Source organism: Pongo abelii, chromosome 19, assembly GCF_028885655.2.
Source record: "Pongo abelii isolate AG06213 chromosome 19, NHGRI_mPonAbe1-v2.0_pri, whole genome shotgun sequence".
NCBI classification, from domain to species: Eukaryota; Metazoa; Chordata; class Mammalia; order Primates; family Hominidae; genus Pongo; species Pongo abelii.
In genome coordinates, this window is record NC_072004.2 from 41,730,306 (window position 1) to 41,800,845 (window position 70,540).

General features: G+C 50.9%; 2 protein-coding genes across 2 annotated transcripts; one reads left to right on the forward strand and one right to left on the reverse strand.

The window, feature by feature from the left end:
* Nucleotides 1-4,517: 4,517 nt before the first annotated feature.
* On the forward strand, nt 4,518-16,747 carry LOC100441384 (galectin-9B). Its single transcript, XM_063719054.1, is given in 12 exon segments — nt 4,518-4,577; nt 6,642-6,733; nt 8,641-8,781; nt 8,783-8,840; nt 10,297-10,407; nt 11,596-11,691; nt 13,358-13,393; nt 13,910-13,960; nt 14,592-14,636; nt 15,101-15,189; nt 15,341-15,475; nt 16,477-16,747. Coding segments are annotated over 12 exon segments (1,185 nt in total).
* A 536-nt stretch (nt 16,748-17,283) lies between these two features.
* NOS2 (nitric oxide synthase 2) lies at nt 17,284-59,867 on the reverse strand. Its single transcript, XM_054535604.2, has 26 exons — nt 59,693-59,867; nt 50,601-50,685; nt 49,797-49,919; nt 48,660-48,808; nt 43,908-44,070; nt 42,413-42,504; nt 41,433-41,574; nt 41,164-41,303; nt 39,298-39,472; nt 39,106-39,207; nt 34,685-34,879; nt 33,576-33,658; nt 32,723-32,867; nt 31,327-31,431; nt 29,954-30,003; nt 29,403-29,577; nt 28,132-28,264; nt 26,964-27,042; nt 26,016-26,197; nt 24,469-24,632; nt 23,285-23,492; nt 21,637-21,724; nt 21,116-21,237; nt 20,523-20,671; nt 19,375-19,569; nt 17,284-17,849 (listed from the first exon to the last, which is right to left on the reverse strand). Exons 1-26 carry the CDS (start codon nt 59,800-59,802, stop codon nt 17,742-17,744), a joined length of 3,462 nt encoding a protein of 1,153 aa, XP_054391579.2. The 5' UTR covers nt 59,803-59,867; the 3' UTR covers nt 17,284-17,741.
* Between the last annotated feature and the right edge of the window lie 10,673 nt (nt 59,868-70,540).

Below are 70,540 nucleotides of genomic sequence, written 5' to 3' on the forward strand. Positions count from 1 at the left end.
ATATACATTAACATAAAATTTATCTTTATAACCATTTTGAAGTGTACAATTCAGTGGCACCAAGTATATTGACAATGTTGTGTACTCACCACCACTATTTATTTGAAAATCTTTTCTTTGCGCCACAAAAAACAAACTATAGCCACTAAACAATAACTCTTCATTTCCCCTCTCCCTAGCTGCTACTGACCTCTATTTTACTTTGTCCCTAAGAATTTGCCCATTCTAGATACCTCATGTAAGTGGGATCATACAACATTTGTCCTTTTGTGGCTGTCTTTATTTCACTTAGCATAATGTTTTCAAGGTTTCATCCATGTTAAAGCATGGATCAGAGCTTGAGACAGAGTCTCGCTCCATCACCCAGGCTGGAGTGCAGTGGTGCAATCTCGGCTCACTGCAACCTCCACCTCCCGGGTTCAAGTGATTCTCCTGCCTCAGCCTCCCGAGTAGCTGGAATTACAGGCGTGTGCCACTGTGCCTAGCTAATTTTTGTATTTTTAGTAGAGATGGGCCAGGCTGGTCTTGAACTCCTGACCTCAGCTGATCCACATGCCTCGGTCTCCCAAAGTGCTGGGATTACAGGTGTGAGCCACTGTACCCAGCCTATTTTATGTGTTTTGTACATATTGTTTAGCCATTGAACTTTTGATGGCCAGTGAGTATGACTGGGGCACATCCAGGCAGAGTGTGGAGCAGAGGACCCTCCTTTATGGGCTGGACTCACTAGTGGGCTGCTTACCTGTGACTCACCTCCAAGGCTCAAGTTGATGCTAACGTGTTGATTTGCTAGAACTCTGAGCTGTACCTGTGTCTCCCTGGGCTCTGGGAGATGTTTTTCTTATAGCAGTATTTTATGGAGATATTGTCTAGGTAGAGTAAAATGTACAGATCCTGGTTTTCTGTTGAGTTTTGTTTTGTTTTGAGGCAGGGTCTTGCTCTGTCACCCAACCTGGAGTGCAGTGGTGTGATCATAGCTCACTATGGCCTCCACCTCCCAGGCTGAAGCAATCCTCCTGCCTCAGTCTCCCTGTAGCTGGGACTACAGGCATGCACCACCATGCCCCACTAATTTTTTTGATTTTTAGTAGAAATGGTGTCTCACTATGCTGCCCAGGCTGGTCTCGAACTCCTGGGCTCAAGCAATCCTCCTGCCTCAGTCTCCCAAAGTGCTGAATTACAGGTGTCAGCCACTGCACCCAGCCTCAGCCTGTTGTTAATGGATATAAACAGCTGTGCAACCACCACCCAGAACCAGATCCAGAACATTTCCAGGCTCTCGAAGTCTCCTTCGTGCCCGTCCCAGTCAGAGACCCCCAAGGGTAATGCCATTCTGGCCTGTTGTTCAACTTGACTTGAATGGAATTTTCACAGCATATGTCTGTTTGGATCTGGCTTCTTCTGCTCAGTTGCGAGGCCCATTGATGTTTCCTGAGGCCTAGCTCCTTTTTATTGCTGAGGGCCACTCTGTTGTATGAAAACCACAATTCATTCTCCCTTCTCTTTTGGTGAACATTTGCACTGTTTCCAGCCTGGGACAATGATGAGTAAAGCTGTTAAAAACAGGCACATATGTTTTCCTTTCTCTTGGGTAATTTTTTAGAAGTAGAAAAGCCAGACAATAGAAGTAGATATTTGACTGTATTACAACTCACCAAGCAGTTTTTCTTATTTTTTTATTTTTATTTTTTTTAGCCAGAGTCTTGCTCTATTGCCCAGGCTGGAGTGCAGTGTCATGCACTCTCATGGACACACATGGATCCAGATGCCACAGCAGCCTTAGCTGGCCAACCTTAAAACAACACATTTGTTCTTATAGTGTTGGAGGTCAGAAGGCTAAAATCAAAGTGTCATGGAAGGTGGCCAGCAGGACCGTGGAGCCTCTGAGGCAGTGGGGCACTTTGGCTAAGAGCCACGTACTGGCTCTGGCTGGCAGGCAGTCTTGGCCAGCCAGGCTGAACTCCCCACTGTCGGGGCCAAGCCTGGGTGTCCTCTGGTGATGCTGAGTCCAGAACGAGGCTGCCCACATTCTGGTCTGCTGGGCTCAGCTCTGCTTCCTAGACTTCCAAATAGGAAGAAGAGGGAAAGTTCCCAGTCTCTGGGCACAACCAAGAACAGAGAGCAAGTTCTGACTCAGCAGAGGGATTGATTCATTCCATGCAAAGAGGTGCACTGCCAAGGCCGACACGAGCCAGGGACTCAGCACACGGCATCCCACCCAGTCCTCTCCAGAACTCTGCCGCATAGTGTTACTTCCCTGCCATTCAGAGGAGGGAAGTGGGGCACAGGCACGTCAAGCAACTTGGCCAATGTCTGAATTGCTAGTGTATGGAGCTGGGAGGGGAGCCCGTGGGGCCACAAATCCAGTGCAAAAATCCATCCTCCTGCACCCTACGAAGCAAAAGTGAGTCCAGTTGTTTTCCTGGGTTTCCTGGACACACAGATCTGAATTTCACAGCAGCCTTGGCTGGCCAATCTTAAAACAACAAATTTATACTCTTAATGACTCTAGAGGTCAGATGTTAAAAAGTCAATGTGTCAGCAAGGTTGTTTCCTTCTGGAGGCTCCAGGGGAGAATCTGTTTCCTTTCCTTTTGCAGCTTCTAGAAGCTACATGCATGCCTTGCCTTATGGGCCCTCCTGCCATCTTTACAACTGTCAGCTTTGTCCAGGCACATTGGCTCATGCCTGTAATCCAAGCACTTTGGGAAGCCAAGACAGGAGGATCTCTTTAGTCCAGGAGTTGGAGACCAGTTGGGCAACAAAGTGAGACTGTGTCTCTTCAAAAAAATAGAAAAAAATTAGACAAGCATAGTGGTGCATGCCTGTGGTCCCAGCTACTTGGGAGGCTGAGGTGGGGGGAATCGTGTGAGCCTGGAGAAGTGGAGGCTGCAGAGAGCTGAGATCACACCACTGCACTCCAGCTTGGGTGACAGAGTGAGATACTGTCTCAAACAAAACAAAACAAAACAAAACAAACAAACAAAAAACCAAAACCACCTTCTTCTTGCTTCTGTTGTCACATCTGCAGGACTCATTCTCCTGCCTCCTTTTTATAAGATCCTTGTGATCACATTGGGACCACCTGTATAATCCAGGACAATCTCCCCATGCCAAAATTATTAATTTAATCACATCTGCAAAGTCCCTTCTACAACATATTCACAGTTTCCGGGGATTTGAATGTGGATGTTTCTGGGGGGTTGCCCACTGATAACCGGTGTTATAAGTTTCTTGAAAATCCTTCCAGAGATATTTTATCTATAAATAAATAAATGCAAGTCCATAGCCTCCCCCCACCCACTTTTTATACAAATGGCATCATTCCATATCAGTGCTCAGAGTTCCGTCTTCCTCTTTTTCTTTTCTTTTTAAGGCTACACAGAACTTATTATATGGAAATACCCTAATTTATTTCACTTTTTCCTGTTGGAAGACTTTTAAGCTCTTTCCAATGCTTTGCTTTACAATCTTTTGTATTATAATGCTGCAATGAATAACCTTGTTTGTAGGATAACTTTCTATTTAAAATCTCATTTTTCAGGCCAGGCATGGTGGTTCATACCTGAAATCCTAGCCTTTTGGGAGGCCGAGACAGAAGGATCACTTCAGTCCAGGTGTTCAAGACCAGCCCTGGCAACATATCAAGAACCCGTCTTTTCAAAAAAACTTAAAAATTAATGGGGCATGGTGGCATGTACCTATTTGGTCCCAGCTATTCGGGAGGCTGACGTGGGAGGATCACTTGAGCCCAGGAAGTGGTGGCTGCAATGAACCATGATCACACCCCTCAATGCACTGCAGCCTGAGCAACAGAGTGAGAATCAATCTCAAACTAAAATAAAATAAAATAATCTTGTTTATCAGAATTTGAGGGCACCATTTAAGACATTTTGAAACTTCACAGAACTTTTTTGGAGAACTCGTTGCCTTGGAGATTAGCCTGTCCTGTCGCGCCCCCATGATCTGTACTTGCTCTTTCACCCTCCTGGCTTCCTTAATTAAGCCTTGTGTGTACTTGCCAGCCCATGTCCATCAAGCTCTGCCTTCAATTCTAGATGCTGTGCTGTGAATATGCTTAAGTGGAGGCCACATGCTTCCCAGGAGGGTGTGTATTTTCAGCGTTGTCTCTCATGATAGTATGAAAGGCTCTGGAGGGAATCACAGGCCTCCAAAAACAGGCAAGGGGAAAAATATTCCACAGACATGTTTCAGGGAAAACAGGTTTCCCAATCCTAGGCTGTGCTGGTCCGTAATTGGATCAGGCTGACTCTCCCTCCCCCACACCACTGGTGTAGACAGGGACAAGAAAGAGAAGTTAGAGACAAAGAGAAGTCGGAAACACAGAGAAGCTGTGATTTGCTTGAGGTCACTAAAGTACTTAATGGCAGAGTTCAGACCTGACCTGAGGGGCAACAAAAGACACCCACCTCAAATCCATGGGGAGCAGAGTCTATCTGAATCAGATCCCAGATTTCCTGGGACTTTCACGGTGCCAGGTGTGTACACTGAGCTAGGATGGGTTTCCCAGGGTTCTTTGTGGTCACACAACTCAACAATAAAGACCACAAAGCAGTGGTGAGTAGGCTGAATTTGGCTGGTGGGTGTTTTCTGTTTGGCCTGCACAGTGTTTAACTTGTTATTATAGGAAATTCAAACATGCAGAGAGAATTGTACCATCAACAACACACACCCACCACTCTGCTCCAACAATGATCAACTCTTGCCTATCTTGCTTCATCCTATATCCTCCCTCACTTGCTTCCCTTCCCACCCTCAGATATGTGGAAGCAAATACAAAGATACCATTCCATTGCAAATATTTCATTGTGTATCTCTATAATATGGGAATTTGGGGAATTTCATTTGAGACAGGATCTTGCTTTGTTGCCCAGGCTGGAGTGCAGTGACGTGATTGTTGCCTCAACCTCCCAGTCTCAAGCAATCCTCCCACCTCAGCCTCCCAAATAGCTGGGATTAAAGGTGTGTGCCACATCTGGCTAATATTTTTATTTTTTGTAGAGATGGGGGTCCCACTATGTTGCCCAGGCTGGCCTCAAACTCCTGGGCTCAAGTGATTGTTTTGCCTCAGCCTCCCAATGTCCTCCAGTTATAGATGTGAGCCACTGTGCCCAGCCAGGAACTTTAACATAATCCTTTTTGACAAAAATTTTCCTCCAAGAAATTAGAAAATTTTATAGAAAAATAAAAATCCAGATTTCTGTCTTCTCTTAAAAATTTGGAAGCTCTGCCAATACTGGGCCCAGAGGGTAATCATTGGTTAGCACTGAATAGATGTTGCCTTTTTAGATGAGGGGTGTGACGTCTACTTTGCCACAGTCCCCACCACTCCCCCACCTGGCCATGTCACCCATACACATCACCCGCCTGGCTCCTTTGGGCATTTAATTTGTGTAGGAAATTGACCTAAAGGAGATATTAGAGAAGACATTAAACACTTGAAGAATGTGAAAATCAGCAAGGAGATAGAACTGTGCTTTAATGTGGGTTATAGAACCACACTGGATATGAGGCATTTTGGGAATAAACTTTGAAAACTGGAAGTGCCAGTTTGTGAATTTTGCTCAGAGAGATCAAAGTTGGGGGGGGTGACAGTGGTGAAGCACCTCCTATGTGCCAGTCTCTTCCATCACAGGCCTTTTCTCACAAAATCATCAATCATATGCAGTAGGAGAAACACCTTCCTATTTTACAGATGAGAAAACGGAGGCACAAAGAGGTGAAGTCGGCTTCCCAAGGCCACTCAGGTCATGAGCAGCAGAGCTAGGATTCAGACCTGGAGTCGGCCTCACTCTAAAACGATGCATGCCTCACCATCGCCCATCGCTCCTTTAAAGAGCCCTGGAAGAGAGAATTTGACAAAGTGGTTGCCCATGGGGCCTGGGATGGGTGGGGAAACTATGCTAGGGCTCGGGGCTGCTGAGGGCCTGAGGGAAGGAATGGGGAGCCCGGGGGCAGAAGGAGAGGAGGCTGTCCCACGGCTACGGAAGGCATCTGGGAAGACGCTCTGCTGAAGGTGGCCAGGAGGACAAAGGTCAATGGTGGCCATTGTTATATGGTGGTGGTGGGGAGAGGGGGATGGCTTCTTCTTGACCTTTTTGGGTGAGTCGAAGGTTTACCCTCCAGACCGTTGATGGGTCCCTTTGGTCCCTTGGGCCTCCTGAGTCCCCAGCCAGGGCCCTGGGCACTTTGCTGGGAGCTTGGCATAAGGTCCAACAGCTCCCATTACTATCTAGTTCCTTACCAGCCCAGGGTGTCAGCCTGCTACTTCCCTGCCTGGAAGGAAGGCCTTCTGCCTGGTGCATTCCTGCTGCAGCCTCCACTGCCTCTTAGACTCTCACATAAGCTTGGCTCCCTGTTGCATCCTCTCAGGGACGGGCTTCTCCTTATCACAAGCTTAGACTGTGGAGGCAAACACAAATCCAACACTAATTGGATTTGTGTTTGCCTCCACACAGGACCCTAAGGCCTGTGGGGCTGAGACTCCATCTGTTCTGGTCACAGCTGCACCCCAGCCCCTCGCATGGGCTGTCACACCCAGGCCGGCCACTGACTAGTGCTGGAGGGGAGCAAACGGGAGGCCGGCCATGTGACTGATGGTCCCACAACTTCTCCCTTCAGGCTGTCCCCTTTTCTGGGACTATCCAAGGGGGTCTCTGGGATGGACTTCAGATTGCTGTCAATGAGGCTGTTCTCAGCTCCAGTGGAACCCGGTGTGTGTGTATATGGATGGAAACGGTTCACTCCAGCCTCGTCCTTTAGTAAACCACTGTGCCTGTGAGCCTGGGTTAGTTCAAACAACAACATCCAAACTCACGTGCCTGGCTCTGGGGGGGACCCAATGCATCCCTAACCCATGCCACAGGACAGCACTCCGCAGGCACAACCTGCACCCAGGGGTGCCATTAACCTGGACTCCAGGATGAATGGGGCCTTGGGAGCTGACGGTCTAAGGAGGGAGTGGGATGGTCAGAGCTGGATGATTATGTTCTGGGTTGAACCTTGCACACTGTGACTAAGAGTTGCAAAAATCAAACTTCCTCCATTTCCCATAACTGCTCTCATCCACTCTGAGCTCTCCTTCTGCTGAGGTGAAAATATTGAAAATTGACATTCAAAGTAATTTGGTCTCTTTCAGTTTCAAGGCCTTTTTTGGAAACTACTAAGTCAATTCAACACACTAACATTGTATCAGGGCTGTTTCCCACCCCCTCCTCCCTCCCAAGGTGGGCTGTCTGGGAACAGAGAGGAGCTTACATGGATTCTCAGTGGCTGGGAGGGCTCTAAACCCTCACACAGGCCTGGCTGACCCCTGCCAAGGCACCCTGATCGGGTGACACAGAGGTGTGCAGCTCCCTCCTGGTTTGGTTAGAGACCACGGGGTGCCTTGCTGAAGTCTGCGGGGCCCACAGAAGAGCCTCTGGACTCATGGCTCTCCCACGGAAGCCTCTTTCCCTCAGTCCCAGGGGTCCTCTCCTTAACACCTTCTGGGCCTTGCAGATCCCAACTCAACATCAGTTCGGCCACCTAGATTCTTGCTGACCTCCCCCAGGAGATGCCAAGGGCAGGGAGGCCCCGATCCCCCTGAACCCTCCAACCAGGGGAATCAGGACCACACCCACGATCTTCCGCCCCTTCCTCTCTCCCTCTCCATCTGCCTCCCCCACCTCCCAGCACCAGGAGGGCTTCCCACTCCCATCCTGTCGAATAGAGACAGATCCTACCTCAGAGGGCCCTCCCCTCTCAGGAGCTTTCTGTCTCTCTCTTCCTTGGGGCAGGAATTTCCAAAGGACTACAGGGATGAAGCTGAAGGGCTCCAAAGGAAAAAAATACATTCAGAGGTATTTCAAATGTAATCATCTCCATTTATTCATTTATTCACTTAATTAATTAATTTTTTTCTTTTGAGACAGGGACTATTTTCTTTGACCCAGGCTGGAGTGCAGTGGTACGATCATAGCTCACTGCAGCCTTGAATTCCTGGGCTTGAGTGATCCTCCCATCTCAGCCTCTGGAGCAGTTGGGACTACAGGAGTGCACTATGATGCCCAGCTAATTAACTTTTTTTTTTAAGTAGAGATGAGATCTCACTGTTGCTCAGGCTGGTCTTCAACTCCTGGGCTCAAATGATCCACCCGCCTTGGCGTCCCAAATTGCTGTGATTACAGGCGTGAGCCACTGCACCCAGCCCCAATTTCACATGCTCTTTACATTTGTTCTCTTCTTTCCCACTTGGTCAGGCATGTGCTGGCCTCCAACAAGTGTCCACTGGCACGGAAGGCTCTCTCTTCTAGGTGTGCTTAACAACTTCCAGCTTTGGTAACAATTGGTAATCACTTTCCAAGACCTATGCTTCTTGTTTGCTAATGTCAGCACTTTTCCTTAAGCATTTTCTACTTATTTTTAGAAAATCATACTGTAAAGGCAAAATCCAATAATTGCACAAAAACACATTAGATCCAAATTAGAGAAACAAAAAGATGCCAACCAAGCAGTCTCTGCCACACAGGTTGTATGCAAGATCCCAGACAAATGCAAGGCAGAGTCACCAAGGCCCTCCTGTGCCTATCACTGGCAATAATCCATGCCACAGAAGACTATTTGCTTTCCCTGGGCCTAGGTTTGCTGTGCACTTTCAGACTGGCTTCAGTGGAAATGACATTGCCTTCCACTTCAACCTTCTGTTTGAAGAGGGAGGGTACGTGGTGTACAACACGAGGCAGAAAGGAAGATGGGGGCCTGAGAAAGGAAGATGCACATTCCTTCCAGCAGGGGATGCCCTTTGACCTCTGCATCCTGCTACAGAGCTCAGATTTCAAGGTGAGCAGCAATCCCCTCCCCACCTCTCACCTCCAGAGCCCCCAGCCCTATAGGCCAATGGCCTTTAAGTAATCACCTTGATTGACATTCAGCCACAGTGATACCACTATACAGATAACACAATCATTTCCTTGTAAGGTGTTACCTATGGCTGCCTAGTCTCCTTATGCACCTTCATCTGAATCTACAGGTGCACCTGCTGCTTCTTTTACTCTGAAAATAAGAACTAGAGGAGTCATCACGTTGCTGTTTGGTGTTGTGTGTCTTTGAATTCCAAGCTCATTCCATTCCTCTGCTATCACCATACCTCCTCTCCAGGTGCCTGGTAACATTTATTTTTCAGCGACATTGTTCCAGCCTTTATCCAGGGTCTATTAAGGGTATAGTTTTGTAAGCACATTGCAAATTACCTTTGCAAGCACAGTAGGTCTCTGGGCTTGAGAAGCCTGTGGGTAAGTCAGTTCGAGTATGCTTATCTGAAATAAAGATGTTCCCATCCACTCAGTATGCAACCTGAGGTCACCTCTCCTCTGCTCCCCATGAGCATTTTATGCATATATAAATAATACCCCTGCAGCCATAAAAAGGAATGAGATCATGTCCTTTGCAGGAACATGGATGGAGCTGGAAGCCTTTATCCTCAACAAACACAGGAGCAGAAAACCAAACACCACATGTTCTCACTTATAAGTAGGAGCTGAACGATGAGAACACATGGACACACGGGGGGAGACAACACACCCTGGGGCCTGTTTGGGGAGGGAGAGCATCACAAAGATTAGCTAACAGATGCTGGGCTTGATACCAAGGTGATGGGTTGATCTGTGTAGCAAACCACCATGGCACCTGTTTACCTAGTTAACAAACCTGCACATCCTGTACTCGTACCCTGGAACTTAAAATCAAAGTTGAAGGGGATGGGCACAGTGGATCATGCCTATAATCCCAGCACTTTGGGAGGCTGAGGAGGGCAGATCACTTCAAGTCAGGAGTTCAAGACCAGCCTGGCCAACATAGTGAAACCCCACCTCTACTAAAAATACAAAAATTAGCTGGGCGTGGTGGTGGGCACCTGTAATCCCAGCTACTCGGGAGGCTGAGGCACGAGAATCACTTGAACCACTGCACTCCAGCCTGGGCGACAGACTGACATTCCATCTCAAAAAAAAAAATTGTTCAAGGAAAAATAAATAATAAATAAATGAAACCCCAGGTGAGCTAAGACTAGAAAGACAAACCTACTGCAGGAAACAACCAGAAGAACGAAAACTCCAACTGGAGCCCAGTAGAGGCTCGGGTTGATGCACTTCGGGTCACACACACGTTCCTGTAACTGGCCCCACACTGAAGACCAGACTCACGTCTTCATTTTCTAGAAAGAGGGTCCAGGAGCTCCGGGGTGGTTCCCATCCCAGCCTGGGACGCCTCCCCTGGAACACGGGCTCTCCTCTGGCAGGTGATGGTGAACCAGAGCCTCTTCGTGCAGTACTTCCACCGCGTGCCCTTCCACCGTGTGGACACCATCTCCGTCAATGGCTCTGTGCAGCTGTCCTACATCAGCTTCCAGGTCAGACTGTCCACCTGGCACCGGTCCCAGGGGCTGGGATGCAGGGCCCAGTGTAGCTGTGCCTAAGCCCTGCTGGGTGGACCCAAGCCAGTCTCCTACCCAGGTCACTCTGAGGACAACCTCTGCTTCCCTGTCCCAGTACCTGCCCGCCCCTTCTCCTCTGTCACTCTGCCCCTCCTTCTGTGTCACTGTGTCTGTCCGGAACACCTGCCTTGATCTCCCAGACTCCTCAGCTGCCCCTTTCTCCTCACCCCTTGATTTCCACCCTGGTTAGGAGGCCATGTTGTTCTAGAAAGAATACAGGCTCAGGAACCAAACTGAATCCAGTTCAAATTCCCAGCTCTGCCATTCACCCTCTGTGGGATCTTAGACAAGCGACTTCACCTCTCTCAGCCTCGGTTTCCTCATCTGTAGAATGAGCATGGTCATTGCCTGCCCCCCATGGGTGGTTGTGTGGTTCAGTGAGGAGACAGATATCAGAGGTCACACAGTGGCCTCCCTGGGCCCACACCAGGGTCTGTTTGACCTCTGTGTTTTAACAACTTTGAATGTGTTGCCAACATCTAAAAGGTCAGGAGAGCCAGGTATGGTGGTGGAGGTCTGCAATCCTGGCTACTCAAGAGGCTGAGGCGGGAGAATGGCTTGAGCCCAGGAATTAGAGTTCCGCCTGGGCAACATAGCAAGACTCTGTCTCCAAAAAACTTTGTTTAAATAATAAAATAAAATAAATAAAACTAAAGAAGGTCAGGAGATACCAATACCACATGAAAAATGGGAAGATTAGGGTATGCTGGGCCCACATTCCCACAGGGCACCGGCAGCTGGGTGGGAGCTGCTATTACCCTTTTGGCATTCGAGGGAGCTCCCTGAGATCAGCGAAGCGCACAGTAGGCCCTCAGCAAATCTGGGCTCCTCGTCCTTTGGTCCTCATCTCTCATTCCCTCCTTCCCTGACTCTCTCCCCTGAGGGTGGAAGGGGAGGGAAGAGCCGGAGGGAGACTGCCCCCAGCACCCCATGCTGGCCACCTGAGCCTGGCCCTTTCCCCTCCCATCTCGGCGTGGCCCTAACCCCCTTGCCGCATCCCCCTGCCTGCCTGATCTCTCCCTCTTGCCCCTGCCTCTGACTATCGGCTTCTCCTTGGCTCTATTAATGCTTCTCCTCACTGGCCAGTGCCTTTTGTTTTAACAGAACCCCCGCACAGTCCCCGTTCAGCCTGCCTTCTCCACGGTGCCATTCTCCCAGCCTGTCTGTTTCCCACCCAGGCTCAGGGGACACAGACAAAAAGTGAGTTCAACACAGAGGCCCTGGGTGACTGAGCAGACAGTAGGAAGGACTGAGGGTCTGAGAGGCTGGCCCCAGCCACCAGGCCACCCAGAGCCTACAGGCCCCATCTAGTCCACTCAAGAGTTCCCTGTCTGTCCGCTGGGCACCCAGAGCTGGGGACCTGGGAGTTGCCCTGAATTCTTCATTCCCCCTTCTTTATGTCTCTCCAAGGCACCAAGGGTCCCAAAGCCACCGACTTGGCCCAGGCCTCTGGGATTCCTCACCATGACGACAGGGGTCCAGTTCCCCACCCCCCACACACAACCACTGCCACAGTGACCTTCTTATAAGCAAATCTGATCACACCCTCTCCCTGCTTAAAAATCTTAAAAGCCCCCAGCCCTTCAAATAAAGCCCAAATTCCCCAGTGGGGCATACAAATTCCTCCCAGTCTGGCCCCATTCCACGTCCCTGCCTCACCCCCAACCCATGAAGTTCACACAGCCTCTGCAGCTTACTCAAGGCCCTCTCAGGCCACCATGCTTTTGCATATACTGTCCCCAGAAGCACCCTCTGGCAGCCTGCCCCCAGCACACGCCTAATTGCCCTTCCATGCTCTGCCTAAGTGTCACTCCTCGGGGAGTCCTCCCCACCTGCAATATTGTTGGATGCTCCCCCGGTGTCCCCACGGAGTCTGTACATATCTGTGCCATGCCAGTTCACAACACCCCATTGTAACTATATTTGCTTGTCTGTCCCCATCACTCCACCCCCATCTCCCTATGCCCATGAGGCCCCAGAGGGCCGGGACTGTGGCTTGTTCATTTGCACTGTGCCTGGCACTCAGTAGGGACTCAGTGAATGAATGTGGAATGTGGTTCACACAGCCAGGGAAAATGGGATAACAGCCAGGGCAAGAACAGTCTACTGGGTGGGGCAGGATCCAGGACAAGGAGGCGAGCAGCCCTTCCTCTGGCCACTCAAGCAGTGGGGACTGGGAGGAGGGGCGCTTTGTCTATGCAGTCTTCTTATGGCTCATCACGGTACAGACAGGGCACCTGCCTCCTGCCACACTGACTTCAGGACTGGTCGAGCCCCAGGGAACATTTGTAGGGCAGCGCAAATTTGGCCCTGGCCCTGGCCCTGGGGAGGATAGAAAGTGTGCTGGATACAGACAGACAGAACTGGCTGCCATTTTGGATTTGATCCCTTCCATCTGGGCAAGCTTGGGCAAGTTGCTTAATCTTTCTAAGCCTCATCGCCTCACCAGGGACGCAGGAGCTGAGGCTGCTTCCCTCACTGGAAAGCACTGAAACCCAGGAATCAACACACAATAGGCCTTCAACAAATACCACTTCTCATCTTAGTGGTAAAATATGGCACTGGAAGTAGTGCTCTTGGCTGTGGGAGCTACAGAGAGCAATGAGGTCTCTATCAAACCCAGCCTCCTCTCTCTGAAGAGGAACCAATGGGGATACCCTACCCCCCAACCCCAAAGCCCTGTGCACCTGGGGGTAAAAATCTGGGTGCCACGGGCTCAGGAAGGCTTTCTTGGGAGCAAGAGGGAGGTGGGTGTGTCTGGGGAGGCATTTCTGAGCACAGGAGCCTCCCTGGAGTTTTGCCATCGTCTCTTCCCATTCTGTGGAGCCTGGGATAACCACTGTTCTGACTCTCCTCACCCCTCCAGCCTCCCGGCGTGTGGCCTGCCAACCCGGCTCCCATTGTAAGTCTCTTGTTTTCTTTTTGGATCCTCTTCATTTTGGCTCTTCTGGGCTCATGGAGGAGGCAGGGTCAGGCATTGGGCCTCTCCCATTGGGAGTGGGGAGGGCACAGGCCAGGCCCTTGACCGTCTGCCCGGCCTGGTGAGGTTGGGGGTTGGATGTAGTTGGCTGGCCGTGATGAAACAACCTGAGTTGCCACCCTGTGGGCAGCCACGGAAGACCATGCCCCACATTCACTTCTCTCACCTGCAAAGGGAGGCTAGGATGAGAGACGTTTCCTTGAGAGGAAAGATGGGCCAGAGCCACTATCGTCCCCATCTGTGTTCTCCAGGGTTCTAACCTTTGCCCCTCGCTCATCCCCTTGAGAGAAGAAACACCTGGGCCCACCCTCTGTGGGGTCTGTGGGGCCATTGGGCTGGTTACGCCCCCTGGAGGGTGCCTGCCGTGTGGCGCCCTCTGGTGGGAGCTGGTGGTTTTCACGCGGGAGAGCCTGGGTGAGACCTGGTTTTTTCTTCCAGACCCAGACAGTCATCCACACAGTGCAGAGCGCCCCTGAACAGATGTTCTCTGTAAGTCTACAAGTTCTGGTCAGTTCACAGCTGCACAGTGTCCTCCTTCACCAAGAACTAAATTCCCTAGAGGCCTAGAGTCGGGAAGAAAGCGGTTTAGCAAGGAGGATGGGGACACTAGGGGCTGAGTGCCTGGCTCAGGTGACATGTGGCTAAAGCTGTCCCTGGGACAGCAGAGATTCTGGAATAAGCAGGATTCATCCAGTGGTGGAAGAGGCAAGTCCCCTAGAGACGAGGGGGGAAACTGGTCCGTGTGTCACCAACTGGGGAGTGCAGTGGCCCCAGCACCCGGATATGAGGTTCCTGGCCCTGCATCTTGGGTCCCCAGGATGTCACTACTGATCACAGGCTTAAGCTCTTCTCCTGCTGGTGCAAATCAGGCCGGGAGCTTATCGTTAGTGGGGCTGCCTGCAGAGGGGTTGAGGGGCAGGTGACCGTGGTGTGGTCTGGGAACAAGGCAGGAAGTTCCAGGAAGGCTAACATGAAAAGGGAGGTGGATGGGAGAGTCCAAGGGCCAAAGGCTCACGAGGTCAGCCTCACAGTGGAGCCCCCTCTAGAATGCGTGGGTGCGCGTGGGTGAGTGCTCGCGCACATCTGCACTCGCCCATTGAATTTCCTGGTTTCTTTTCAGCAGACTCCCGCCATCCCACCTATGATGTACCCTCACCCTGCCTATGTAAGTGGTTTCTCAGGGAGGACGGAGGTTCTGTTTGTGGTGGGCAGGCTGGGGGTGAAGGGCCACTGCGGGGGTATCCGCTAGCCTTGCAAAATGAAAAGCGAAGGGCTTTCAAAGTGGTAAGCTGAAGGGCTTCAAAGCATCCCAGCGAATTAGAAGACTGTGGAGAGGAGCTTTCAACCTTAAAACTGTCATGTCAATATGAGCACATTGCATGTCCCTCCCTTTTCACCCCACGAGTCTTTTTGTGTTTGGCCAAAGTTCCTTTCATGATGCTAATCTAAGCCCATTAATCTGAGGAGCACTGGAAAGTTTTCCTTTGGCTTTTATGGAACCAAGTACAGATATCATGGGTTTCTTCTCAGCTGACAGCCCAAATTCATGGGAACTGGTACAATCTTCCCCTTTTGTGTGGTGGGCTGCCCTGGCTGCCACTGGCTGACCCATGCCTTTCCTTCTGAAAGCCGATGCCTTTTGTCACCATCATTCTGGGAGGGCTGTACCCATCCAAGTCCATCATCCTGTCGGGCACTGTCCTGCCCAGTGCTCAGAGGTAAGCCAAGGGCTCCAGTGACCTCTGGGAAGAGAGAGCCCTTCAAGGTGATTCCAGCCATTCCCCTGGCTTTGGGCAGGCTGTGGGTGATGGGGAGGAAATAAGGCCCAGAACTCAGTGGGCAAAGGTCCAGGTGGGCTGTCAACCCCAGGTTCCACATCAACCCACACTCTTGGAGCCACATTGCCTTCCACCTGAATCCCTGTTTTGATGAGAACGCTGTGGTCCACAACACCCAGATCAACAACTCTTGGGGGTCTGACAAGAGGGGCACAGCTGGGGAGAGGTGGGGATTGGGCAGTGAAGATGAAGCCCCAGGCTCAGTCCCCTCCCATCCCCCACGCAGCTCCACCCCAGCCCCAAGCCACCAGCTGTCCACTCCTGGTGGGAGGTGACATCCTCAGCCCCTCCCCTCTGACCTTTAACCTAAACTCTCACCTTGCACCCTGCATCAACTCTTCACCCCCTCCTGGAAAGCTAGCCTGATGGCATCCCACTGGCCTCCACCACCTGACCAGAGTGTTCTCTTCAGGGGACTGGCTCCTTTCCCAGTGTCCTTAAAATAAAGAAATGAAAATGCTTGTTGGCACATTCACGTGGGTTGACCATGGCTTCTTTAATTCATTTGGAGACATTTTGGAGTCTGTGGAATCAGGCGGGGGTGCTGCCGAGAGGAGTGGGATGGGAAAGCATGGACTCCCTTTGGGCAGGGGGTCCTGACCTCGCACCTCCTCCCAGAGGGTCCCTCGCAAATCCCACGAGGGTGTTGGAGAAAGCAGGGTGGGGCTCTAGCTTTTTGGGCAGGAATCTCGGACACAGGAAGGTGGTAATGGGGGACCCCAGGAAACAGCCCCATGCCTCCGAGATGGGAGAGAGGCTGGGGCAGAGCCTGTGAGGGCCACAGTAGGGTCAGAGCTGGCTGCTCAGACCTGGCATCCCAGTGGGAGGAGGTGGCTTGGGGACGGGGGTCAGGAGAAGCCAACCTGAAGCACTGTCTGGGTGTGTGTTCCATTGTGGGTCTCCCTGGCATTAGGGGTTAGGACTTGCATAGCAAAAGTGGCTCAGTGTCCATGTGTTGGGTTCTGCCAGCCACTGGGCCACTGCCAGGAAGCCCAGCTCTGCATCCAGGTAATGCCAACACATCCTGCTCAGCCCAGCAAGAATCCAGTTCCTCAGGCCCCATAGTAGTCCTCAGAGCAGTGGCACCAGTAGCACCCAGGAGTTTGTTGGAAACGCAGCATCCCGCACCCCACCCGACCTGCAAGATCAGAGTCTCTGTTTTCATAGGACCCCAGATGAGGCACGCACATTAAAGCTGGGAAGCCCTGGTCTGGAGCGGACTCCTGGCCTTGTTGCTGAGATGCACGGCTGTCACGCAGGGCATGGAGCTTTCCTGGAGCCTGAGGTTGGCACTACCCCTTCTCCTGCCCCTGAGATGCTATTGCTAGAAGGGGAAGGTGGCAAGGGAGGGGGCGAAGTCAGCCAGGGCACCCAGGAGGCAGAGGCCAAACCTAAGCTGGGAGCCGTGTGTTGCCAGGACCCCAATGGCCGCTGCTGAGCTCCTTTTTTGGTTCTGACCAGGAGAAGGAAACGGGGCCCACTCTACTAAGAAGGCTTCCTTGGCCTGCTCCAAACCCAGGAGGGTCCCCAGTCCCTCAGGCGAGGATGCTGTGGCCCACACTTGCCTCAACACGCTGCCTTCCCAGCGGCCACATCCGTACTGGCCAAACTCGCATGAGACTGGTGGCCCCAGAGCAAAACGCTTTCTAAGACAGTGTCCAAGAAGAAGCTCAAGGCCTTCCCTGAAGCACTGGCCTCATGCTAGAATCCCACCCTCAGCAGACCCCGTTTCAGATCCTTTGTGTGGGAGGCAGGCCTGCGCCCCCTGCCCTACCACAGGTCTTTGGACCAGCACGAAGCTCCATCTGCTGCTGTCACACCTGGCAGCCATTTCAGAGGAGCCATGGCCTGCCTGGGGTATCCCTCTGTGGGGGATCTGTCCAGGCTGTGACACCCACCAGCTCCCCACTCTGAGAAGAGCTTTCCCTACAAAACACCCACACACACATACAGTGTGATAAAAATAAAATGCAATTCATATAAATATCTCCATCAAGGAATCATACAGGGAAGGCCCAAGTGGCCATGGGGAACAGACTGGGTGTTAGTTTTTTAAATACAGAGGCATAAATAACTGTACACAAGGCAGTTAAATACACAGTGGTGCGATAGCACCTCCTGGTGGTCACTTGAAGTGGTGCACTCAGCAGCAAGTTCCATCTTTCACCCAGTTGCCAGGCCTGGCATTGAAGATTTCATCTCCAAGGGACCAGGGAGGCCCCAGTTTGAGAGAGGAGGCTCCAATCAATCCAGGGTGCTACTTAGTAGGAGGTCAAGTAAAGGGCTTGATGGGGAGTAACGTGAGGAAATAAGACTTGAGGCTGGGGGATATCACTTTCCTCCATCTGCCCAGGCCCTGTGACCTCAGATAATGCAGAGCTGGCTCCATCCTTAAGTTCTGTGCTGGCAGCTTTAACCTCTCCTGTGGGCCGTCAGAGCACTGACATCTCCAGGCTGCTGGGCTGCACCGCCGCCGTGTCCTTCTTCGCCTCGTAGGGAAATACAGCACCAAAGATATCTTCATGATAGCGCTTCTGGCTCTTTTAGGTAAAAACAGAGAGCAACGTGTCAAGTCCAGGCTGGGATGAGCCCCTGGGGTTGCCCAGCTTCCCTATCGCATGGACCTCCATAAGCCATCTGTCTTCCCAACTGTTATACTTAGATTGTGCTTGAATCTGGTTTAGACTCTAACCCCGCTCAGCACCTGCTTTGGTGTGGGCCCGCTAACCATCTCCAAAGCTTTACTTAGTATACCCATTTCCTGCCCAGTGCTCATCCCCCACCCAAGATACTCCAGGAAGTGTGAGCTCTGAGATAAATATGTTTGGGAAATGCTACATCCTTTCTTTCCTTCCAGCCTTGAAGGGTCCTGATGAACAGCAGCATGCTGAAGGCTCCCAGAAGTCTTGTAGTAAAGCAAAATGTTTGCCTTGCCTTAACTAAGCATGTCCCAGGCTATTCAACCTTGGAACCTTTTTGATGCCAACTGTCTACCGACCCATTGAACACATTTGGGGAAATGCCTGTCATCTCCTCACTGTTCTTCAAACACGCCAGCTTAACTCCCACCCCCGGGGCCTTTGTACCTGCTGCCCCTCCAGAACAGCCCAGAGTGTTTCCTTCAGTATCCACAGGGCTCCTCCTCACCATCTCAGGTTTATTCTCAGATGCCGCCTTTCAGCTCCGCCTTCCCTGGCCACCCTATTTAAAATTACACTCCCCAGCATTCCCTGGGCTGTTTCCTGCTGTTTTTATCTGAAGCACTACACCTCTTTCTTGTCTGGGTTTGTCAGCCCCAGTAGAATGTAAAGAATTTTTGCCTGATTCATTTACTGCTCTATCCCTAGCACATAGTAGGTGCTCAATAAATGTTCAGTTGAACATATGAATGTGTCTTAGGGATAGTATGGAAGTGACAATCACAGGGTTTGGAACCAGAGAGAGGCAGACTGAACTCTAGGCTCACATTTACTGCTGTGGCCCCCGTAGGCCCCCTTCCCTCTGTAAAACAGGGTGCCTCCCTCGTAAAGTCCTCGGTAGGACTGAATGAAATGTCACAGGAAAATCCTTGGCAAGCAGTATGCCCAGTGAAAGTCCTTGATAAATATCACTATTATCATCATCAATAAAATGCAAGCCCTTCCTGCTGGGGGAATAAGGGTGAGCAGACACCAGCCTGGGTGTAAATAAGAAGTGTGAGGTTCACACAAGGCTGACCGGGGGCAGCCTTGCTCTCCCCTGTGTTCACAGCCTTGCTTTGGCCACACAGATACTTTCTGAAAGGGGGATTTGGGGAGAGGCCTGGGAGACTCTCCTGCCTGCATTCCACAGATGGAAAAATGGAACACATTCACCCGACTTCTCAAAGCTGCCAACCAGTCCAGGATGTGCAGTAGGGCCTTCTGACAGCCCACCCAGCTGAGATCTCAGCCACTGCTAAGATTCTCTTGGGGTCCAGAACCTTTCTGGGCCTGACTCCTCTGGGTCTACCTGCCACCCCTGGTCCTGGCTCGAAAGGCCTGTGCCCTTGGCCAGCACCCTCAGCCCACACACCCACTATTATACCTTGAGCTGAAAGAAATAGTCCTCGACCTGCTCCTCATTCAATTTCAGCTTGGCAGCCACCAGCTGCTTCAGGGTGTGGGCCACGTCCCGGGCCATGCGCACATCTCCGCAAACATAGAGGTGGCCCGGCTCCTCGTGGAGCACACGGAGCACCTCGCTGGCCAGCTGCTGCCGCAGGATGTCCTGAACATAGACCTGAAACCAGAGGAAGCAGTGGGTTCAGTCCTCAGCTGCTGGGGACAAGGCTTGCAGGCAGGCCTGCTGGCCTCAAGGAGGCGGGGAGAGGGCACTAAGGGGTGAGGAGTGAGTCCTCTCCCAGCCAGGACCTTGCATGGGGCCAGGCTCAGGATGAGGCACATGGACGCCCCTGGGGCTCGACTGAGATTAGAGAGATAAATGCTGGACACAGTCCTGCCCTCAAGGGGTTGACCATCCAGTGGGGATCCCAGACTGTCTCTGAATTTGCCATGCTTCAGAAAGGCATCAATGAAGCCAGTCCCCCTGCCCAAGGCTCTGCCTACACCCCGGAAAAGGGAGCCTCTCAATGCAGACTGTCCATCAGGTCCCTGCAGGGTACAGATCCAAGGCTCCCCAGATACAAGGTCCAGGAGTCAGTCGGGGACTCTCTGCTCCTGCTCCACGCAGGATGCCCAGTGGCCCCAGCACTAGACACAGAGCACTGGGCCCAAGAGGTGCCCTGGTGGGACAAATGTGTGAAGGCCGAGAGTCTATTCTGACACCCCAGGCTCAGGGGGTAATGTGGCCCTGGGGACAGAAGAGCCCCTCTGAGGGCCGTGGTGGAAGCGTCGGGCGCCCTCCAGCCTTGCAAGGCTTGAGCATAGCCAGCCTGGATCACCTCTCCCCAGGCAGTCGCGTGTCCCAGGGGGCCTGCTGGGGACCTTCAGCAGGCTGGGCTCTGGGGTTAACCCGTGTGTGACCTAGGTTAGTCCTGAACCTCTCCAGGCCCGTCGCTTCTGCTGTATGAGAGGGTGTGACGCTCTTCACAGCATCACTCTGATGGTTGTGAATTACCAGCATTTTAGAGCTCAGGAAGTGAAGGCTCAGTGAGGCGAGGGGCCTGTAGGGACCCAGGGCTCACACTGGAGCTTGTGTGTGTAATGCTTCACCTGCTTTGAGGCTGCATTTACCTTGGGCTTGCCAGGCAGGCGGGAATAGGCTGTGTGCACCGCATGCAGCACCCCCTTCTGGGCCATCTCCAGCATCTCCTCCTGGTAGATGTGGTCCTCATCTGGGCGGCGGCACCCAAACACCAAGGTCATGCGGCCTCCCCGCACTCCTGCAGGAGTCCCGGGCTGTTGTTACCATGTTGGTCACCAGACGGCGCCAGGGCTCCAAGCCCAACTGGAATTCTCACTTCACTCCCACTAGCTATTTAATAGCATTATCCTCACTTTACAGATGAGGAAACTGAGGCCCAGGGCATTCAGATCATTCATCCATAGTCACACAACTGAAAGTGCCGATGCAGAATTCCCTCAGCCCATCGGAGGGCAAAAGCAGGGACTTTCCCGTTACCTTCACTCCCAGGAGAGGGAGCCCTGGCTACTATGCGGGAGACGGAAAGGCGGCCATTCTAACCCACAGAGGCCCGCACAGGGAGGCAAACTTGGGAGGCCTTCTCTCAAGAGAGGTCAGGAACCGTTCGTGGGGCTGCGGTTCTGCTCCTAGGCAGGCACCGGCCTCCTGGTGCCCCTCCCACCTGGGAAGCCTCCAGCCTTACCCTTGCGCTGGGAGTCATGGAGCCGCTGCTGCCAGAAACTGCGGAAGGGAGCGATGCCTGTGCCAGGCCCGATGAGGATGCAAGGATGGGAGGGGTCCTCGGGGAGGTGGAAGCCGCTGGCACTGAAGAGGACAAGAGAAGAGGGGGCCAGTCCTCAGACACCCCGGGCCCACGCACGCACAGGATGGCTGAGGAGCTGGGCCTGTGGGAGGCAGTTGTGAGGGGGTGGAGAGGACAATAAGCTCCTATTTGATTTCCCACGTCCTGCAGGCTGCTTCACTTCTGTCCAGCCACCAGAACCTCCCCCAGGTCCTTCTGAAAAAAGGCCAAGCTCACTGGACTCTTGAGACCCACCTGTCATCGCTGTCCCTGCTAGAGACAGCCACACCAGTGTGACCCCAGTGCCTTCTTTATGGGCCACGGGGCTCTGAGCGTCTCCTAAACCCCAGATCCTTCCCTTTCCTCCCGGAACTCCCAGGGGTCGGTGGCCCCACAGGGGACAGAGTGGAAGGGGTGCTTACTTCCGCACAAAGCAGGGCACTGGGTCTTGGGGCTTCAGGTTGTTGAGCCATGTGCTGCAGACGCCGTGGTGCAGGGGACCCTGGCCATCTGCAACGATAACACAAAGTGACCAACGTCCCCCACTGCCCATGCGCAAACTGTACCAGCTGCCCCGCCCACACCACGGCCTCCTTGGACGCCCCCACTCAGGCACTCTCAGGACTCAATGAGCAGCTGTTTGTTCTCCTGGTTCTGAGATCCACCCTCTGTGAGCGCGGAGCTGAGGAAGGTTGAAAGGGACTTAGAGAGGATGCAAGTTGCTCCTTCTGCCCAAGCAGAAACTGAGACGGGGAGAGGAAAAGTGACTTGAAAAAGGTCACTCAGGTCGCGGTGGAATCAGGTGGACAGCTCAGCTTCCCTGACTCCTACTCCAGTGCTCCTTCCAAAGACTTTCTCCAGGAACGCTCCCAGCTCACCACTGAGCTCCACTGACAGCAGCATGAAGTGACCCCTAAGGGTGGCTACTGCTGTGTGTGCTCATGAGCATGGCCCTTGCTGGTAGCAACCCGGGGTGGTGGATGAGCTCCGCGCATTTCAGCCTGCTCTGGCACCTCGCTTTCCTCCTCAGTGGGCCCTCCTGGGCTTGTAGAAACCCAGGAGGTTTCTCTGGGTTGTATTCCCTTTACAATGGCCCAGCACTTGAAGGAGGCCTCCAACCAACTGCAGAGGTCCCCCTGGTTTTCCTCAGGATTAAATTTTGATCTCACAGGACGTCTGCCTCTCCTCTCCTGGTCTGGGTGGGTGTTCTCTAGCAGGGCAAACAGAGTCTCTGCCAAGGTTTTAGAAACTGTGTTTTTGCTTCTTGAGGACAGAGGGCTCGGAAGTGTGGGCAGCTCCCAGCTTTGCCAACCCAGGCAACGCTCAGTTACAGAGGGCAGGGCAGGGGGCCAGAGGCCAGTGGTGGAGCCAAGACCACCTGGACGAGATGTTGGCCTCCCGCTCTATGGCAGCATCACCCCCTGCTTCGCTTCCCTCAGTGACCCTGACCTTTCCTTCTTGGCTTCAGCACAATGAAAATCATCTAATTATTTCTATGCCTCTCTCTCCACTGCTGCCTCTAGATGCTCCCTGAGGGCAGGGCTGATGTCTGTCCTATTTCCATACCCATCCCAGTGCCGGGCACCCACTGAATAGCTCAGTGAGTGAATGAACAATCAATGCAGAATCTCCCCTGCGTTCAGGCTGCATGACCAGGAAGGAAGACTAAGAACCACTGGCCTCCTACCAAGGGTTGAGTGCTCTTCACATCTGATCTCATTAAATTGTCCCAAGAGACAGTGGAGTGGTGGAGGACTTGGACTCAGCAGTTAGACTATCCAGGTCTGAATCTCAGCTCTCCACTTACTAACAGTGTGACTTTCTGTGCCACCTGTAAAATGCACACAGTGCCTACCCCACAATGTAACTGATCATATACATACAGAAGGCTTGGTTTAGTGCCTGGTTCCTAGAGATCTCTCCCACACACCTCCTAATACTGTTAACAACTCTGGGCTGTGGGTTTTCCCTCCCTCCTTGAACTGATGAGGGAGCTGAATCCGAGTTGATGAACAGATGTCCAATAACGGGTGGAGTGGGGCTGTTCCAGAGCCTCTGCCCCCGGCTCACCTCGGGTGTGGTAGGTGACCACGGCCACAGTCAGGTGGATCTCCGTGGGCGTGTGATCCCGGGAGGAGCTGATGGAGTAGAACCTGGGCTTCAGAATGGGGAGCTGGGAAAGCAGGAAGCCAGCAGACACCCGCAGGGACGGGAACTCTTCTAGCACCTCCAGGAACGTGGGGCTGTTGGTGAACTTCCACTTGCTGTACTCTGAGGGCTGAAAGCCAAGGGTGATGTCAGTGACCCAGGGCGCCTGCCCCGCTTTGGGGAAAAGGCTGTCACAACCCAGTATTCATTCATTCATTCACTCACTCAACAAACAAGTCCATGGGCCAGGCACTGTCCATGGTGCTGAGACTACCGAACTTGAGACGAAGTAAGTGCCTGTCCTGGAGGAACTCAGTCCAGTACATTTATCTAACTTGTGTTACCTCCACTGTCGGCAACTCATGGGCAGGGGTCAAATCTTTATTGTAATTTATTTGGGGCAAGGCTTTGGAACCAATCAGACCTGGGTTCAAATCTTGGCTGGGTGTCCTCACTAGCTGTGGAATCTTGTCCCAATTACCCTTTGTGAAACAAGGATAGTATTGCCTGCCTTGTGGGGATGTTATGGGAATTAAATGAGAAAGCATGTGCCAAGTTAGTACATTGCAGCCACAAAATAATGGCGGTGGAGGTAGTTGAAATCGAGATAATTAGCTGTAATGATGATGATAATAATGACAACCAGTGCCTTTTGCAAAGACTTGGAACCAGACAGTTGCATGTGAGTTAATGCATTCTCTCATTAACTTATTATTTCAGCTCTCCATCTGTCACTCTGTTCATTATGCCCATTTATCCATTCATTGACACCATCCATCCCCCAATACATCTTAAGTGACAAGTTTATTCCAGTTTTGGGGAAAGCAAAGACAGATAAGGACAGCTCCCCTTTCTAGCTAATGTCCAAGGCAGTGCACTCTGGTTGTACCCTGCAGACACTTGGAAGAACTCAGTTCATTCAACACAACTGTGTTCTAGACATGGGCCAGCAGACGATGCCTGGCTTCCCACCAGCCTTTGACAAGTCTCGCTTTGGGAACCTGGTGTGGATCCCTCTTGGAAGTTAAAGACCAGCTCTGGACTCTGGCTCCCCACATGCTGGGACCCCCCACATATCCCCACTGCCCACCAGCCCTGATCTTCACCTGACACAAGGCCTCCAGCCTCTGTCTCTCAGGCTCTTCTGTGGCCACCTGGGCCAGCTTTTGGAGCAGCAGCTGGGTTGGGGGTGTGGTGATGTCCAGGAAGTAGGTGAGGGCCTGGCTGAGTGAGCAGGGGGGCAGCCTCTTGTCACTGACCCAGTAGCTGCCTGGATGGGGAAGGAAGGTGTCAGGATGGAAAAGAGGCCCCATTCAGGATTCTCAGTAGGTAGCGAGGCCCCTAGGCAGACACCCCCTATTCTCCAGCTTCAGGGGAAAGGAGGCTCTAAAGACCTGGCTCTAAGAGCAAAAGGCAGGAAGAAGGTGGCGCATGGAGAAAGGACTGCCAGGGAAGGCTGATCACCAGCCCCAAAGGGGCACTAAGTTGGCGTGGTCCTGATGAACTAACCATGTCCTTCTCTGGCCCAGACCTGAACTTTAGCAAGACACTCACTGGTGATCTACAGACTCACAGTGACTAAATCCACCAAAGACTAATGGATACCTCACAGGCCAGTTGTTCACTTAGAGAAAAGCCCATGACTACAGTCCCCTGGGTGCTGTACCAAGAGGTGCTGGGTGAGCAGAAGATGAGCCCAAAGGGAAGCCCCCAGCATGCGGGGCAGTCACAGCACAGATCCAGGGGCCAGAAGACACGGGTTCAAACCCTGGCTCCCCACTTCCGAGGTGACTGAAGCCTCTGGGCCTTGGGTTCCCTCCCTGTGAAACAGATCTGATACCACAACCTATCTTGCTGGGTTGGCATGAGCGCTGAATGAAATTGTGCTGTAATAGTTGGTGCTGTGCCTGGTACACAGATGCTTTGTAAATATTGGGTAAAAATATGAGCATGACATTATCTCCTCTGGAACAGAGTCCTGATGAACCACATCCATCACCCTACAGTCACAAGGGCAACTGTCTCGTCGTCCCCATGTCTCAGGTTCTCTCACTTTCTCCTGGACAGTGGGGGACACTGCCAGGCTCTGTTTCTCTGATCCCACTTTCTTTTTTATTTTTTTGAGATGGAGTCTCTGTCACCCAGGCTGGAGTACAGTGGCGAGATCTCAGATCACTGCAATCTCCACCTCCTGGCTTCAAGCGATTCCTGTGCCTCAGCCTCCCGAGTGGCTGGGATTACAGGCATGTACCACCATTCCTGGCTAATTATTTTTGTATTTTTAGTAGAGACGGGGTTTTGCCATGTTGGCCAGGAATGTCTCAGACTCCTGACCTCAAGTGATCCACCCGCCACAGCCTCCCAAAATGCTGAGATTGCAGGCGTGAGCCACCACACTCAGCTCATCCCACTTTCTGACTTTGGCCACTGCATTGAGGGGGATGTTGTTATCACTGGGGAAACTAAGGCCAGGGAGCCGTGCCTTATGGGCTGGGACTGTTTCCACAGCTGCTTTCACATAAGCTTTGGCGGCCCACCCTCTCAGCACGAAGGACAGGGATGACTGTCACTGGCAGGCCCAGGCTCAGCCCCTCAGCCAGGTGGGGCAGCCGGAGGATGCCAGGCAGCATTGGCTTTCTGGCCCGGGGCTCACCGCTCTCATCCAGGACCTCCAGGCGCACTGTCTGGTGGGGTGCGGGGCCGTCCACCACTCGCTCCAGGATGCCTTGGACCAGGGCCGGCTGGTTGCCTGGGCAAACCCCAAGGTGCTCCCCCGGCAGGTAGTTCAGGCCTTGGCCATCCTCACAGGAGAGTTCCACCAGGATGGTGGCACGGCTGGGGAAGGAAAATGAAGCCTCAGGTGACATTGCAGGATTTCCTCCAGGGCTCCCTGATGGGCAGGCGAGATTCCCCAGGAAATGTGCCTTCCTTTCATTTTCCTGGCTGGTTCTACAAGCCTAGGCCACCACCCTGAGCTTGGGATGAGGCATCCCCACAGGCAGGGGTGCTTGAGAGGGCCCCAGGAGCTTCCCTCTGGGGAGGAGGGGGGCCCACCCCTTCCTAGCAGCCCTCTGAGCCCCCCGAGCGCTTGGCCACAGCCTCTGCCTAATGAAAGCATCTGCCTTGGAGATACGTGGACATCAGAAGAAACCTTTCCTTGTCACCAGAACAAACGCTGTTCTTATTAGAACCAAGGCCAGTTTTCCTAATGCATGCGGGGAGGACAGCACAGATAGATGAAACCTGCAAATAATCCACAAGACTCTCTCCCAGAGCTGGGAAATTTCCTTCCCCGCCAAGTCAAACAGTTTAAGTCTCTCTTGCACTCTCCTTTTAGTGAAAGAGTTCAATGAGGAAGGAGAGGAAGTGGAGCAGATGCTTAGAGTTCAAGCTGGAAAAGTGGCCCATGGTTAACCAACAGTAGACGTAAAAGCACAGGTGGCCGCAGGTTACCAGGTGGGCCGGTCCTACTGACAGTGTGGCTGCTAATGCCAGCAGATACTCCTCTCCTCTCCCTTCAAAGACTGACTTCTTCTGATCTTTCATTCATTAAAATAAAATCGACAGAGTATCACCCACGAAGCCCTGCACTTTCCCTTACCTGGATGTCGGACTTTGTAGATTCTGCCGAGATTTGAGCCTCAGGGTGAACACGTTCTTGGCGTGCATGCTGCTGAGGGCTGTGGAGGACACAGAGATGGTGAAATGGCAAAGTGGCTCTTGAGCATAGGTAGGGGAAGCTCCCAGATGTCTGAGTCAGTGACACCTGAACACCACCCTTGAGGCATCCTGCTGAGGTGGCCATTGGGGTTTTCTTTTTCTTCCTTTTATTCCACAAATAAGGCCGGGTGTGGTGGCTCATGCCTATAATCCCAGCACTTTTGGAGGCCGTGGCGGGTGGATTACTGGAGGTTAGGAGTTTGAGACCAGACTGGCCAACATACTGAAACCAGTCATGGTGGTAGTGCCTATAGTCCCAGCTACATGAGAATCACTTGAAGCCAGGAGGCGGAGGTTGCAGTAAGCGGGAACTGCGCCACTGCACTCCAGCCTGGATGACAGACCAAGACTCCGTCTCATAAAAAAAAAAAAAAAAAAGGTCCTTGATCTGATACAGGGCAGCTTCTAGGTATTGCTTCTAGGTGTTGGGAAATTCAACCTAAAAATGGAAACTCCCAGGACATCTCCATGGCTTGGGATCCACAGGACAGCATCGTTGACGTTGGGGATATCTTAAACATGTAGAAACCTTCAGGACTATCTTAGACAGGGCACAGGGCACAGCACCCGGGGGTGCAGAGTGGAGAGTTCACCACTACAGCCTGGAATCGCCTCTGTGATGCCTTCTTCATGACACTTGGCTGCCTTCGCGGCTGGAAGGCTGGGGCTTAGACCCCAACGTGGCCACAGGCTAGCAGCTTGCTTCACCTCCCTGAACTGCAATTTCTCCATCTGTGCCTTTCTCCCAGGAGGAGTGTCCAGGTTCACTTAGCCCATGTGGGCCAGAAGCCCCACACAGTGCCTGGCACACAGTAGGCCCTCGGCGGATGCTGACCCCTTCTGTCTCCACTACCCTCCAGGGGCTCCCTCCTGAAACAGCCTCCCTCAGCGCCTTGAGTCTTGTACCCTAACAGGCTCTTGCTGCAGTGAGAGGGAGGCCCCGAGGCCAACTGTCTCTGTTCAGAAAGACCTGGGGGTCTCCTTGACCATGGGCTTAGGGCTCAGACCCCAACACAAACAAGCCCCATGTGCTGCAGAGAAGGAGGTACCTTTGCTGAGGTCCAAAGGCTGTGAGTCCTGCACGAGCCTATAGTGGTGCGGGTCCCAGGTCACATTGGAGGTGTAGAGCTTGGGGATCTGAATGTGCTGTTTGCCTCGGACATCAAACGTCTCACAGGCTGCCTGGAAGAAGGTGGAGCAGACTAGGGTTAATGGTCAGCAGCAGCAGCATCCCCAGCACTGGGGCTACCACTTTTTAGGCCCTTACCATGGGCTGAACACTGAGCCATGCGCTTCGTGTAACTTCGAAGCACACTTACCTGATAGGGTGACAGCAAGGACTCAAAGAGGTGTCTGGGCTTGGCACATGGTAGCTATTGCTACTATTATAAATACTGCTTTGTTTTTGTTTTGAGACAGGGTCTCACTCAGTCGCCCAGGCTGGAGTACAGTGGCGCCATCATAGCTCACTGAAGCGCCAACCTCCTGGGCTCAAGCAATCCTCCTGCCTCAGCCTACTGAGTAGCTGAGACTACAGGTATGCACAACCAAGCCCAGCCAATTTTCTGTATTTTCAGTAGAGGCAGGTTTCACATGTTACCCAGGCTAGTTTCGAGTTCCTGGGCTCAAGCGATCTGCCCACCTCAGCCTCCTAAAGTGCTTGGATTGCAGGCATGCTCCACTGTGCCCAACCATTATGAATGCCAATATTGACATGATCTTGTTGTATCCTCATGCCCACACTGGGAGAGGTCTGATTGCTCCCATTTTCCTGGTGTGGAGCCACATGGAGGAGGCCTGGGCTTTGAAACCAAGCCTGCCCTGATGCAAGCTGATGCTCCTAAGCACCACCGCTGAGTGACACTCTGCATGAGTGATGAGTTTCCTAAATGACTGGGGCCAACCACAGCAATAAAGAGCTATGGAGATACTGAGTGGATCCAAAGTGGATCCGCCACTATGTGGTGCCTGTCCCTAGGCTCTCTATGGCTGTGAGACTGAAACAGACACAGTAGTTAAGAGGTGACCTAGGTAGTCAGTGGAGGAAAGACCTTAAACTAGAAGCTCCCTAAGGGCAGGAGGTATCTGTGCCACCTTCTCCCCCAGAGTCGTGTGCACAGGGTGGAACTCTTCTGGGGGGCTGAGGGACAGCAGCAATGACCTAAGCCCTCAGGCTTGTGGCCCTGGCCCGTGCCTGGGACCACATCTACAGGACCATGGGCAGAGGTCATGGCACCTGGGACACCCAGCACAGATGTCCTAGGCATGAATGCACCGTGTCAGGTCCCTGCTGCGGGGGCAGCTCTGGCTGGGAACTGACCTTGAAGGTTTGCACGGCCCAGCTGCGGAAGGCGTCCTCCTGTCCACTGAGCTCATCCCCTTCTCCCATCGGGGTGAGCTGAGAGGCCCCCAGGTGGGACAGCTTCTGATCAATGTCATGAGCAAAGGCGCAGAACCGAGGGTACATGCTGGAGCCAAGGCCAAACACAGCGTACCTGCCCAAGGACACACACAGAGACTCATGTCCCATGCAAGCAGCACCTGGCACCCAGCACCAACAGCCTGGAGGGCCAGCCCCAGACTCTCCCCCTCCAGCTGCAGCATGGAGCTGGACCCTCTTCTGGCCCCCCCGACCCCCGAGCCTTGTCACCAACTCCCACGACCACCCCATGCTTGGCCTGCAGACCTGTGAGAGAGACTTGGTTTCTGTGGTTTGACCCTCGACACGTTCTGAATACAAACCTTAGACCCAGGGTTTCTCTGTGCCTGCACGGTTCTGAGAAGACCCCCTGTGCACACCCAGTTTCATCCCCTGAACCCAGACTTTGGGTCCACAAGGCAGGGCTAGGAGGAGTCCTGAATTCAATTTACCTGAATTTGTTGTTGAGCTCTTTCAGCATGAAGAGCGATTTCTTCAGTTTCTAGAAAGAGAGGGAATGACAGAGTTCTCAAGCCAGGATGAATAAAAACACTGTTTTTTCCTTTCTTCTGGAAACCTGGCCACAGCTTGCAGGAGAAGGCTCACGGCCCACAATGGAAGTTGGTTTACATATGGGGCTACCTGGCCAAGGACCTGGTTGTCAGCTGACAAGTTTAGCTTGTCTCTCACTCCAACTAAACTGTAGCAACTCGTGTAGGCCCTGCCCCTTAATGGGGTCCTGGAACAGCCGGGCCCCCACCCATCCAGCCCTGGCAGAGGGGGCCTGCCTTGTAGCATGGCTTCTCCAGAGGGGCTCCTAATGGGCCGTGATTCTGTTTGGAACCCAGTAGAAGCAACAACAATTGGTCCCATAGTCTCTGCAATAAGGCTGGCTTTCCAGGAATCCAAGATGATTCCAGGAGGTATGTGATCCAGCAGAACTAGCGTCAAATCCCATGGTGACTATTTACTCCCTTTTCATGATTTATTTTTTAGTTATTCCCCTTCAATTACATTTTCATTCTTCTGAGCACTGGAGAGACAGTCTCAAATTGGTGCTAATAGACCTTTAATACCTCTCTCATTGCCTAGTACTCTTTTTTAAAAACAAAGATAGCTGAGCACGGTGGCTCACGCCTATAATCCCAGCACTCTGGGAGGCTGAGGCAGGTGGATCACCTGAGGTTGGGAGTTCGAGACCAGCCTGACCAACATGGAGAAACCCCATCTCTACTAAAAAAAAAGAATACAAAATTGGCCAGGCGTGGTGGTGCGTGCCTGTAATCCCAGCTACTTGGGAGGCTGAGGCAGGAGAATCACTTGAACCAGGGAGGCAGAGTTTGCAGTGAGTTGAGTTCGCACCATTGCACTCTACCCTGGGCAACAAGAGCAAAACTCCATCTAAATAAATAAATAAATAAATAAATAAATAAATAAAACCAAAAAACAAACAAAAAAAACAAAGAGCAGGCCTTGGCCAGGGAATAGTATCTAGCTAAAATTCATTAACTTCATTTTGTTTTCATTGAATTTATGTTTTGCTGCTTCCCATTTGTGGGAGTGATACAAGTTTCCTTTAAATATGAATTTTTAAATACAAACAGGTAGGCCATTCACAGAAATATATTAAATATGTCATAGGAAAGGTGGCACTCCCATATGGCAATAATTACGACAGAGGCCGGCAGATAACCTGAGTGACCCGGAGTGGCCTGAGCACTGACTCCCAAATGCCCTCTGTAGGACCTGCCGCATCCCCCAGACCCTTCCTGGGTCCTCCTGTGCCCTACCACCCCCTAGACCAGCCAGACCTCAGGCCACCCACCTCTCCATTGCCGGGGCAGTCTCCGTTGCCAAACGTACTGGTCACCACCAACAGCAGCCGCTCCTCCTCCAGGCAGCTCAGGTTGTACTTATCCATGCAGACAACCTGGATGGCACCCAAGTGGACATCAGCCCTCGGCTCCCAGTAGGGCCCTCCCTACCCTGCCCAGACACCCTGGGCTTCCTCCCACACTGTCCCCAGGCTGCGGCTCCTGTGCTCATCTGTCTCTCCCAGGGCCGGGCACAGGCGTGGCACAGAGGAGGTGAATGAACCAATTTGAACACATCATCCTCTGTTTTCCTTCCCCGCTCAAGCCCTACGGCTAACCCGTCGGCAAGCCCTGGAAGATCTGTCTCCAAAATATTGCCCTTCCCATGTCTAAATGCCTCTCACCATGTCCACTACTATTTGCAATTCTCCATGTGTGGAAATATTTCCACAAAATTGGAATGAGCAAGTCACAACTGTGCCCGGAGGGAACGGCTGGGGAAATGTGCCGTCGCCTTGCTGTTCTATCCAGGCCCACCCAGCTGAGGATGGGGGACCTGCCACCACTCTCCTGGCAGTTCTGGACTCCTGGGAGCCGGCAGTTGAGGCTTGGACCCAAGAGGTTTTTTCAGCAACCTGGCCGACCTGGTCATCAGTCAGTGCCCCCTTGGCCTAGGCCTCTACGTGGCACAGATCACAGTTCATCCCATCGTGGCATTATGCTGGCCTGTGCCCTGTCCTCAGGGTCACATCCATCTCCCAGAAGCCGTGTGACCCTGGAAAACCTATCAACCTGTCTAACAGTCAGGTTCCTCCTCTGTGCATTAACAATGGCATTGACGCCTGATTTGCAGGGCGCTGGGAGGGGAGAGGGAGGTGTATGCTGGAGAGCTCCCCAGGGGCAAGGCCTGGCTCTGCACCACTCACTGTCAGATCCTCAGAGCCTGGGGCTGGTCCAGCACGTGGCCACCATTCCCTAAGAGTTGGATTTTAACCGTCAGTGTTGAAGGCAGGGGATAGAGCTTAGACAGACCCTCTGCGGCCTTTTTTTTGTTTATCTGCAGCTTACTCATCTCTTCCCCCTTTCACATGTACCACTGCATCCTGCACAGCCGGTGTTCAGTGAGCCTGAATAAAGTTCAGCCAGAGCAGCTGATGTATATTGAGGCCTGGATTCACTGTGAAAGTGTTTCTCAGACTGTGTTCTCCAGAACACCATGAAAAACTCATCTTCTGTGCAAGTTTGGCAATCCCTGCACACAAGTCTTTCCTTCTCTTCCAGATTTATGATGCACATTAGCACATCCAAGGCTCTGAGACATCCAGGAGTGGGAAAACCGTTTTAACTTTTCCTAGACTCCCCTGCACACAAGCAGAAAAAACAACAGCCATCCCACTGAGCCAGTACCTTGGGGTTGAAGGCACAGCTGAACAAGGCCCCCAGGTCCCAGGCCAGCGCCTCTGATTTTCCTGTCTCTGTCGCAAAGAGGATGGTGACTCTGACTCGGGACGCCATTGTCTTGCGCATCAGCATACAGGCAAAGAGCACAGCTCTGTGGGGACAGACAGACAGGCAGGCGCTGTGTGCTGAGTCAGCCTTTCAGAAGAAAATGGGGGACCAGGGGAATGGGAGGGGACAGCGTTTAACGTGGGGCAGGTTGAGGGAAAAGCAAGCTACGTTTCTTACCAGCCATGCACCGTGACAACTCACCCTTTTCCTCCCCTCACCCACTACTATAGGCCCCTTTGGGAAAAGGGAGGAGAGAGAAGGTTGGAACAATGGCAGCAGGGGACCCTTGGAATTGGCAACTGGACCTCTGGGAGCCAAATTCCACAAAGAATATACATTCCCAGGCTGGGCGCCGTGGCTCACATCTGTAATCCCAGCACTTTGGGAGGCTGAGACAGGAAGATCGCTTGAGCCCAGGAGTTCAAGACCAACTTGGGCAACACTGCGAGACCCCGTCTCTACAAAAAATAAACAAAATTAGTCAGGCGTGGGTTTGTACCTGTGGTCCCAGATACTTGGGAGGCTCAGGTGGGAGGATCACTTGAGCTCGGGAAGCAGAGGCTGCAGTGAGCTGTGATGGCACCACTACACCCCAGCCTGGGTGACAGAGTAAGGACCCTGTCTCAAAAACAAAAGCAAAAAGAATATCCATTCCCTGTGTTCTTGCCCTTCGAGGACTGGAGGCAGAGGCTGACTAGAAGGGAGAGACACAGTTCACACATCACTACCAGCCACTGCCACTGCCACTCACTTGACCAAGACTTTCAACGGAATCTCCCTTCTCTTGGGTCTCCGCTTCTCGTCCTGCCAGACATGGGTTTTCCAGGCCTCTACCTTCAGAAAAGAAAGGAGATGTGAGGGCAGGGCAGGGTCCTGGCTTGGCTCGGCTTGCGGATGCTGCATTGGTAGAGGACCCTTCGCACCCGTCATGAGCCTGAGAGAGAAGGCTGGCCTGCGCTCCACCCCCGTCACTGAACTCCTGCAAGGGAGGGCTGTGGCTGCCTCTCCCCCAGAGTTGCCTCTCCACTGCCCAGCATGGAGCCTGCACATCGAGGGGGGTGGCTAACTCTTATTCTCATTAGTGTCCTCCTGGAAGGAACAGGCTGCACTCCCTTTTGCTTTTAGCATCTTATCACCAGGCAGACGACATAATGTACAGTCCCAACCCAGACACCTTTGAGAGCAAGAAGAGCTGCGACTACAACAGGCAAGACTCTAGGACATGCAGTCACCCTGCATGTGAGGTCCTGTAGATGGAGGAAGCTCTTCCTTTAGATGGAGGAAGCTCTTCTTAAAATTGAACCCAAATCCTTTTTGGCACAAAATGAACTCGTCTCAATAGCTCATGGTTACTGAATGCATTCTGCGTTGGGCACTGGGCTGAGCTGTTCCATATACCAGCTTTGCGATCCACACAACCCCCTGTTGTGGAGTGAAGCCCATCCCTTTTAGAGATGAGAAGATCAGGGCTCAGAAAGGGGAAAGGACCCACCCAAGACCCTATTGCTAGGAAGTGGCAGAATCAATAGCGTCTGACTCAGGGGCTAATCCCCTCAGCACTCTGCTGAGTGACTGTTGCCGGACCCTCCCGTGGAAGCAGGTATAATGACAGACCCCGCATCCGAGCCACAGGCCACCAGCGGTGCAGTGGAAGGCACTTCCTTCAGTGCCACTCTCCATGGAAATGCACAAAGGCTGCTCAGCATCCTTGAGTGGGGCCTGGAAAGCCCTAACAACATACTCCTGCCTCCCCTTGTGCCCTGCACGTGTAACAATGAGGTGCACACACACACACACACACACACACACATACAGCCACACCTGAGCCCCCAGGAGGGAGAGAAGAGAAAGGTCCCTAACCTGATAGTAGTAGAAAGGGGACAGGACGTAGTTCAGCATCTCCTGGTGAAACACGGGGGTGATGCTCCCAGACATGGGAGGGACCAGCCAAATCCAGTCTGCCGGGCAGCCCCCACGGGACCGGTATTCATTCTGCATGTACTTCATGAAGGATTCTGCAGCCGAGTGGTGGTCCATGATGGTCACATTCTGCTTCTGTATCAGAAGGCAAGAAGGGGAGTGGAGATAAGGGTGGGGGAATCAGGAGAGGGGCCGGTTGGCTGCAGGGCTCCCAGAGAGTGCCTGGGAAGGCCTGGCAATCTGTAACATGGGAGAGCAACTCCTCCTGGCCCTCTCCTTGCCTGCTGAAAATAAACACCCAAAGGGAAGGTGCTTGTGGAGCCTCTGACAGAGCTCAAGAAAGCACATTAGCCAGGGTCAGCCCACAGGTCCCATGGGGGCCTCCCTTAACTCTTTGAGGGCAATATCCAGCCTCTCATGCCCACAGATCTCCCCAGACTCCCAGCAAATGGCTCTCTCTGGATCTACATAACTTAAACCACAGCACCTTTTGGTAGGTAAAGGAAATACCATCCCAGCCATTTATGGTGGAGAGTTCTAAGAGTCACTTGCATGGGGTTGTAGCCTCCTCAGCCAAGAAGAAGCCAGACCCCTCCGTGGGGAGGTCTGAAGCATTGGGAGAACTATAGTGTATGGGAGACGAATCACTCACAGTCTGAAATTATGGGCTGTGGGGTCTGACCCCATGGAATGGTCCAGCAAGGCAGCCACTGGCCTCTATGTCTGTGGCAACCCATTCAGTCAAGAGATACTTGTTTAACATAGTGGTTGAAACTCTGGCTTCTTATTTGCCATGTGACCTTAAGCAATTTCCTTATCTGTGAAATGGGAATTATATGAATTCCTATAATGGCCAGGTGCAGTGGCTCATGCCTGTAATCCTAGCACTTTGGGAGGCCGAGGTGGAAGGGTCGCTTGAGCCCAGGAGTTTGAAATCAGCCTGGGAAACATGGTGAGACCCTGTCTCTATAAAAATTTAAAAATTAGTAGGCCAGGTGTTGGGGCTTACGCCTATAATCCCAGCACTTTGGGAGGGCGAGACGGGCAGATCACCTGAGGTCAGGAGTTTGAGACCAGCCTGACCAACATGGTGAAACTCCGTCTCTACTAAAAAATATAAAAATTAGCCAGGCATGCTGGAGGCACACACCTGTAATCCCAGCTACTCAGAAGGCTAAGGAAGGACAATCGCTTGAACCCGGGAGGCAGAGGTTGCAGTGAGCCGAGATCACGCCATTGCACTCCAGTCTGGGTGACAGAGCGAGACTCTGTCTTAAAAAAAAAAAAATTAAAAATTAGCCAGATGTGGTGGCACATGCCAGTGTTCTCAGATACGTGGGAGGCTGATGTGGTGGGAGCATTGCTTGAGCCCAGGAGGTCGAGGCTGCAGTGAGCCATGATCAAGCCACTGCACTCCAGTCTGGGTAACAAAACAAGACCTTGTCTCCAACAAAAAAGTTCCTACATCATGAGGTTGTTGAAAGGATGCAATAAGCTGACATAAGCAAAGCATAGTAAGTGCTTAATAAATGTTAGCTGCTCTTATAATCTCCATCTGCCAGGCACTGCATAAGGCATCGGCGTTATAGAAGGGAAAGACACAACCCCTTCTCTGCATTAGAGCCTAGTCTAACTGGGTGGGGAAGCAGAGGAAAATCAGTCATTTTCACATGGCCTGATAGAAACTCTGATGGAGGCAGGCAAAGGTGCTGGGGAAGGGCAGAGGAGAGGATACAACGCCAGACAGAGGCCCAGGGCGAGTTGGCGAATTTCGGGAGCAGCTCCTGAGAGGAAGGGAGACTTGTGAGAGGGGTGCAAGTTAGTTGAGTGGGGCACTGTATGAGTCAAGGCAAGGAGGCATGAGAGGACCAGCTGGTGTCAGGCCTGGGAAGGCCAGCCATGCCTTGTAAATCCTATAGACATACATAAGTTATATATGTGTATATAAAAGTCCGGCCACCACTCTTGTGGACGTGGGCTCTCATTCATTTATTCTTCCAAGACACAGCAACTCCTGGGAGCCAGATCAGTTCTAAGCTCAGCGGTAGCTACAGGATGGGTGCAGTGGCTCACACCTGTAATCCCAGCACTTTGGGAGGCAGAGACAGGTGGATCACTTGAGGCCAGGAGTTTGAAACCAGCCTGGCCAACATGGTGAAACCCTATCTCTACTAAAATTACAAAAATTAGCCGGGTGTGGTGGTGCAATCCTGTAATCCCAGCTACTTGGGAGGCTGAGGCAGGAGAATTGCTTGGACCCAGGAGGCGGAGATTGCAGTGAGCCGAGATCACAGCATGCACTCCAGCCTAGGCAAAGGAGGGAGAGTTCATCTCCAAAAAAAAAAAAAAAAAACAACTCAGTGGTAGCCACGATCATGATGACAACATAATAAACAGTAAGAAAATCATTGCTTACTGAGTGTTCTCTATGGGCCAGGCAGTGCAGCTAAACATTTTGCATGCATTTTTACTTAACTCTTATAATCCTCAGGTGAGGGAGGCACTATTATCCCCATTTTACAGAGGAGGAAACAAGGGCCCATCTTTTGAATTTTACCCTGAAGGAGGGTGGTGAGGAAGTCCTGGAGACGCTCAGGCAGTGGAAGGACACAGTCAGCCACGGTCAGGAGACAGCAGAGGCTCACAGATTTTCTGGGACGTATCCACATCCTGCCAGCATCAGGGCTGGTGCTGGGAGTCCCCAGGAGTCAGGATGTGTGGTGCAAAGCTAGCCCTTCCTGAAACACCGGGGGGCTTTTCCTGTTCCATCTTCCCCTCCCCTGTCAAGCACAGGCCTGATCTGCCTATGGGGTGACCCAGTCATGGGGAACAGTGTGTGCTCATCTGTACTCTGTTCACCACTCACATCCTTGGCCCAGCCTAGTGCCCAGCACCAGGCAAATGCTGAGTAAAACATTGCTGAATGAATGAATGAATGCCCAGTGGTGGGGTCTCCAGGGCATCTGTCAGCTTTGTGGCAATGGCCGTGGCTTCTAAAGTAGTATCTTCCTACATCTCAGGCCTCCTTCCCACAGGGAAGAGAAGTGTTTCTATGAGTAAGAGCAGCAGATGGGCCAGAGGGCTTAGCCCCACACAGGAGCCCAGTGGCTGTGTGTGGGCTTACGAGGAGGTGGAGGCTGTCATCCTCGCACAGCAAGCAAGAGCAGCCACAGCTCATAGGTCCCCTCCCAGCATCACTCATTCATGCACGCATCGGACAAGGACTGAAGACCCAGTTTGTGCCAGGCCAGTACGCGAATGTGGCCCTCATCATTCATTCTTCCAAGACACATTATTTTAGCATCTACCATGTGCCAGACACTCTTCCAGGCCAGAGGTGCAGCAGCAAACAGACAGACAAGGTCCCTGCCCCATGGAGCTTACATGCTAGTGGGGGAAACCAAACAATAAAGAAAGCCGGCCCGGCGCCGTGGCTCATGCCTATAATCCCAGCGCTTTGGGAGGCTGAGGCAAGCGGAGCACTTGAGGCCAGGAGTTCAGAACCAACCTGGGCAACATGGAAAAACACAACTCTACTAAAAATATAAAAATTAGGCAAGCATGGTGTGCACCTGTAGTCCCAGCTACTCGGCAGGCTAAGGTGGGAGGATCACTTGAGCCCAGGAGGTCAAGGCTGCAGTGATCATGCCACTGCATTCCAGCCTGGGTGACCAAGTGAGATGATGTCTCAAAAAAAAAAAAAAAAACGGAAAAGAAAGAAGAAAGTCGATGTCCTATATAATGCCAGGAACTGTATGAGGAAGTATTTTGAAAAAAAATAAAATGGTTAAAGGACTAACACAAAGAGACAGGTTGGCAGTGGGGTGAGGGCATCATTTTACATGGCATGGTCAGGGAGGCCTTCTTTGTTTTTTTTTTTGTTTTTGAGCGGAGTCTCGCTCTGTCGCCCAGCCAGGCTGAAGCAGCTGCGGGATGAGGAAGCGCAATGAGATCTCTCCATAGTTTTGCTGTAGAAAGGAGCAGAAGGGTGAGGCAGTGGCTGGAGGGAGCCTGAGGTTTGGCAGGAGTTATGTGGTTAGCTATTCATTTCTTTCTTTGAAATGGGGCTAAGACAGCCTGTCTGTACACTGCTGGGAATGACTCAGCAGAGAGAGAGACATTGATGATACAGAGAGAGAAGAGGGAAATTTTGGGGAGTAAAGTCCTTGAGTGATTGAGAGAGGACAGAATTCAGTGCTCAAGTGCAGGGATTGAACAGTCTTGGGAGGTGAGGAGCTGCCTGTTGCTCGACCTCTAGAGTGAGCAAGGGGGCTGACTTATAAATTAAGCATCACATAAGTCACTGGATCAGATAAGCTTCTAACCAAAAAGTCTTCAGACTCACAAAACTCCAGACATACCTGGAAACTATGGAGCACAGCAATGTTGATCTCAACGACAGCCTGGTCTTTCCAGAGTGAGGCCAGCTTGTGCGTTTCCAAGCCCATTCTCCTGCCCACTTCCTACAGAGGCAGAGTGATAGCGGGGAGTCAGTCCCTGAAGCCACCCCCAGGCCCACACCTTCAACTGGCCAGCTGGGCTGCCTGTGTTACCTCCAGGATGTTGTAGCGCTGGACGTCACAGAAGTCCCGGACTCCGATCTCTGTGCCCATGTACCAGCCATTGAAGGGGCACCCTGGGAACTCCAGGCCGCCCACCTCGAGCAGCATGTTGGCCACTGCAGGCAGGGCGTACCACTTTAGCTCCAGTTCCCGAAACCACTCGTATCTGGCAGAAAGGCAGACACAATTTAACTGGGGCCTTCCTTATTTTTTTTTTTTTTTTTTTTTTTTTAGTGACTTGGTCTTGCTCTGTTGCTCATGCTGGAGTGCAGTGCAGTGGCACAATCATAACTCACTGCAGCCTTTAACTCCTGGGCCCACGCGATCCTCCTGCCTCAGCCTTCCAAGTAGCTAGGACTGCAGGCATGTGCCATCTTGCTCAGCTAATTTTTTTCCTTATTATTATTATTTTTTTTTAGAGTCTTACTATGTTGCCCGGGCTGGTTTCGAACTACTGGCCTCAAGTAATCCTCCTGCCTCAGCCTCCCAAAGTGCTGGAATTATAGGTGTGAACCACCATGTCTGGCGCTGGGGACTTCACTTTTGCACCTTTGGCCTCCCACTGACCGCCCACCTGCCCACCAAGAAGAAAGCTTCAGAAAGAGTCAAACAAGAAAACTCCTTTCCAAGAGTTGATTCTGAGTTAATCCCAGCCAGAGAGACGTATTGGACACATAGGATGCCATTTATTAAATTATGCATTCATGCACTCATTCATTCATGCAAAACTATATTAAGCATCAAGTATGTGCCAGGCTCTGTGCTAAATGCTGAGAACGCAACACAACAGAGCAATTAAGGACTCTAGTGTCAGAAAGCTGGGGTTCAAGTTCTGCCTCACCACTGACTAGCAGTGTGAACTTGGGATGTTTTTTAGCTTATCTGAGCCACAACATCCCCATTAGCAGAATAGAAATCATAGCATCAAATTCACGGAATTATTATAAAGCTAGTAATATCATTCACTTGTATATTCATTTATTCCACAAACATTTATAACTGAGCACCTACTATGTGCCAGGCACTCTGCTAGCTGTTGGGTATACATTGTGAACAGAAAAGAAAAGATCTCCACTCTCAAGGAACTTGTAGTCTAATGTCTAGACTCTAGATTATAAATGGGTAAACAAATATATAAGAAAGAAAAACAAGATGATGTGTTAGACTGAGGGTAAGGGCGCCTCCTCTAGCTTGAGTGGTCAGAGAGCCTTCTCAGAGGAGGTGACATTATAGGAAATACCTTTTGACAAGAAGAAATGAGCCTAGAAAAATTCTGAGGAAAAGGCATGTCAGGCAAAGGGAACAGGGAGTACAAAGGCCATGAGTCGGGACTGAATTTGGTTCATTCAATGTCCAGGAAGAAGAGCCCAGCCCAATGTCTGCTAGAGACTAAATCTCAATACGCAGAGGTATTTTTGCAATTATGAGAACTGCATAGAGCAGGGGCTGGGCCAGTGGGACTCTTGAAGTCACTGCAGCCCTATATGCTCCCGACAGGAGAGGGACAGCTAAGAGCATTGGCAGGAGGGCAGAAGAGGCCTGGGCTGCTCCTTTCTAGAATCTCAATGCATTCCTCTCTTGCAGTCACTGCTTCTCAAGCTCCTGGGGCCCCATCCGCCTAATCCTCTGCTTCCCCTCAGCATCAACACATCCTCCTGTCTGAGGCCCAAGGTGCCAGTGCAGAATGGCTGCAGAATGCAACAGTGACAAAAGAGTCCTTGAAAGCCAGCCCCCTGAGTGTCACCTGCTGCTGGCTGGGCTTTAGGGGAGGTATGGGGAGGGCTGGAGCCTCACTTAGGAAAGGAGAAGGGCTGTGTGTTGACTTGCCCCTGCCCCCAGCACCCTCAGCCTACTTACTTGGGATGTTCCATGGCCACCTCAAGCACAAGGTCAGGTGGAATTTCGAAGAGCTCAGGGTCACGGCCATCAGCCTGCAGGACCAGGGGGACCACATCAAAGCGGCCGTACTTGGGCTTCCAGCCCAGGTCAATGCACAGCTGGGGAACAAGACAGGCCCTGTGAGTCTGTAAGCCTGGGCTGCATGTCTCCTCTGGGCTCCACTCTGTCACTCACTCACCACAGGGCTCCCTGCCCCAATGGCCGGGGGCTGAGGCTGGGCCGGGTACCTGAGTGAATTCCACGTTGGCAGGGTCCCCTCTGATGCTGCCATCTGGCATCTGGTAGCCAGCATAGCGGATGAGCTGAGCATTCCACACCCGGAAGTCGTGCTTGCCATCGCTCCGCTGGGGGAACACGGTGATGGCCGACCTTCCCAGGACAGGAACAGTGCTGTTTACCACCTGGCCCTGGTGGGGGCCCAGCCATCCTGCACTGGCCCAACCTCCCTCTCCACCATACCTGCTCTGCAGCCCCTGATCCCAAGCTGACTGAGCCAGCCTCCTGACATGCCTTCTCCTCCTGCCCTCCCTCAAGACCCAGGGTCCACCCCCTCAAGGGGGCCTTCCCATCCATCAGGCAGGGTTAGCTGATCTGCCAGTCTTTCCCTCACTGCCTATGTCTCCATCCTTGCAGTTGAGTTAGCTGGATGCCTGTCCAGTGCAGGTCGTAGGCTCACACCACCTGGAGCAGCATCTTAGGGTCCTAGTCATCCTTCCTCCTACTCCCCCATACCCCATCTTCCCCCAGCTCCCCCAGCCTAGTCCTGTGTTGGGTTGCATTAGGTAGGCACTGAGTGTTTGCTGAACAAAAAGATGAATGAATAACCAAATGAGCTGTTCAGTCCTATTAGCTTTGACCTCGTTGGTTGGGAGAGGAAGGTAACCTCTTAATATCCCATCCCTTCTAAAAAATGGGAGCCCCCAACCCTGAATAGTGAAGCAGTTACTTCTTAAAGATCCTCCATCCCCTCCAAATGGCTCCACATCAGAAGGAAACCAAGGGCATGGGCTGCCGATGGGAGCTGAGCTCACAGGGGCTGGGCTCACTACTGGAAGTCCCCGAAGAAGCCTGAGTCTTTCTCTTTTTTCTTTCTCCCTGGTTTCTCCTGGAGCTGGAGATGCCTCCCCTAGACCCAAGTGCTGCATCTTTTGGCTAAGATTCTCAGGCAAGGCAAGCCCCTCTGCAGCCCTGGGAAACGTGCACCGACCTGATGTTGCCATTGTTGGTGGAGTAACGCACGTGTCTGCAGATGTGTTCAAACATTTCCCGGGCAGTGGAACAGCTGCGGGCATCAAAGACCTGCAACAGCCCATCCAGACCATGCCCATCAAAGACTGGGTAGACAGAGGCTTTGAGGCTGATCAGAAGTCACTGGGAACCAATAGAGCAGCCGAAACACTCAACACCCAAACACTCAACACCATGCAGAAGAGTGCAGCCTCCCATCCGCACCTGCCACTCTCAACACCATGCAGAAGAGTGCAGCCTCCCATCCGCACCTGCCACTCTCAACACCATGCAGAAGAGTGCAGCCTCCCATCCGCACCTGCCACTCTCAACACCATGCAGAAGAGTGCAGCCTCCCATCCGCACCTGCCACTCTCAACACCATGCAGAAGAGTGCAGCCTCCCATCCGCACCTGCCACTCTCAACACCATGCAGAAGAGTGCAGCCTCCCATCCGCACCTGCCACTCTCAACACCATGCAGAAGAGTGCAGCCTCCCATCCGCACCTGCCACTCTCAACACCATGCAGAAGAGTGCAGCCTCCCATCCGCACCTGCCACTCTCAACACCATGCAGAAGAGTGCAGCCTCCCATCCGCACCTGCCACTCTCAACACCATGCAGAAGAGTGCAGCCTCCCATCCGCACCTGCCACTCTCAACACCATGCAGAAGAGTGCAGCCTCCCATCCGCACCTGCCACTCTCAACACCATGCAGAAGAGTGCAGCCTCCCATCTGCACCTGCCACTCTCAACACCATGCAGAAGAGTGCAGCCTCCCATCTGCACCTGCCACTCTCAACACCATGCAGAAGAGTGCAGCCCCCCATCCGCACCATCGCTCCCATTTCATAGCTGCCCTCCAGGGGAGCACAGGCAACCCCACTCAGAAGACCTCAGCAAAGCCAGAATTCCAAGAAAACCTGACTTGAAAGCACCATGAATCGGGATTCCCACAGCCCCAGGCTAGGTCCTTTCCCACACCAGCACATATTACACAGCCAGAGTTGGTTTCACTGGCAGTTCTAATCGATTTCTCTGTCCAAGTGCTTTTGATACTATCCTGCAACAAATGATTCCCCAACAAAAAGACGGCCTAGGAGGCTAGGCTAAATAGAATGTTCTCTTGGAGCCAAGAATTCAAGCATTCGAGGAAAACAACACATCTTGCAGCACCACGGCCTCAAGAGTAATAAAAACAAGGTCGTGGTTTACTCTAATGATGGCATTTAGTCTCCTGAATTTGACACAATAGAGAATGGGCAGTTAGAAACCCTGGTGCTGAAACAGGACTCAAGGCTTCTAGAGAGGGACCCTAGGTGCCCCATCTCAACATTTGGGAATGTGACAGAGGATCCAGGGCCATGGCTTCAGTCCCGGGAGGCCTGGGCACAGCTCTGTGTGGCTGTTCCAAGCCATCTGCTCCGGGCCTGGCTGCCTCCAGCTCTCTCCCGCTCAAGTCTAAGGAAGTTCACCTGCAGGTTGGACCACTGGATCCTCCCAATGCAGCGTGGGGCATTGCGCCAGGCCTGCTTGGTGGCGAAGATGAGCTCATCTCCCGTCAGTTGGTAGGTTCCTGTTGTTTCTATCTCCTTTGTTACTGCTTCCACTCTGGCCAGATGTTCCTCTATTTTTGCCCTGGGGGACAGGAAGACAGCAGGAAGATCAACAATGAGATGGCCTTACATGGGGATTAATTCAATCCACAGAAGCTGGAACTGAAATAGGACACCAGGAGGGCAAGATGCCTCTCACCAGAGACAGCTCCCTCCAGGGCTGGCTTTGGGGACCTCACACTTAGCCTAGAAGCACTCCATGCTTAATGCTCTGTTGTCCCCATCTTGAAATTCTTAATCATTTTAAAATAAAGAGCCCACATTTTCATTTTTACATTGAGTCCTATAAATATTACCTAGCCAGTCCTGAGCCCATGGGAACACTGCTTATTTTCAGGTGCTTTTTCTTTAATCATATTCATCTCAGTAAGGGGTGCAATCCTTCTCAGACACTTGCAAGCCTGGGAGGAGTGTCCCATCCAGCCATAGCAATGTCCTTTCTCTCCATTAGTTAGGAGAGTGCCCTCCTGCCTTGCCGTGACTGAGAGATGAGCCAGTCCCTCCGTGGCAGCTCCAGTGTACTGGGTACCCACATGAGCTAGGCACTGGCAACTCACAGGCAGGGTCTCACTGAGTCTAGGAGGGAGGTATTTTTGCATCTATTTTATAGCCAAGGCTCTAGGAGGTTAAGTACCAGGCCCAGGAACATAAGTACAGGAAACAGCAAAGTCAGGACCCAGACCCAGGTCGCCCTGATGCCAAGCCCAGGTTCTTAACTGTCAGCGATGTGACCTTCCATCTTCCACCCTAGCGGGGACAGTAAGCCCAAAGATGTTGAGGGCCTGCCCACCCTTCTCAGGAGCCTGGTCAAGCCAGGACTGGGACCTGGCTATCGGAGCTCAGTCTGCAGGGTCCCAGGGCCTGGCCAGAAAAGAGCTGCCCATGTCATAGTCTCTCTAAACCGTGCTGTTCCTCAGCCTCAGAATTGCTCATTCAGTCACTCCATAAGCAATTCTAAACTTGCTTCTCTCCTCCCATCCCAGACTTCAAAAATATCCCAAAGGGAGGGAGGGACTCAGTCAGAAAGGCTTTGAAACACACAGACACACACACACACACACACACACACACACACACACCACCACCAACAACAACCTTGAGAATTCCAATCAGCACCAAAGCCTTTTGAAACAGCATCAAAACTATTTAAAGAATGAACTCCTGATTAAGGAGAGTGGGTAACTCCGAACAAAATGGCCTTTCTGTGGATGAAGAGTGTCTCGACAACTTTTCCTTGATTAGAGAAAAAAAGCACAAAGACAAAACACTTGATGATATTTATCCCCAAGGACACCCCCGCCATAAGAAGCTGCAGGGTGAGGTGGGAACCACCCCACTGCTGGGAGACTTCCCTCCCCAAACAAAACTTCCAGCAATATTCCCCGCTCTGCACCCAAGCATGAAAACAGTAATGATCACCATAACACCCACACCACCAACACACATGGTGGTCAGCACGTGCATATGCAAGAAAGCGTTATTTTTTACATTCACATCCAATTCCTTCAGAGTTTTAGATGTGATAGCCATTTTCATATAGTCATGTTTCTAAGGCATTAGAAATGCTATGATGTCTATGAGCTCTGAAAAAAAGGAGTGGCTTTCATCATCAGTGAACAGATTTAAATGTAACATGCAGCAAGTCACAATCTCTAAATATACTATGATTCTTCAGATACAAAAGGCCACTGAACCTGCTCAGCTGGTCATGTCTTAGACTGCCAGGGTCCTTGTGAGAAGAGGCTGCCAGTCCCCGTCCACACCCCCAGGATCTCTTGGTCAGGGAAGCAGGGGTTCAAGGTATGTACTTGTGACTTGGAAAAATACAATTTTCCTCTGTGAGAAGCAAATGGGTTCCAACACCACCGCATGGCCCTGTAGCCCTGCTGGGCTTCTGCACACCTGCCCAATTGCCTTCCACACAACAGCAAGGCCTCCCAGGTCCAGAACAGAGTTGGGAACCTGCAAGGCCACAGGGCTAGGTACTAGAGCATTGACGGGAAAAGCAAGGGCTCAGGCACCAGCTGCCTGGGTTCAAATCGCCACTCTGGGGCTTTGAAGGGTGTAACTTTGAGCAAGGTACATCTCTTCTGTAGATTTCAGTTGCCTTGCCTGTAAGATGAGGATAATAATAATACCAATCTCATAGTGTTATGGTGCACACGTGCTTTGTGCTAAATAAATAAATAAATAACATAAGTACTGTGGCCCAATGAAACCCATCCAGGAAAATCCCTGGACCCCGAAAGGCTCATTAATTAACAACCGAGCTGAAAGGCCAAGGATCTTGTGAAGTTTGCGGTCACGAAGCAGGCAGCCCCTAACAGGCTGCTCAATTCAGGCTGTGCATTAGAATCACCTGGTGAGCTTTTGAAGCACACACATGTCTGCCTCGTCCCCATCTCCCGAGATTCTGCTGCCCTTGACTCAAGGGACCCTGCCATCAGAATTTTGCAGGCTCTGCAGGTGAGTCTACTGTGCAGCCAGGGTTGAGGACCACCGACCCTGGAAGATGAGGGCCTCTTCTGAAGACTCACGTTCCCTCCCAGCTCAGACATTCTAGGGTTGTAGAAAACTGGAGGTGGGCCAGGTGCAGCGGCACACACCTGTAATCCCAGCACTTTGGGAGGCCGAGGCAGGAGGACCACTTGAGTTCAGGAGTTCAAGACCAGCCTGGGCAACATAGTGAGACCCTGTCTCTATTAAAAATTTAAAAAATTAGCTAGGCATAGTGGTGCACACCTGTGGTCCCAGCTCGTCAGGAAGCTGTGGTGGGAGGATTACTTGATCCAGGAGATCGAGGCTGCAGTGAGCAGAGATTGTGCCACTGCGTTCCAGGCTGGGAGACAGAGCAAGAACCAGTCTCAAAAAAAAAAAAAAAAAAAAAAAAAAAGACGAAGAAAAGAAAAGTGGAGGTGGTACCACCAGAAGCCACTCTTCCCGCCAGGGAGTCCCAGGTACACGTCTGTGGCTCACTTCGTGTGGCGCAGTGCTATGTGAGGCTCTCCCCTAATAGCCACACTCCCCTCCTAGCCTAGAAAGCAATCCATTTCTGGGCCGGGCTCAGTGGCTCACGTGTGTAATCACAGCACTTTGGGAGGCTGAGGTGGGTGGATCATGAGGTCAGGAGATTGAGATCAGCCTGGCCAACATGATGAAACCCCGTCTCAACTAAAAATACAAAAAAAAAAAAAAAATTAGCCAGGTGTAGTGGTGCACGCCTATAGTCCCAGCTACTCAGCAGGCTGAGGCAGGAGAATTGCTCAAACCCGGGAAGTGGAGATTGAAGTGAGCCAAGATCGTGCCACTGCACTCCAGCCTGGGCAACAAGAGCAAAACTCCATCTCAAAAAACAAAAATAAAAACAAACAAACAAAAAGAAAACAATCCATTTCTTTCAGACATTCTTTCTTACAATCTCTTCACGCATTTTTGTTTTAAAAGTTTTAAAGGGGCCTAAATTACATAGCCACATATTTTATTTGGACAATGCAGTGTTCTAAAAACATAATAATGTCCAATACTTATGTCGTGCTTACTGTGGGCCAGGCATTCTTCCTAGCTCTTTATATTTTTTAACTCCTTTCATCTTTATAAACTCCCACAAACTACCCTCCTCCTGCAAGGTGGGTACTATTATTATCACCATTTTCGGTAAGAAAATAAGGCATAGAGAGACAAAGTAACTTGCCCAGGCTTACTCAGCTCATAGGGCCACAGCTAGGATTTGAACCTGGGAAGGCCACAATGCTATACAACCTCTCTTTGGATGATTAAAATTGTATACGTTGGCAATAAAATTGGCAAATGACAATTAAAAATCTTTGTATTCCAGTGTCTGACACAAGGCTGGGTCATACTCAGTGCCTGATGTGTGCTGTCAACCAAATGACCAATTGGCCATAGAAATGAAGGATGTCTAGCATGGTCCTCAGGGAAGCCTCACTGGGTAGAAAAAAGAAGAGAACTCCAGAAATGTAGAACCCCACCAGGGTCAGGGCAAAGAGCAATGGCCTGCCCTCTCCTAGTCAGGTGGCCTGGCTTCCAGCTGGAAGGAGGTGACTTCAAGTATGTCACCAGCTTCCATGTTCACACCTGTAGGAGTAGGGGCCTGACTAGGTGGTCTCAGAGATCCTTTCTGTCTCAAACATTTCATAATTAAAGGGTCCATATTAATTCATAATCAAGGCCTCTGGATGCCAGGACACTGTTCTGAACTTACTGAATCCTCACAAAAATCTCACGAGCCACCTTCTATCATTATCCCCATTTTATATTAGGTTGGTGCAAAAGTAGTTGCAGTTTTTGCCATTAATATGATGAAGATGTTGAGACACAATGCGGGAGCCAGGGCTCAAATTCAGTCACTTTTAACTGGTATCGCTATGTACAACGTTATCCCACAATTATGAGAACCTGCTCCAGGGTCTTCTCCCCTAGAAAACCGTGATTTTCGCTCTGCAAAATCATAGTGATTTAACACCACAAATCTGGAAAGGAAAGGGATCTAGCTAGGATCAGAGGGTGATGGGTAGAGACAGGAGAGCAGGAGGAAGAGCAGGAGGCAGCGACCCTGCAGGAGGCAGCGACCCTGCAGGAGGCAAGCCTTACTCTTTGAAGGAGCCGTAATATTGGTTGACAAATTCGATAGCTTGAGGTAGAAGCTCATCTGGAGGGGTAGGCTTGTCCCTGGGTCCTCTGGTCAAACTTTTGGGAGTCATAATGGACCCCAGGCAAGATTTGGACCTGCAAGTTAAAATCTGGAAAGAGAGAGGCAGGTGGTGAGGGTGGGCCATTCGGCCTCTTGCCATCCTCCTCTGGGGCCAGCTCTCCTGGCTACCTGGCTCCTCTCTGGCTGCTCCGGCTCCCTGCACCTCCTCTCCACCCCTGTGGCACCTCCTCCTTGGGGTCCACCTGGCTTTCTCCCACCTAGATCTCCTCTCTTCCACTGGCTGAACCCCAGTGGGTGTGAGTCAGGTTTGTCCCCCTACTCCAGACTCAGTCTCTGGCCCTGCTCCCCAGCCAGCTCCAGATCCAGAGCAAAGTCAATCCAATAAGGCTCCTATGGGAACATGATATTGGTATTTGGCCAAAACAAACTGAAATGAGACATAGGAAGGCACACACGTGCACGCACGTGCGCGCGCACACACACACACACACACGAATGAAGTACACCCGAATGTTAACTGTGGTGGTTTGGGGGCATGTGGGAAATAATTTTGCTTTCATGGTCTTGAAATTGTCCATTCTTTCCCACTTTACAACAATAGAATGTATCCTGAAGTTAGAATTAAAAACTTAGATGACAGAAAGAAGCCTGAAAAGACATTTAGTCCAACCACTCACAGGATACTTGAACCCCTCTGCAACCTATCAAATTGCATTTAAATCCTTCCAGTGACAGGGAGCTCACTACCTCCTGATGTAATACAGTCCAGCTCTGAGCAGTTCTGTTAGAAAATTCTCCCTGACATCATCCTGAAATCTCTCTAAGAAAGATGAATTTGTTTCTGCAATCATTTATTTGACCTTCTGGATTATCCATTATTTACTGGGGTGGTTAACAGGGAGTTGGCATCATTTACTTCCTACTGTAATCGGTGAGGAATGTCTCTGTTCCCAGACCCCTTTGCCCAATTAGATGATTGTTTGGTTTGCCCAGGGGGACAATTGTTTGATCCACAAAGCCCTGGCAGCTTCACCAGCTTGGGACAAAGGTGGTTCTCCCTGAAGCCCCAGACTTACCCCTTTGGCCTTATGGTGAAGTGTGTCTTGGAAAGTCATCCCGCTGCCCCAGTTTTTGATCCTCACATGCCGTGGGGAGGACAATGCGGTTGCATCCAGCTTGACCAGAGATTCTGGAGACTTCTGCAAGGGGAAAAAAACAGGGTTTTCTCTCAGGTCTCTCCTAGACCCCAGGCCCTGCCTTGTCTTAGAGTGGGGAAGGATCTATGGGTGGCCACACAGGGCAGGGTGTCCCTCCACGTCCCTCGTCTGTTTCCACCTCCCGGGCCACCTGGGCCAGTGCCTGCTAAGAGCTCCAGGTGCCTGGGCCACTGGCCAGGGTCCTCTCCTCACCCACGATCTTGCCAAATGCTTCCTCAGAGGAACTGCAGTAGGAGGGACTAAGGACTAAGTTGGAGGTGAGGAGGATGACTGTCAGAGCCAATACTACTGAGAACAGAAAGGCACCACTGCATTCCTTCTCTGGGAGCATGTAAGGACATACAAGCCACCCTCTCTCCCACTCCTACCCATTTCTCTGCCCACCTCTCTAGAATGGTATGGAACCCAGGAGATAGAAGCCAGCTGTCAGTGCACCTTGGGGGCCACCACTCCCAACCACTGGGGGTTGTCCCACTCTCCCAAAGCCCTAAGCCCTTCCTCATTCCCACCTGTTCCCCCCAACACCCCAGGTCTGGGACTCTCCACTCTCCATCCAAACCCTGGCTTCCTGCCCTCTCCAGCCCAGCCTCTAACAGGCTGCTATGTATGCATCTGCCTGGACCAGGGAGGAAGGGGCTTCCCACACCCATGTGACTCACTGACCTTTCCCGTCTCCACGAGGGGCTGCGGGGACTCATTCTGCTGCTTGCTGAGGCTGTGATACTGGAGGTCATCCTGTGTCACTGGACTGTGAAAGAAAACAGCTAGCATGAGATGGGGTATCCGAGGATGGAGGGGCATCTTGGAGTTCCCTCTGCCAGTAACCTCATTTGACAAATAGGGAAACTGAGTCCAGAGGGTGGGAGTGAATTGTTCATGGTTGGCCTGACCAACTGCCCCCCTATCCCTACCTTCCCTCTTCCTCTTATCTTCTTCCTCCAGCAGAGCCAAAAGGGTATGAGCAGAGCTGAGCCAAAGCTACTGGCCCAAACAGCAGCCCATAGAGGATTTGGAAAATGCTCCTTCCCCCTCTGGAAAAGCCAAGTACAAACGTGGTACAGGGGCTGGGTGGGCAGAGAATGGCTCCAACAACTCTGCCTCCCAGACTAGCAGCACTGCCCAGCAGCCACTTGGATTGGTTGATTGATTGATTGATTGATTGATTGATATTTCTTGAAACAGAGCCTTGCACTGTCATCCAGGCTGGAGTGCAGTGGCATGATCTCAGCTCTCTGCAACCTCCACCTCTCAGGTTCAAATGAACCTCCCACCTCAGCCTCTTGGGTAGCTGGGACTACAGGCGCACACCACCACGCCCGGCTAATTTCTGTATTTTTGGTAGAGATGGGGTTTCACCATGTTGCCCAGGCTGGCCTCAAACTCCTGGCCTCAAGGGATCCTCCCGCCTTAGCCTCCCAAAGTGCTGGGATTACAGGCAGGAGCCACCGCGCCCAGGCCCAGCCACTTGTTTTTCATGACTTAAGCTTTTTTTACTTAAAACACTTGATTTATCTTGGTTTATTTACTTATTCTACATTTCTATTACAGAAAATGTTAAGTGTACAAAAGTAGAGAGAATAATAACCTCCCATGGGCCCTTCACCCAGATTCAACCCAATTCAACAGTGATCAATCCACAGCCGATCTTGTTTCAACTATACCTTCCCTGCCCCCATTATTATTTTAAAGCAAATCTAAGATGTCAAGTTACCTTCACCAAGGTAAAAACAAGCATTGTAAAAATTAGCATTAAATTACAGATTACTTACAAATTAAATTAAACATTACTTAAAGTAATTTTTTAAATTAAAGATTACCTAAAAATTCAGTATTCTGAAACTGGTCAGAAACCATTTGTTCTGGTTTGGGATTTCAGGTTCCTTCAGGCAAACTGAATAGTCACCACTCACACATGCCTCCCCTAGGGAGAATCATCCCACCAGGGCACCTTGGTTTGAAAGCATATTGTGTACCATGTTCTCGGCAGTATTTTCCAGGGTGTGCATGCTTGTGCATCAGAGGGAGAGGTGGTTAGAGACTATTATGAGGGTCTCACATTTTCTACTTGATATGTATCTATGATGGTGAAATGGGATAAATGATCATGTATTGCTTTTATTATAGGAAAAAAAGACTATATGTTACCATTATATAATTAATTATATACATTACATAGTAACAGTAAGTGATTTTTAACTACAAAGTGATACTGTCTTAAAAGAGGATGTAAGTATGTATCAGAAAGCAACTTATATCTGAATCAAGGCATTCCACAACCCTGTAAAGGACCTTCCATGTGACCAACCATTGCCACCTGGCAAAGATGCTTTGTTTAGCCAAACTTTACTCAGACTTCTGAATCTTCTGCTGGGCCCATCCAAGCATTTCCTTGTAAAAATGCAGTTTTAGCAAAAGAATCCCTGCTTAGTCAGTTTAACAAGAACCCTCCATCCTTGATAGCTTGTCGCCCTCCCCATCTGATCAGGGTCCTCATCCTCCATCCTCCCCCAGGCGATGTCTGATCACCTTAGCCTGTCCTAAGCAAGAATCCTGTTAGGTTGGGTGAGGCAGAATTCCCCCTATGCCTGAAGTTTTTCTTGTTAATTTTCCATCCACAGACCCCACCCTGATCCTTGGCTATAAATTCCCACTTGCTCCTGCTGTATTTGGATTTGGGCCCAATCTCTCTCCTCCACTGCCAGATCCCACTGCAGTAGGTCCCTGTACCTATTGAGATGGTCCTAAATAAAGTCTTCCATACTGTTGTTTAACAAATATCATTGAATACTTTTTTCTTTAACACACCCCTCTGGTCTAGACTGGTGTGGCCTGCCAGAAAAAAAAAAAAAAAATATATATATATATATATATATATATATATGGTAATCTGGATATTCAGATATTCTGGATATGCAGAACAGGTAAGCCATGGCTGAGCAGTCATCATGGGGCTGCTTCAATAGGAAGATGTATGGGGGATGGGGTCCCCAAGGAGACAACTGCCCCCCTTGCTCTTTTGCCATTCCCCCTCACCCCAGCACCCGCCCTGCACCCATTCTTGCTTTCTCTCACTTACTTCTGGAAGTAGAGTTGGACAATTTCAGAAGCTTCAGACCAGAAACATCTACAGTACTGTTTAGATTGAGAAGCAATGTCTTTGTACATTTAACATAATCATTTTACCCCATATATTAAAAAGTATCATTTTTAAAAGTTGCCTAAAAATCCACTCTACAGATGGACCACGATTAGCCTGGTCCCATCGTCTATGGCTGGATGTTAGACTGTGTCTAGTTTTGCCCTCATATAAATAATGCCTTAAACTGTGTACATGGTCTGATGCTGGCTGTGTGTGTGTGTGTGCGTACAAGCACAGAAAAACACCTCGAGGGAATGTTAGTAAATGTTAACAGTGACTAGCATTAAGTGATAAGATCACAGGCAATTTAACTTTTCTTATACTTTTCCACATCTTCCAACTTTTTACAGTGACAATGAATTCCTTTCATAATTGGACAATTCTTTAAATTTGAAAAATGAATAAACAAAGCTTTGCCCAGTCCCGTCCCACACCATTTCTTCTGGCTGGCTGCTGGGAGACAGGATGACAGGGTGACCAGACTCCAGGTGAGCACCTTCAGAATCTGGACACTTCTTTCCAAATTATCACATTGTTGATACCGACCCCGCAGACACTCATGCAATTTGACTAAACCCACAGCTGTGCGGGGTCCTGAGGACCCTCAAGGACCTGCATTCAAAGAGAGTGCTGGCAGCTGGGCGCGGTGGCTGACGCCTGTCATCTCAGCACTTTGGAAGGCCGAGGTGGGCGGATCACTTGAGCCCAGGAGTTCAAGACCAGCCTGGGCAACGTGGTGAAACCCTACCTCTACAAAAAAAAAAAAAAAAAAAGGTGCCAGCTATGTGGTGATGCGCGCCTGTAGTCCCAGCTACTCAGGAGGCTAAGGTGGGAGGATCACCTGAGCCCGGGAGGTGGAGGCTATGGTGAACCGAGATGGCGCCACTGTCGCCTGGGTGACAGAGTGAGACCCTATCAAAAAAAGGGGTCGGGGCGTGGGGAGTGCTGGGAGTGTGGTGGCTTGCTTAGATCCAGAACTTTCTACAAGCCCTTGACCAGCCAAGCCGGTCACAGCTGCAGACTGTGGCTTGCCTGGGCTGACCTGGGGGCCAGATTCCCCTGCGGTTCCGACGCCTCCCTGCCTGTTTACCTCGCTTTACACCAAGGGTGGTGGTGGGGACAGATGGGGAGGGTGGGGGGGATGGCGCCCTAGGAAATGGATCTCATTTGTGAAACAAGAACCTCCTTGCTCTCTTAACCATATTTGATCCAAAGAGTGTAGCAACTTTCAACTCCAGTGCTGAAAAATTTCAAAAGCTCCCAAGTGCTGAAACATGCGCAGCGCAACTCAACCGCATAGACGCCTCTCATAGTGCATGGGGGGTTTCTCTGGGCCGTCTGGGCTCCTGAATTGCGACCTCTTAAGCGTTCTAAAAGAGGAAAACGCTTTTAGTAAACCCTCAGGAGTCCCACACTCAGGAGTCCCACAGGGCGCACATCCCCGCCCTCCGATTTCTCCCAGAGAGGGATGGGGCCCCGCCCGGGCTCGGAGCCCACCGCTTCCCTCCCAGGACGGACTTCGGCCCGCCGGGTACCTGGCTCTGCGCGGGCAGCAGTCAGGCTTCGGCCGAAGGATCCTGCAGAGCAGCCGGCACAGCCGGGGCCCGGCGGCCTCGCACGCCGCGCCCAGCCCCTCGCGCATGGCCCGGCTCCTTAGATGCAGCTCCGCTGGCTCCCCGCGCCTCCCAGCGCCCGCGCTTTATCGCTCGGAGCCCGCAGCCCCCGCCCCGGGGGCGGGGCGAGCCGAGCAGCGGCCGGGGCTCTTCACCCACGCGATGTCCCGGGCCAAGCCGCCCCTCCTTCCCTGCCTTCCCCGGCGATCCCGGGACCCAAGCACCCAGGGGCCCGCAGCCGGCGTCCGCCGCGGAGTTTGGATGGCACTGGACTGTGTCTGGGCTAAGAGGCCCGGGTGGTGTTGGGCCTCGTGTTTGTTTATTCCCCATAAAATCGCAATAAAGCTTATGATAATTACCACCATTGCGCGGTGCTTTCTAGTTTACAGAGCAAATTTCCTTTCTGTCATTTCGTCCAGTCCCGTTAAGAAGACAGCTCTACGCTGTCATCTCCACTTTATTGAGGCATTAGCTGGGGCCAGAGACATTAAGGATCTTGTCCAGGGCCACACAGTAGCCCCAGGGCCACAGCCCAGCCAAAGCTCACACCACCTCACAAGGCTGTCCCGGGAAGTGTTATATCACTTGTTACATACAGCAGGTTGTGTGCGATTCCAGAAAAGAAAGCAAAGAAAGCACTGGGTTGGGGGTGACTTCTAGTAGGAATATTGCAGAAGGGATCGTAAGTCCCCTCCGGTGCCTTGCAGGCCCCTTGTCCTTGCTACCTGGACTGCGCAGAGCCTCCTGACTTTTCTCCACCTGTAAGGTGTTCCTTATCTCAAGCAAGATAACAGGTAGGGTCCAGACCCAGATGGGGCAGCAGCCCTGGACCTCAACATGCAGGGGGCCCTTCTGGCAGTATGCAAGCACATTAAATCCCGAACCCTAGTTAAAGCAGAATGAAAGAGGGCACATATTTATTTCTAGCCAACTGCAGCCCAACAAGCAACATGTAGCTCGACTTGGTTCTGAATTCCGTGTGTCTTCACCTAGATGCTCCCACATTTGCCTTTGTCCCTAAAATACACACATGCACACACACACACACACACACACACACCATGCTCACCTCCTAATTGTTTACAAAGGTATAGAATCACCAGTCACTTAGAATAGGCTCTTGGTTTCATGACACCTGAACAGATTAGAAAATTACTTTTTAAAATCAAAATATATTCGTTGGCTGTCATTGCTTTCAGGATGAAATCCCCTTTGCACGGCTGCTTCCTCTTCCAGTAACATCACCTCTCCCTCAACTGAGTGGATGTTGCACTCTGGGTGGACCCACCTCCTCCCCCCAACTCCTCCCCACACTACAGCCTGCCCAGGCACCTCTGCAGTCTCTCCAGAAGAGGCCTCTATCATGGTCCCAGTACACCCACAACTACGACCTCCTGTATACTCTCTATCCTACCTACTCCTGACACAATTTCTCCAGCTCGCATTCTTCATGTACATCTCCCAAACCAGCGAGGAAGACATCCGTTTCCCCATTTCCTTCCTGACAGCAGGAACTGGGTCGTTTTTCTCTGTCTCTTGAACAGTGCAGCACACAGTAGGCCCTCCGGGAGAGCACAGATAGTGTAGATGTTATGAGTTTGGACTTGATTCAAACCTTGGCTCCACCATTTTCCAGGAATTGACCTCCAGTAAGTCACTCAATCTTGTAAAACAAGGATAATAGTTCCTGCCTCATTATTGACACAGTAATAAGGACCTTATAAATATTATCTATTGTTTTAAGCAGTGGTTTATGTAAGTAATAAGTGGCTCAAACAGTTCACTGATGAGCAGAAGGGTTTCATTGATATCTTAACTCTAAGCACAGAGCCAGGGGAGTGGGCATCCGCATGTACTCGTCAATGGAATGTGACATGCCCAGGACACAAAGGTGGCAGCCCCATGCAGGGGTCCCTCCGGACTGCCTGGATCTGAATCCTGGCTCTGTCATTTGCTAATTATGAGATCTTGAAAATTACTTCAACTTTCTGGGCTTCAGGGTCCTCATCTTTAAAATGGGATAACTAAAATTCCTTCCTTGTGGATCGTTGGGAGAGTTGAATGAATTGATGTGTGATTTTTTTTTCTTCAACCCCTCTTCTATCTGATTGGATCCTTTCCACCAGCCCACCCCAGCATGAAGAGGAGGGGGAAAAAGATGGTCAAGTTAGCTGGTTTGTCACAGGTCCACTGCAGCTCAGGGCCCTCCCTGGAGTCTGAATTCATATTTCCTGAATGGTCTAAAGACACAAGTCAGCCCCCAAAGACATAGGGATAACTGGCAGTGCTATTAGAGGGTGTGGGGATGAGGGTTAAAGGCTGCAGCCAACACCGTAAGGGTTTTGGGAGATTCAGGGTGATCTGGAAAGATAGCGGATAGATCACTAGGGCCCAGAGTTCGAGGGCAGCCTGGACAACATAGCAAGATTCTCAGCTTTAAAAGAGAGAGAGAGAGAGAGAAAGAGAGAAAAGAAAAGAAAAAAGAAGCCTAGGTGTGGTGGCTCACACCTGTAATAGCACTTTGGGAGGCCAAGGCAGGAGAATCGCTTGAGGTCAGGAGTTCGAGACCAGCCTGGCCAATATGGTGAAACCCCGTCTCTACTAAAAATACAAAAATTAACCAGGTGTGGTGGCACATGCCTGTAGTCCCAGCTACTTTGGAGGCTGAGGTGGGAGAATGGCTTGAACCTGGCAGGTGGAGGTTGCAGTGCAGTGAGCTAAGATGGAGCCACTACACTGAGGTCTGGGCAACAGAGTGAAACCCTAAAAATAATAACAATAAATTAAAAAATAAAAATAGAAAAGAAAAAAATAGGGGATGAGTTAGGTCTGGATGAGCTGAGGGAGGAATGTGCTGTGCACAGGCACTGGGGAGCTGAGGAAGGCTGGGATGGGCAGGTGGGATGGGCTCTCCATTTGGGTAGGGTGCTCGCTCAGAATTCTGTGGAAGCTTTAATGTGGTGACAGGCAATGGGGAGCCACTGCAGCCTCTAGAATAGGGGCGTGACTTGCTAGAAGTCCAGTTGGCAAGAGAGAGCTCAGAGCCAGTGTGGGGAGCTGGAGTCAGGGAGGTCAGCTGGCAGCAGCTGCAATGATGAGATGAAGAGAAGGAAGGGGTGAAGCTGCTGCCCCTCTACAGCCCTTAGAATCTGGACATCTAGAGGCCATCAACCCTGTGTTCTCACCTCTTGGTCTCTTAGCCACCTCAGTTGCCATAGCCCGGACTGCCTGGTTTCAAAGTCCTCTCCTCCAACTCACCTACCACACCACAGCTAGACTGTCCTGCTCAAGAACCTACAATGGCTTCCCTACTGCCAGGGAGAGCGAGTCCAAATCCCTATCCTGCGTTCAAGCCCTTGTGTTCTGGCCTGGCTTTGCCTATCCCAGCCCCCAGCACACTCCTGGCCAAGCACAGTCAGGCTCATTCCTGCCTCTGAACCTCTGCTCACCTCTCCCCTCTTCCTGAATGTCCTTGCTACTCCTCTGCACCTGTCTACATTCTACCCATATTTCAAAGGCCACAGAGTCCACCTGACTTCTGGGAAGCCCCTAGAGAGAACTCTGTTCAATTTTGCTCCATCACCTTCTAACTGCCAACACCACCACTACTGATGGCAATGCCAACAGTGCCATTTGCTGAGCACTTACTCCAAGCCAGGCCCTGTGCTAAGTTGCTCACATGGGAAAGCTCATTTACTCCTTACTCCAACTCCAGGAAATCACCATTGTTACCCTCTTCTTATAGAGGAGGAAATTGAGACTCAGAGGCTAGGGGACTTGCCAAAGTTTACAGGGCTACTGAGTGGCAAAGCCACTTGCTCATCCCCAAGCCCATCCTCTTAGCCACTGGCATTTTTTGCCGCCTCTGACAGATACACTCAGGGCCGTCATGCTGCACACATCCAGGGGGCACCCTACGCTTTGTAGTCCATGGGAAAGGCTCCTCTGGGGCGGTGGGATTGTGTGGCTGTGTGGTGGTCCTGTGTAGATGGGGGCTTTGGTTTCAGTTGCACTATTGCGTTATTGCAGATTGCCTTGTCTTTCCACCTGAGCGAGCCTCAAGCCTGTCCCTTGACTTGTTCATTGACTGACTCATTCTCTTGGTTCTGCCCTGGGAGGAAGGATGGGCCCAGGGAGGAGGGACATGAAGAATCCAAATCTGGGCTCAAGTTCCAACTCTGTAAACTCTGTAATTACCAGTCATTCAGGCTGGGGGAAGTCATAATCCTCTTAGAGCTTCTATTTCCTTATCTGTGAAATGAGTCAATTATATGAACTTCAAAGAGCTGCCACAGAGATCAATTGAGATGCAAAGTCTGTCAAGTGGCCTGTGTAGCTCCGGCAAGGGCAGGTACTCAGTAGATGGTGATGAACCCTGATGTGGACTGAGTGTCTGTTCTGTGTGGGCACAGTGCTGAGTGCTGTAGATCTCATTTCATCCCCAGCACACTATGAAGAGGGCCCCCTTGGGTTCCTCATACCGCAGGTGAGCACTAAGGTTCAGAGAGGTTAACTTACCCTGAGTCACACAGCCGGCTAGAGGCAGCACCTGGCAACTAGTGCGGCCAGCACAGGGCTTGGAACTAGTTTGTCTAACATCCTGATGCCCTTCACCAGGATGATATTCAAAGCATCTAGTGAGCGGTGAATTGGAATGGACGCAGGCCAGGATGCTGACCCTCCACCCCCACCCCTCCGCCATGGTGCCCACCACTAGGCTCTACTGCCACCCATTCTCAGGCCAAGCTCCTTCCCATATTCTTCCCCAAAGATTCCAAGCTTCTTCGGGGCCAGCCCCGTGCCATGTCCCTTCCTTCTTCACATACTGTCAGGCACAGCGAGGTGCCCAATAATCAGCGGCAACAGGGACTTTCAAGAAGCAATGAGGAGATCAGACCTCAGGTGAGAGAGGAGGAGCAGAGAGAGGAATTCTGAGTCATCAGTGCCGACAAGGCGTGGGTGCCCAAGGAGACAAGCAGGAGGTTCCCCCAGGGAAAACTCACCTGGAGGTGGCACAGGGGGCTTTCTCCACGTTGTTGTTGATGTCTTTTTCCCCATTCATTGCATACTGGTGGAATTTGGTCTTGAACAGAAATTTCCAAGGACAGGCCATCTCTATGGCTTTGCAAAGCAGGTCACTTATGTCACTTATCTGGATTTGAGCTCAGATGTTCTTCACTGTGGGGCTGAAGAAGGGAAGCAGAGGTGAGGGAAGGTTGAAGAAGAGTTTACAGAACAGGGCTTCTCAGTGGGGTTGGCTCACTGGGGAATCGATTCGTACGCCAGCGTGAGCCCCTTCATCAATGCTTTGCAACCTCTGTCTCTATTTCGGGGTTGGAATGGGGAGCCTTCGGACACAGACTTCAATTCTGTAAAGCCACCTAATAATCTTAAGGAAAAACAATGAACCGCCCCATCCCCATCACCACTTAACAAGGACAAACTATATGCACCATGAGCCTCCTTAGCGGGACCTGCTGGCCCACCGGACCCAGCCGGGCTTCATCACTGGCCACAGGCAGGGTAAGGAAGAGCCGGGAGGTCGCTGAAACAGGGGTGCCTTTGCCTGACCCTGAAAGACACTTCTCAGCAGCTCTCATTATCAACTGTAGTTTTAGGTCTGTTACTGGGGAAAGCACTCAAGCTGAAGCTGCCTTTCTTTTAAAGATTTTGCAGTTGTTGTTCTAACTCAGCATTATTACTTGCTCCTCTTTTATTATGTGGGGAGGAAGTATTTGTGAAAAATGCACTCATCCCTCGAAATCTGAGATCATCTCCTTTGAAACAGACAAGAGGAAGATCAAAGAGGCAAAAACCCTGTCTTTAGAAGACAGTGTAGTGAATATAGTCCATGTAAGAATTTTAGGCCAAGCGCAGTGGCTCACGCCTGTAGTCCCAGCATTTCGGGAGACCGAGGCAGGAGGATCGCTTGAGCCTAAGAGTTCGAGTTCAGCCTGGGCAACATAGGGAGACCTTGTCTACAAAAAGTTGAAAAATTAGCCAGGCAGGCATGGTGTCTTGTGCCTCTAGTCCCAGCTACTCGGGAGGCTGAGGCAGAAGGATTGCTTGAGGCTGGGCAGTCAAGGCTGTTTCAAAAAAAAAAAAAAAAAGAAAGGGAAAGGAAGGGAAGAGGGAAGGGAAGGGAGGAAAGGACAGGAAGAAAGGAAGGAAAGAGGGAAAGAAAGAAGGAAAGAAAGAAAAGAACTTATAGCCCCACAGATCTGGGTTCAAATCCTGGAATCCTAGCTCTACCAGTTATGTGTCCTGGATCAAGTTATTTAACTGAAACTCATTTCTTCATCCATAAAATGGGTTTAATATATCCATCTTACCAGGATTTGTGGGGAGGTTACATGTTATAAGGACTGATAAGATAATCTATGTTAAAAAAAATTCTTAGCAGATACAAACTCCCATTCTGAACTTTTCAGAAAGTTTTTCCTTGTCATGTAACAACCACAGCTAATATTTGCAGAAAAGAAATCTGACCGAGATGCCATGTTCAAATGACCAAACCTCATGTCGGCATTTCTTTACCTATACTTTGCAACACCTTCTCTCTGTAGGCAGAAAATTCCCACAATTTTCTGAGCCTTCTCAAACAGGAAGAAACAAAACCCTCTCAAAACAGCTGCTTCCTCAGAAATGAAGGCAACTCACCTTGCAGCTGGCTGCACTGCCTCCCTGGGGTAAGGACAGTCAAACCGGGAAGAGACCTGTGCCTTGAGAACTTCGGGACTGTCTAGAACTGCCCAGTCCCCTCACCAAAGGTGGCCGAGAGATTTTAAAGCAGCAATGAGGCTGAGTTCTCTGGGGCCGGAGCCTCAGTTTTCGACTCGGTACAAAGTTATGAACACACTGGCAGCCAAGAAGTATTTATACTCACCCCATGCCATCCAGAGAGTTGTTTTTGCATAAAGGTCTCTTTTTTTTTTTTTTTGGTTTCCGAAGGGAGTGTCCCCAGCTGGCGTACAGTTAGCTAATTTATGACTGTGACTGCCAGGGCCTGTGGGTGACCTGATCTTGCTGTTACATCACTCTGTGTGGTGCCTCTTCACCCAACCCACCTCTTTCTGGTCCCAAGTCCAAGGTGGCAGTTCATCAGCAGGGTGGCTGCTAAGATAGAGGCACCATGGAGCCAGGTTTTATTTGGCCAAGCCACATGGCCTCACTTTCAGCATCTGGGAGATTTTTTCCTCAGCAGGGAGCTCTCTGGTTAACCCCTGTCCATCCTCTCACTTTTCCAGCTTGTGACGGGAGTCCAGGAAGCTGGGGGAATATTGACAGTATGGAACATGCTGGAAAATGCCCAGGTTCCAGAAGGCCAGTGATATTAGATGATGCCATTATTCCAGACAGGCCCCTGAACTAGTCACTTGAGGTTTTTGGAAGGGAAAGGAAGGAAGGCTATTGGCACAGAGAGGCCTCTGAGATGTTGGTCTTACTAACACCTCATCCTTTAGCACTAGGTAAGCTTTGGTGGAACGGCAGGTAGGATTATTTTCTACGGGGGAAAAAATTCCTTTTCTTATAATGGAAATGATCACTTCTTACATGAAAAAGTGGTAATTTCTTATAATTTCATTTCATTTCTTTTATTTATTTATTTATTTTTGAGATGGAGTCTCATTCTGTCACCAAGACTGGAGAGGAGTGGCATGATCTCTGCTCATTGCAACTTCTGCCTCCCAGGCTCAAGTGATCCTCCCACCTCAGCCTCCCGAGTAGCTGGGACTACAGGCATGCACCACCACACCCAGCTAATATTTTTGTGTTTTTGGTAGAGACTGGGTTTCACCATGTTGTCCATGCTGGTCTCGAACTCCTAAGCTCAAGTGATCTGCCCACTTCAGCCTCTCAAAGTGCTAGGATTACAAGGGTGAGCCACCATGCCCGGCCTATAATTTCATTCCTTATAACGCCTCAAATACAGTATTCCCATACATATGCATTTTTCCATCATAAAAGTAAAATAACAACTACATTAGGGAGAAGTTGAGAAGCAAAGGGAAAAAAAGTCACCCTTGATCTCACCGTCCCAACACTTTGCTGCCACTGTCCACTCATTTCCTTCCTGTCTTTCCCAAGTTAAATTCAGCATAATATATTAACTTTGTCAAAGATAAACTAAGAGCCACAAAAAAGACATGGCTATCAGAGCTCAAGGATCTTTGTTGAGTGAATGTGTGGATGAATGAACGAAAAATAGGAGTAAACTGGAATGAGTTTTAACATATCAAAGCCATCTTTCTTTCAGGCTTCAGCCGGTTCAGTTCAGGTAAACAACACTCAGGAGAAGACTCAGAATCCTGGCCTTAGGGAGTGCAAGGCCTAGAAAAATAAAGGGATAATTATAGTGCAGAGTGATATCTGTAGTGATGGAGGGATGGTATGGTGCTGATGTAGCTGGTTCTGCCTTGTTCAAGGAAAGTTTAAAAGGGAGAGGACACCAGGGCAGGGTTTTGAGGGATGATTAGGAGTTTGCTGCACTCTATTCCCTGTAGCTGCTTTCACATATTCTGGCTATACCTGCAGCAAATGCATGTATTAACACATTTAATGCCCCCACCCAAGAGCCTCTGAGGGGCATACTACTATTTGCTATTCATGGAATCCTCAAGAATCCCATCTACTTGGCCTCAAAGCACTTCGTTGATTTTCCTTCAGAAAATGCAGTTATTCAGTTATGTGATCTGTCAAACGTGTCACCTCAGGTGCCCCTCTAACACAGCGTCTGCTTGGTGTGGCATTGTTGACCTGTGGCAGGGTTTGAGTCAGCAGTTACTGTCTAAACCGAGCATCAGGCTTGAGGACACATTTGGAATTAGCCAGCTGGGAAGGAAATATAATTTCTCCTCAATCCTCTTATTTGTTGGGAAAGACACTGTAACAAAAGACAGATTAATAATAGAGAAAAACAAGCAAGTTTGTTAATGTCTGTGATGCACACCACGCAGCAGAAGCCTCAGTGAAAGCAACTCAATGCTGCGGCTTAGAACTCTGGCTTATGGAGCATCTGCCACGAAGAGCAATGCATTTTAGAAAGTGACAAGATGGCCAGGCGCGGTGGTTCATGCCTGGAATCCCAGCACTTTGGGAGGCTGAGGTGGGCAGATTGCTTGAGGCCAGGAGTTCGAGACCAGCCTGGGCAACATAGTGAGATCCAATCTCTACAGAAAAATTGAAAATAAATTAGCTGGGTATGGTGGCATGCCCAGCTACTGTAGTCCTAGCTACTCAGGAGGGGATAGTATTATCACTTGAGCCCGGGAGTTCGAGGCTGCAGAGAGCTATGATCGCGCCACTGCACCCTAGCCTGTCTCAAAAAAAAAAAAAAAAAAGGAAAAAAAAGAGGGAAAGGAGGAAAGGAAAGGAAAGGAAAAGAAAGGAGAGGAAAGAGAAAGAAAGAAGAGAAAGGTGACAAGACGAATGCAGTTGTAGGCTTCCAGGGGTGGGAAGCTGTGAGAAGGTAAACGTGTGGGAGTGAGCTAAGGAGTAGGATAGCAAGGTTTGTTTGTATTTGTAGATGGCTCTGGTGCCATCTCTGAGCTGATAAAAGTTATCTTCTCATCTTGATGCTAGGAAAGCATCTTTCTCCAAAGAATGTTTATGGCTTGCTGCAGGCAGGACAGGGCAGTTCAGATAGCCCTCTCTCCAGTTGCTCTTTCTCAAATGCCTTCAGCTGGAAATAATCAGGATGCCATATTGGCATATTTGGGGGTGGCATGTTCTGGTTTCCTTTAACCTGAAAGGTCCCAGGTTCGAGGCACAGCTTCACTGCTGACCTGCCATGTGACCTTGGAAAAGCCACTTCTCTCTGGGCCTGACTTTTCTCGTGACAAAAGGTGATAAAAATACAAGTAAATAAACGAGATACAAGAAAATGCTTTGAGCCATTGAGCAAAAAAGTCAGCCAAGTAAGAATTTATTATCCTTGCTGGGAGTCAGAGAGTAACAATTTCCTTTTTGACAAAGAGCAAGTGGATGCCAGGACTTGCCTTCTGAAGTATCCTTCCTCAGACAGTTCCCCGTCCCACCACAAACACCTGCTTTTAAATTCCCGGTCCTCTCTCTCCCTTTGTAACATTAAATTCATGTATGTATTTTTAATTTTTAATTGGAATAAATTTCACATAACATAAAATTACCAGTTAACTATTTTAAAGTGTAAAATTCAATGGTTTTTAGACTATTCACAATGTTGTATAACCACGGCCACTATCCCAATCCTCTCTTAACCGGCAAATAGGAAGAGGAGGGGAGTAAAAATAGTGATAATGATTGTATGATACAGAGAGGTTAGGAGACTCACCAAGGTCACACAGCAGACAGCCTTCAAGCCGGGACAAACAGTGAGCTTCTGGTACCCTCCCCAGAGCGCCTGGCTGCAGGGTCCAGGGCTGGCCCCCTACTGGAGGTTGGCAAGTCTCCTACGGCTTCCTAGGCCTGCTCGGCTGCCTTCCTCTTGGCCCTGCCCACCCAGCAGGCCACATTCCTGGGCCTCTTCTGATGATGGATGCGGCAGGTGAATTCTGCTGGGGAGAAATCAAAGAGCACCATGAAGGGCAGGCGGGGGACAGGTGGGCCCCCCGGAGGGTGGTGATAGAGGTTCCGAGGCTGCTGTGGAGAAATGCCCTCCTCCCTGCCTTCCCAGGCTGTCCTAGGCACCATGCTGACAGCAGCCGGCACGGGAATGTCTTGGGGTCATTATCCTGGAACTGATTTTCCATTGGATTGATTTGATCTGTTTCTATGCCAGGCTGCGAAGATGGTTCAGATCCAGTTAGCCCTTGGAAGTTAGCAACTTTGAAGCCCTTTCTACAAAAACAATGATCAGAGCTAACGTTTACTGAGCAAGGCACTTAAACATACCAAGCATTTAATCCACACAACAGTCCTGTGGGGTGGGAATGATCACTAGCCCCATTTTATAGATGGGGAAATTGAGGCTCAGCAAAGCCAAATGACTTGTCCAAGACCACACAGTCAGGTGGTGGCAGGGCTACAACCCTGGAGTCCCAACTTGCACTTGCTCTGGTGCTTGCTCCATAAATACAGCCAGGCCCTGGGCTTTCCATTTATTATCTCAGTTAATCCTCCAACAACATTGTGTGGCAGGTACTATTATAATACTATCCCCAATTCACCAATAAGGAAACCGAGACACAGAAAGCTTGAGCAACCAGCTCAATGTCACTCAGTTTGTAAGTGGCAAAGCTGAGGACTGACCCAGGTCTGAGACCTTGACTGGACCCCACTTGTGCGCCCACTGTGTGCGTACCCATTTTGCTACAGGTGAGCACACCCAGGGGCAAGGAGAGGTGACAATGAGAGAGTGGGAAACTGAGATGGAGGTAGGAGCTGAGGATTACGTGGGGTTGAATGTTCTCCCCTCCATGTCAGTGTCTGGTGCCAGCTCTGTGCAAGGCCATGAAAGGAGGAGACAGAGTTCCTACTGTGTGCCCCACCTCACAGAAAGTGATAAAAATTTTATTTTAGAAATATATTTAAGGTTTAAAAAGAGCCAGTTTAAAGTAAAATGTTTAAGCAAATAACAGTATAGGTGCATGCAGATGTGACACAAATAATAAAGGTGGGACGTGAAGGAAACACAGGGGTGTGGCTCTTTCTATTTGTGTGTGTGCATGTCCCGTGGTGAGTCACATGTCCTGTGGGGCCTTCACTCCACTCAGCTGTCAAAGGAAGGCATTGAGAAGAGGCATTCCTGGGACCCTCCCGGTTCTGAGGCCCTAACAAGCTCAAGTCCCCAGACCCTGAGCCCCATGTCATTTGTCAAGTGACCACTGGAGGGCGTGAGTCACACAAATTCCAGCAGCTCCGAAGCTGGGGTCTTCCCAGATTTCCACCACCTTGCCTGAGGTGGAGATGACGGAAGTGAAGTGAAGGGATTTTTACTGGAAATGCCTGGTGGTCATGCCAGGGTGGACAGGCCCAGGGTGGACCAGGAAGGTGAACAAGCTTTGCTGAGTCCCTGGAGTGTGACTCAAGCTGGCTGGTGTAGGCCTGGCACTTTGCTGGTGTTTCAGCCAGGAATTTCTTTTAAAAGCCTCATTTCTTGTCAAGCCTCCCCAGAACATCCTTCCTTCCCTGCCCTCCCATTTTGCTTCCTGGGTGCCTGTCCTTCTAGGTTGAGAAACAACAAACAGAGTGGCACCTGGGGTGGTCCCAGGGTGTGATGGTTCAAGGCGCAAGCTTCAGGAGCAAGTAGTGTATCTGGGAAGTGCAGGGGACATCAGGAGGGGAATGAGGAAGTGAGACAGAGAAAGGGAGGCAGCTGGTAAAGGTACTATAGGTCAGCTTTCACAATTTGCAACTAGACTCAGCCCCACCAGGGAACTTGAAAAATGGTGCAGAACACAGGGCTTCAAATGATCCCACCCGAGGGGCCAGGGGCTGGGCTACTGACCCCAGCAGTTCCAGAGCATCACTCATTGAGGCTGCTCCCAGGGAGGTTAAATTCCCAAGGCTTGCTGTGGGCAGAGCAGCCTTCCTTGGTTCTGGAAAAGCCCTCTAGAATTCACAAAGTGCACTGGAATGAGACGAGGACAGACGTCACTGCTACAGAGGGTTTAGAATTAGGCCAAATGGAGGAAGAGAGGTGTTTGATCACCTCCCCAGGTACAGCCTCTGAGGGTGCTGGATGCTGATCCAAGAAGTTCTAAATGCTAAGAGCTTCAGCTAAGGCCACCCTCTCGTATCCTTCCCTAAGAAGCGCTGCATCTTTGGTTAGGCCGCATGAGCCCTCCGGGCCTCCTTTTCCTCAGTTAAGGGTCTCTGAGGCCTTTCCAGCTGTGGTATCTGGGCTTTCTGAGTCTCCCCACCTCATACATATCTGGTCTTTGATGCTCTTGGAAAAGTTATCTTCCCCACCAGAGTGCCCCCGAAAGGCAAAATGCAGCAACGACTGGCAACTTCTGCAGAGCCCGGCCACTGTGTGCAGAGATGTCCGGAGCATCGTTCTCTATGAACCAGAAACAACCCAAGTGATCAGCATAGAGAAAGGCACACTGGGCCCACTTTATAGTGTACCATTACGTGGCCAAAAAAAAAAGTGTATTAAGAATTTTTTGGCCAGGTGTGGTAGCTCATGCCTGTAAATTCTAGCATTTTGGGAGGCTAAGATGGGAGGATCGCTTGAGCCCAGGAGTTTGAGACCAGCCTTGCCAATGTGGCAAAACCCTGTCTGTATAAAAAATACAAAAATTACAAAAATTAGCCAGGCGTGGTGGTGAACACCTGCAGTCCCAGCTACTCAAGAGGCTGAGGTGGGAGGATCGCTTGAGACCAGGAGGTCGAGGCTGCAGTGAGCTGTGATTGTACCACTGCACTCCAGCCTGGGCAATAAAGTGAGACCCTGTTTCAAAAAAAAGGATTTATTTAGCTAGGCGTGGTGACAAGCATCTGTAGACCTAGCTACTGGCTGAGGTGGGAGGATCACTTGAGCTGAGGAATTAGAGACCGCAGTGAGCTATGATTGCACCATTGCACTCTCCAGCCTAGGCAACAGTGAGACTCTGATCTCTTAAAAAAAAAAAAAGAGTCTTTATGATAAGAAATAATGTTCATGATATCAGTAGAAAAATAATAACTCCTAACATGTAAAATAAAGACGGAAAAAAATACTAAAATATTAAAAAGTGGTAGAATTATGGGCAATAGTTATCTGTTCTTTACCCTTCTCTGTATTTGCTATCTGTGCATATGTTAGTTTTATAATATAAAAAGTGACTCCTTACTTTTTGAAATACTATCTCAGACGTGCGGCTGTGCCAGTAATTCACCTTTCCCAAAGGAAAAGAGCTTCTAGCGCCCATTTTCATTACAGGAGGCACAGAGAGGGCGGCTGCCCATGCCACTGGCTGTTCTGCAGGAGTTACACCGGTTTTCTGAGCATCGTCCGTGAGATTTCCAAGCTGGGCCCTAGGGATCCAGTGGTGAGTGATGGCAGACAAGCTGGCTCTCTCTCTCCCTCCCCACTCTGCTGCCAATAGAGATGGCAAGATGAGTCCCAGAGCCTGTTGGAGGCAGTGCATTTGGGGGACAGGGGCTGTGCCCTTAAAAACAGAGTGGAAACCAGGGGGATAGGCCAAGTGCATCAAAATGCTAGGACGGTTGGCCAAAGCTGAGCGGCTCACTCTTGAAACAGAGGTGGGGTCTGGCTCTTGGTGGGTGAAGGAAGAACGGGAGGAACGGAGGAAGGGTAATTCCTCCAGCAATTTAAGTGGGAGGCTGTGGGGGGCAAGCGATTAATAACAGCAGAGGCCACCGTCAGGCAGACTCAGGGACAAGTCTCAGGCCTGCCACCTAAATTCATCTGTGGGCATTGGAGAGGTTAGTTTTGGTTTCAGTTTGCTTATCTGTAAAGTGTGGATAATCACAGAGTCCCCACCTCCTCGAGCCTTGGGGAGGAGTAGCGAGATGATGTACACAGCACCTGCCCTGCAGTTCAGCTTGAGCACACTCCTATCTTGCCAGAGCCAGAGCGTAGCTGCAGCTTTAGCAGAGCAGCAGCACCAAGCTGGCTGGCTCTGCCTACTGCTATTCTCCCAGCACCTGGCACATGCTGGAGCTCAAGAAACAATGCCCAGTTGACTGCCAGGGCCTTTTTTATGTGTTATCTCATGCATTCCACACCACCACACTGTGAGGTGAGCTGTGTCAACCCTATTTTACAGATGACAAAATTGAGGCTTAGGGAGATTAAAGAATTTTTCCCAAGATCATACAGCTAAAGCTGCAGAACCAAGATTCAGGTCCATTTGATTCCAAATGCATCTGGGAGGAGCATCTTAGGGACGCCGCCGGTCTGAGGCTCAAGGCAGCCCTCTCTCACCCAAGACCAAGCTCTTATAGACAACAACTGTTTAAAGGGCAAAGACAGTTCCTGGGGAAGAGGCAAGAAAATCAAGGAAATGATCTGTGATGCTGTCAGGGCCCTGGAGGAAGGACTGAGCAATGCAGGAGTTCCTCGGGGGCTCCTGGGAGGGCCCAAGAGGCCAGGTAGGGGCGGGGTTGGGCGGGGAAGCCTGGGGAAGTACTCTCAGAGGAGGTGACAGTCCCCAACAGGAAGAAAGGCTGTCCTCCTGCTGAGCTTACAAGGGAAGCTCCCATACTGGAAGAAAGGACCTTGAACTTCTGCTTCCAATACCTGTGTCTAGCCTGTCTCATCCTGGCCTGCATTTCAGAGCTCCCCCCAACTCCAGGAGCTCTCTAGTAAGCCATGCCTTTGCACACACTGTTCCCTGTTGCTGGAATGTCCTTCCTGACAGCTCCCTGGCCCACCCTTGCCCTGACTCGAATCCCCTTCAGACTCTGCTTTACTTCATGGCATTGTTGCCTCTAGGGGCTCCCCTGACCCTCCATCCTCAAGCCCCTTGGGGTTCCCCAAATCCCTTGGGCTCCCCTCTCCTCAACACTGATCCCACTGTTTTAATTGTGGTCTCACTGGTCTGTCTCTTTTACTAGACACAAGCTTCCCAAGGCCAAGGTCATGTCTCACACATCTCTGCAGCACCAGCAGCATGCTTGGCCCGGACTAGGTGCTCAGTGGACTTTGTTTTGTTGAGACAAAAGTCACGTCCCATTAAATTCTGCCATTTAAAGAGTATAATTCAGTGGTTTTTAGTATATTCACAAAGTTATGAAACTATCACCACTATCTAATTCCAGAACGTTTTCGTCACCCCAAATAGAAACCCTGTACCCATTAACAGTCACTCCCTACTTCTTCCTTACCCCCAACTCTTAGAAACCACTAAATCTACTTTTTTCAGTATAGATTTGCTTATTTTGGATGTTTTATATAAATGGAATCATATAATATTTGGCCC

Excerpts from the sequence above, each read along its gene's own strand:
- NOS2 (XM_054535604.2), bottom strand. The coding sequence starts at position 59,802 with ATGGCCTGTCCTTGGAAATTTCTGTTCAAGACCAAATTCCACCAGTAT. Across the intron at positions 49,920-50,600 it reads CCCTCGTGGAGACGGGAAAG|AAGTCTCCAGAATCTCTGGT; the intron begins GTCAGTGAGTCA and ends TTCCCCTTGCAG. Across the intron at positions 44,071-48,659 it reads TATTACGGCTCCTTCAAAGA|GGCAAAAATAGAGGAACATC; the intron begins GTAAGGCTTGCC and ends CCTGTCCCCCAG.